General features: G+C 32.5%; 7 protein-coding genes and 2 long non-coding RNA genes across 11 annotated transcripts in view; 3 read left to right on the forward strand and 6 right to left on the reverse strand.

Moving 5' to 3' along the window:
- Positions 1-337: 337 nt before the first annotated feature.
- LOC100791830 (isoleucine--tRNA ligase, cytoplasmic) lies at positions 338-17,408 on the reverse strand. The gene is made up of 27 exons (XM_003540248.5): positions 16,806-17,408; positions 16,637-16,702; positions 16,124-16,267; positions 15,340-15,566; positions 15,076-15,241; positions 14,588-14,698; positions 12,417-12,514; positions 11,684-11,762; positions 10,883-11,041; positions 9,228-9,308; positions 8,775-8,908; positions 8,253-8,412; positions 8,021-8,104; positions 7,698-7,910; positions 7,280-7,405; positions 7,032-7,169; positions 6,084-6,187; positions 5,915-5,978; positions 5,042-5,130; positions 4,818-4,959; positions 4,106-4,169; positions 3,889-3,956; positions 3,161-3,283; positions 1,598-1,663; positions 963-1,074; positions 757-848; positions 338-677 (listed from the first exon to the last, which is right to left on the reverse strand). Exons 1-27 carry the CDS (start codon positions 17,337-17,339, stop codon positions 573-575), a joined length of 3,549 nt encoding a protein of 1,182 aa, XP_003540296.1. The 5' UTR covers positions 17,340-17,408; the 3' UTR covers positions 338-572.
- A 5,555-nt stretch (positions 17,409-22,963) lies between these two features.
- On the reverse strand, positions 22,964-25,962 carry LOC100796918 (28S ribosomal protein S9, mitochondrial-like). The gene is made up of 4 exons (NM_001361207.1): positions 25,133-25,962; positions 24,206-24,646; positions 23,567-23,647; positions 22,964-23,352 (listed from the first exon to the last, which is right to left on the reverse strand). Exons 1-4 carry the CDS (start codon positions 25,752-25,754, stop codon positions 23,261-23,263), a joined length of 1,236 nt encoding a protein of 411 aa, NP_001348136.1. The 5' UTR covers positions 25,755-25,962; the 3' UTR covers positions 22,964-23,260.
- Positions 25,963-30,705: 4,743 nt separating this feature from the next.
- LOC100789708 (uncharacterized) lies at positions 30,706-37,497 on the reverse strand. 2 transcript variants are annotated; one of them, XM_006591961.4, is made up of 10 exons: positions 36,393-37,497; positions 36,007-36,143; positions 35,821-35,883; positions 35,634-35,720; positions 35,277-35,442; positions 34,731-34,920; positions 32,818-33,650; positions 31,676-32,284; positions 31,504-31,569; positions 30,706-30,996 (listed from the first exon to the last, which is right to left on the reverse strand). In XM_006591961.4, the coding sequence occupies exons 1-10, from the start codon at positions 36,948-36,950 to the stop codon at positions 30,886-30,888; spliced, it is 2,820 nt and encodes a 939-aa protein (XP_006592024.1). In that variant the 5' UTR covers positions 36,951-37,497; the 3' UTR covers positions 30,706-30,885. The 2 variants fall into 2 exon arrangements, with proteins under 2 accessions (XP_006592024.1, XP_014619908.1); XM_014764422.2 differs by having other exon boundaries at positions 36,007-36,146; positions 36,393-36,533.
- Positions 33,425-35,003, forward strand: LOC121173181 (uncharacterized). The gene is made up of 2 exons (XR_005887534.1): positions 33,425-33,560; positions 34,764-35,003. It is a non-coding gene; the product is annotated as an uncharacterized lncRNA (long non-coding RNA).
- Positions 37,498-43,739: 6,242 nt separating the features above from the next.
- On the reverse strand, positions 43,740-46,590 carry LOC100790252 (uncharacterized). Its single transcript, XM_006592944.1, has 4 exons — positions 46,555-46,590; positions 44,794-45,237; positions 44,395-44,681; positions 43,740-44,310 (listed from the first exon to the last, which is right to left on the reverse strand). Exons 1-4 carry the CDS (start codon positions 46,588-46,590, stop codon positions 43,740-43,742), a joined length of 1,338 nt encoding a protein of 445 aa, XP_006593007.1.
- On the reverse strand, positions 46,344-49,725 carry LOC100812733 (porphobilinogen deaminase, chloroplastic-like). 2 transcript variants are annotated; one of them, XM_014764346.3, is made up of 5 exons: positions 49,506-49,645; positions 48,476-48,886; positions 47,274-47,480; positions 46,826-47,003; positions 46,344-46,719 (listed from the first exon to the last, which is right to left on the reverse strand). In XM_014764346.3, exons 2-5 carry the CDS (start codon positions 48,836-48,838, stop codon positions 46,607-46,609), a joined length of 861 nt encoding a protein of 286 aa, XP_014619832.1. In that variant the 5' UTR covers positions 48,839-48,886; positions 49,506-49,645; the 3' UTR covers positions 46,344-46,606. The 2 variants fall into 2 exon arrangements, with proteins under 2 accessions (XP_014619832.1, NP_001242644.2); NM_001255715.3 differs by having other exon boundaries at positions 46,358-46,719; positions 48,476-48,881; positions 49,506-49,725.
- A 4,792-nt stretch (positions 49,726-54,517) lies between these two features.
- Positions 54,518-57,284, forward strand: LOC100815941 (uncharacterized). The gene is made up of 4 exons (XR_417019.4): positions 54,518-55,033; positions 55,106-55,196; positions 56,390-56,442; positions 56,970-57,284. It is a non-coding gene; the product is annotated as an uncharacterized lncRNA (long non-coding RNA).
- An 860-nt stretch (positions 57,285-58,144) lies between these two features.
- On the reverse strand, positions 58,145-61,071 carry LOC100775292 (glucan endo-1,3-beta-glucosidase). Its single transcript, NM_001369058.1, has 2 exons — positions 60,985-61,071; positions 58,145-59,229 (listed from the first exon to the last, which is right to left on the reverse strand). The coding sequence occupies exons 1-2, from the start codon at positions 61,028-61,030 to the stop codon at positions 58,295-58,297; spliced, it is 981 nt and encodes a 326-aa protein (NP_001355987.1). The 5' UTR covers positions 61,031-61,071; the 3' UTR covers positions 58,145-58,294.
- A 4,612-nt stretch (positions 61,072-65,683) lies between these two features.
- The window catches only part of LOC100790770 (uncharacterized), a 10,959-nt gene continuing 5,130 nt past the window's right edge, over positions 65,684-71,512 (forward strand). The window contains exons 1-6 of the mRNA XM_003540570.5: positions 65,684-67,692; positions 67,953-68,189; positions 68,807-68,936; positions 70,627-70,779; positions 70,928-71,172; positions 71,320-71,389. Coding sequence (XP_003540618.1) covers positions 65,927-67,692; positions 67,953-68,189; positions 68,807-68,936; positions 70,627-70,779; positions 70,928-71,172; positions 71,320-71,389 — 2,601 coding nt within the window. The 5' untranslated portion in view covers positions 65,684-65,926. The remainder of the gene's footprint in view (positions 67,693-67,952; positions 68,190-68,806; positions 68,937-70,626; positions 70,780-70,927; positions 71,173-71,319; positions 71,390-71,512) is intronic.

Consider the following 71,512-nt stretch of genomic DNA (forward strand, 5'->3'; position numbering starts at 1 on the left):
ACTATGTAAACTAGCAAAATAAAAGTCATTAAACACCTTATGCTGAAAGACCAAGTCGACGTCCAACTAAGGATTAGTTTCATGCCAAAATAGTAATACACTGGTCCTACGCCAAAATACAGTTTTATAGAACCGCCCCTTCGAACCTTCTAATCATGAAAACTAGCAATCCCGTATTAGTACAGCAATTTTGTACCGATGAGATTAAGATAGGTTCAATAGTAACACTATTACACTAACAGTACAGCATGAGCTAAATTAATGCTACCAAGGAGCACCTCTTTTACTATCGAACTGAGAAATCTTACAAATGTTAAAAATAAACCAATAGAAGGAATTAAGGGTAACAAAAATAATTGACTTTGAATTCTCAAGGATTACATCAAGACACTTGTTTTTATCTTCTAAATAAGACGTGAGATCCTCTATACAGAAAAAAAAAAAGAAAGAATAATGATTGTCAATTGCTCAAACCTTACAATTAGGCATGCCTGGGTATATTCTGTGTTCCTAATCTTGCAAATAGATAGCATACAAACTAGATAAAAGATCAAAAAGGAACTCTTGGAAAATCAGTCAGATTTTGCAGCAAGGTAATGGTCCCCCACAGTAAAAAAGATATGCTCACCAAGAACCACTTCCACAGCAGGTAGCTGTTCAATTGAATCGACAATTTTCTGCAACAGGAGATAAAATGAATGTGCATATTTCCACCAAAAACTAAAACAAAGACAAGACACTATAGCTCAATCAAACCTTTCCATTTCCATCTTGAAATTCAGACTTCAACTTCAAATGATCTCTTGATAGCAGGTAAGTTTGCAAATCATGTGCACCTTTTGCATCACCTGTAACAACTGAACAGTAAGTTGGAGCAACCAATAATCACAGATAATGAAAGAGTATCAAAATACAGCTTGTTTCGGTGAAGGGAGTATGAGCTTAACTAAGAGAAACCAAACCTGTAAACAGTGAAAGAATGGCTTTTTTGTTAAACATCAATGCAGGTTTTGTCAAAGTAATACCAAATGACAAGCTGGCTATCCCATGGAACCTCTCTTCGCCAAGGACAACCTGCAGTTGTTCAAAGAATAATATGATTGAGTGGCTTGAAACCAAGACATATGGCTGATTTGTAAACAAAAAAATTCAATAGGAAAGGAGAGGCAGAAACCAGGAGGACAACTGTAGGACAACAAAATAAAGTATAAAATATATTTGTTCTCAGTTTAATCATTTTGAAATTACTGCTTGAATATTTAATTTAGGCAAATATCAGAGTTTCGGAAATATTTCAATAAACAATTTTGTCCAAATTGCATTAATAACCAGAGCGAACACATGCTAATGTATAAATCATAGAACTAATTGGTAGGTTTCCCAAAGATCAGGTGGGGTTAATTGCCAAGATTAGAATTGACCTCTGCACCAAGGGAAAAGCTTTGTAGCATAATACAACAGAAAGTTGAGACACAGTATTTTCAACAAAACCTATTGGGAAAAGACTTTGGTTGTTATTGAAAAAGACATGTTCAACCTCATTCGTGTTAATAGAACAGAATAAATCAGCCACCCCCATAAGGTCCAAATTACTTACTGCATGTGCAGGCATCAGAGAATTTGGAAGCAACTGACTACCAATAGCATCTCTGATGTAGGATTCCTGCAAAATATACATGATAAAAGAAAACAACATTACAAATTTGAGATCAGCATAGGAATTAGGTGATGCCAAGACTGTAAATTGAATTCATGTATACCCAGAACAAAATGCATGATGCAACTCATCATATAAGAACCACATGCATGTTTTTTACGTACAAAATATTGAGAAAAATAGCTTCTTAAACATAGACATTGTAAAAGACAGCACACGTGTATCGATATATGTGTATAATATTAGTCTTCGATAGAATAAAAGCTATTCACATAAATAATGTATTTATTGCAGTAAACCTCCCACCCAAGAAGGAAAACACACTCTTGGGTGGCCAATAATGAAGAAGAGAGCAAAGCTATACAATGGACATGCAAAAAAGCCTTTTCTTAGTAATATGTGTATGTGTATAATTTGTATATCAGGTCCCCTCAGATTAAAAATATCATGCCATCATGTAGGACATGTTTGTACAATATTTTAAAGGTTGTTTAAGGCAGTTTTCGGAAGCTACGGTAAAACTAAGTTCCAACATTCTAGAACAATGAAGTATTTTAGAAGGGTAAAATGAAAGTTTTTTCCGCTTCTTTGGGGTGAACTCCAGAATTATATAGTGGATTCTAGTTTATCTACATGAATAACTACACGATACTAGCCTCAAATTCACACTTACATACAAACAAGTCCCAAGAGTTGATAAATAAACTCATTATAACAAAATTGTATAATGCACTGTACATATTATTGGAATTAGTACCATAAAACTTTTAGCCCTCGGAGAGTTCCAATAGTAATCTAAGGCAAAGAAGAAGATTAAATATTTGATCGAGTTTTTACATGAAAACAAAGTCCTGCCTCTTCACCGAAATTCAATTTTTTCATACTAGCTTTCATGTGTCTAACCCATCCCCACACCAGCAACACACTATCTATCCACCATCTTCAAATCAAGACTTGTTTTACAGAATTTACATCTTACTGTTTAGCAATTCATTTGGAAAAAAATTGTTTGGTTATTACAATTTTGAAATTTAGTTGTTTAACTTCCTAATTGAATACTCAATGATTTAGTTTTGTACCTGGATGCTTCAAAATTGAGAATTTTTATGTTAGATCACTTTTCTTTGGGATAAAAAAATAAAAAGATTCCAAATTGTTGTAAATTTGGCATTTAGTTGTTGCATATCAAATAGTATTTTGACAATTCTAGTTTTTCGGTGTATAAATAGGCCACAAGGCATTAATAATTTTTTATTTTATTCTGTAAGTACTTAAATATTTTGATCTTTATTTCTAACTTAAATTCTGACTATTTTTAAAAATATTTTTTTTATGGTAGCTCTGTAGTTTTGTTTTAGTTTTTTTCACTTTCTCAATTTGCATGCTGATAGAATAAGAATAGGAATTTGCAAAAACAAAGTTGCTGTCCGGCAATGCTATACACAAAAAACATAAGCATAATATTTCAAACTTCAAAGCCAAATTGATCTCTTAATTCTCTACCTGTGAATGCAAGACTCTATGAGAGACCGATTTGTCATCATCTAATGATTCAAAGTAAACCTCCACCATGTCAGTTGGTTCAAGAGCAACTTTCTTCCGTAACTTCTGAATCCTATTAACAATCTGTGCAGCAAAATTTTAAAATAAATTAATAGATTTAACTCAATTTCAGGTCTTAAGAGTTGTAAGTGAAAAAATTTAAAATAAATCAAAGTATGATAAATGTAACATTATTGTAAGAAATAGCAAAATAATATGTACTGTTGAAATTATGACGTTTTAGGTATTATAAAGGGAGGAGATTGAGAGAAAAGAGACTTTGAATAATAATCTCTTAACCATTATGCTTTTTAACAAAGAACACTAACTCTTGTTTATATGCTAATCATAATCTTAAGTCTTAACTAATTAGGGAAACAAAACATGAGATAAAGAAATATGGTAACCAATCCTAAAAGATAATGGGAAACTGAGAAGCTAATCCTAAACAGGTCAAAACATACTGAACAACATAATATCTAAAATTCACCAAAAATACAGATGCATGAAGACTCTACATCACAAGACTTGCAAATGAAAGAACCAGTTCATTGAGGAATGGTAGGAAGTAGCATCTATTCACTTTATTAAGATAAAGTAAATAAATTGGATGTCTCTTACATGGCATCCATACACTTCATAAACATTAAAGAATTAGCTAGGATGTTCTTCCATGGCAATTATTTTACCTCTCGAGCAGCACCAGCCTCAAACAATGACTCATCAGGACGTAAGTCCAATATCACCAGAACATCACCTAAAACAAAAAGACAGATGCTCATCAGGAAAAAAAATGTCATAAATTCAAAACTGAAAATTACATCATAGCAATCAGCTCATTTCAAACATTAGTTATTTTTATAACTGCAGAAAAGGGAGTTATCATTATCTATTAAAGATTCTCACCATCTCCAGCAGCATCAACCTCCTTCTCAGTCATACCATCAGGTCGTTTAAAATCACGGAGAACCTGAATAAAAACAAAGAGAATAAGGTCCTAGTTTACTAGTCCGCAGCCTACACTTTAAGGGAAAACCCCACAGCAGTTGGATGCTTCTAGAATTTAGGTGCCTATAAATTCAAAACTATATCTGCGTGTGACTTTATATAGGTAAATTATTTGCAGTCACCATCGTGAACAGCCAAAATTAAAAGGAATAATTTTGACAATAAGGATATCTGTTAAACAGAATGCTGTGTTTTAAAGAAGACAATAGATGGTACTGATGGTACTCAAGAAAGCATTCGTTATAACTATGATAACTACGGTCCTGTTTGGATTATATTATCTATAAGCACTTACAGGAGAAGAAAATAAGAAGGTAAAATGAACTAAACTTATCTCATAAGTTAAAATCAACTTATACACTTCAACTTTTATACAAGCTCTCTCATCTAACTTCTCCAAACAAGACCCATACCAACATCACAGACTCCTAGCCCTTTGAATACTAAAACATCAATAAGTTCAATAAGACTTCCCTCATCTCCACACTAACCATAAAGAAGACATGCCATTTAATTATTTATTTTGGTAAACATCAATGCAAATTAATAAAAAGGGAAAGGCTCTACTAAATGAAAACAGTCTTAGTTATCATCCCCACAAGATTAGCACCTTAATATCAGTCAGCTTCAAACACTGATTTGCAATGACGACTTCTCCAGCATTCTCAAAAGCCAAAATATTTTCCTGTGACATTGCTTTGATTTCTTTGGCAACAATGCCCATTGATTTTCCTAGTCTCTTACCTAAAACACTGCAAATAAAAAAAAAGAACAATATTAAACATTGTGACAGGTATAAAGGACAAACTTCCCAGAAAGTCATGAAATGCATACCTAAATTCAGGCTCAGCGCGTAAAGATGCATATTTTAAAGTATCATTACATGGTACAAGGGATCGTACATTGAGTTCCTCCAGCACATACTGCAATGCAAATAGAATACAATTACAATTTGATTGAGTAGAAGCCAAAATAAATAACGAAGCCTAACAACACAAGCAATTTTTCAAAGTAAAGCATTAAGATAGGACACAAGGGATATGGACAAACAGGAGGAAAAGGCATCTTCAAAGCAGAGACAAAAACAACAACAACAACAACAACAACGCCTTATCCCACTAGGTGGGGTCGGCTACATGGATCAACTTCCGCCATAATGTTCTATCAAGTACCATACTTCTATCCAAATCATTAAGTTAAAGCAGAGACAAAAACAAAAGAAGGTAAAAAGCAATAACTGCTCTAATTCTAATTGTTAGAATAAAAAGGGTACAAAAGAATATGTAAAACAACAATAATCACATACAAGCATCAAAGCAACTTCAATAAAAAAGGATATAAACGAAGCTGATAATGTGCCATGTAGGTTTGTTTTTTCATCCCATTTGGGTGTGCAACAAACAAAATTTTGATCTGAAATATCAAATGGAGAGGAACTTAATTGAAGGGCTAAAGGGGCAGAAAGATTTCTCTCTTTATTTTTTTTGGAGAGAAAATATGGACAAATAATCATATCATTAATAGTTAATTTAATCAGACCTCCGAGAGACTTATATAGTGAGAAAGGTAACTGATTATCAGAAGCATCAGGTAAAAGCTATTATCATATGAATTGATTGGCATAAAAAAAATGCTGAATAAAAACTAAAAAGCACAAACGGAAAACTATAATAACAGCTGTTACAGGTTGTCACATCAAGCAAGTACCTCCTTCAATTTTCCATTTATGTCATCAAGGAAGTCTGCATCGGGATGAACTATAACCATCTCCCTGTAGTAGCAAGAAATGATAAAAAAATTATATGAAACCAAAAATTGATGTCCTTACAGACATGATACATACATGTTTGTATGCATTTTTTTAATGCTAATATACCTTAGTGGAGTCTTAAGAGGCTTGTTGTGCCGCTCACGAATGTTTCTCGCCAGATCAATTATTGTCATCATCCTTGAAACACTCTGCTCAATTCGTTCTCCCCTCTGATGTAATCATGTAGTTAAATAGAAAGAGATAGCATATTAGGTTAATGCTATATATATTGACCACAACTAAAGCAAGACCCTGTATTTAAATTAAAACTGCAAAATGCAATACTTTCCACCACAAAATCTAATTATGCTTTCTGGGGAAGGAGAGGTAGTGGATGAAGGATGCATAATAGAGAATATGTCAGGAAAGTTTACATGCAATCCTATTTCCTATAACATATATTGAAAAAAAGAGAAAGATAGATTAAAAAAATATGAAATATAAATTCAACCAACTATACCAATCCAAAGGGTTATTTGCAAACTCTTAACAAGAAATCCTATTACAAAAGATAAAACACAAAGAAAATGGAGGCAATGAAATCATTCTAGAGCAAGGCCACGAATAGAAAAGGCTTAAAAAAAAGGATAATGCTCAAGCAATACAAGCACAAACACAGCACATGAATTGTACATGGATCAGGATACTGATGTGACCCACACAGACCCAAAGGCGAATCTTATAAAAAAGGATATGTTACTGTGTTAGTTTTGAACTTTCACTTCTCCATCTTTTGCATGTGTATTGTAGCATAGAATTATAAAAAAAATCTAATACAAAATCCCAGTTCATCTGTCAGTTTCCAGAAGAAACAAAACAATAAAAATAAACAAACTGAATTATGTATATCTAATTATCTATTAGTATATTAAAAGCAAAAATAACTTTGCAAACTTCATACAGTATATTGAATGAGTTTAGGCCTAACAAGAGACTACATTGTTTTTTTTTTCAATCATTTAATAGTACCAATTGCAGGATTGAGAGAATATATTGAATAATTAAGATGTATACCCTTCCTTCTTCTGTAGGAAAACTGCAATAGTGTATGCTTTCCTCTGATCCATTAGAAACTTTTCGCATATTTTGATAGAGCACCTCAGTGAAGAAAGGTGTAAAGGGAGCCATAACTTTACAGGATAACAAAAGCACCTGAAAGAATTTGTATAATTAAGTCTACAACTGTTCTAACATAAGGTACCATCATTTTCTGGTAATACTGTAACCAACCAAGGTATAGATAAAAGATATCACAAGCATACATTGTAAAGAGTTGATAGTGCTATCCTGCAGTCTTCTTCCCCAGAACGACCTTTAAGTCTCTTACGATTGAACCTTACATAAATATTTGTAAGGTTATCAAGAAACTTCAGAAGATAAGGAACCACCTACAATATAATTTTTAATAATGGTAACATTTTAGTAAATGCTTTAAATATTACACTAATTATACCACAAATATAGCAAATGATGTAGCTGAATAACAGTGGCAGTAAATCTTACATACATAAGCAACAATTGTGATCATGCAAAGTGAAAATTTGTGAACTTTTAGAAGTAAATGAATCTAAATGTAAAAACAATGACTTAAAAAAATGACACTGGAGATTATATTCATATTCCTTGTTCTATCTAGACATTTTCTATCCAACAAAAAAGACCAGCAGAAGCACTTCTGACCGTGTAAAGGCGATAACCATCCATTTCTTGTCGGACAAAATGAATAAGGCTTTGGGTGGCTGAGTTAATCCATTGATCAAGAACATTCGTTGAGTTCAGAAGTGTGGCATGATCAAAGGGGACAAAAGGTGCTAGACCTTCAACTTCAAGCCTCTTTGCATTTTGAACAAGGAACCGATATGCATTATACCAAGGGAGGAAAACATCCCTAACCTGGATCAGAACACCACAACAAAATGGAAGTACCAGTCGATCAGTAAAAATGAAATCAATTAATTTTTAAGAAAAATAATGAAAATAAAACCAAAATAGATAATACTGACAACACCATAAACTCCTTCTTTCTTGAAACGAAGTGGCTCAGCACGCACAACAGGAGAGTTGATAAGGTACAATCGCAAGGCATCCTGTCCAACAGACAAGAACATCATAACTGATTTTATAGTACAAATCACATGTTGAAATCATGGTCATAATTAGAAAAGGCAAGCAAGATGTTGCACATCCCAAGGAAATAAATTATGAAACCGAAAGATAAACTTCAAAAGTTCTTACTGCTCCATAATCATTAATAACTTCCATCGGTGAAGGATAATTTTTCAAACTTTTACTCATCTTTTTCCCATCTTCAGCCAGGACAAGTCCATTGCAGATTAGATTCCTAAACGCAGGCTTGCCAAATAAAGCAGTAGCCAGCACCATAAGGGTATAAAACCTGGAAAATGGAAAAGCGGAAAACTAAAATACACAACCATATTTGAAGAGAAGGTTGAGGTCAAGGACACAATTATTGCCAGAAATTTCAAAACAGAGAATACAATTTCACAAGATAATTTGATTGGAAAGATAAAAGATATAACTAATAAAAGGTGTAGCATCATGAGGAAATAAGAATACCATAACAAACATGTAATTAAAAGCATAGTGACCACCAACTTTGTAATAGGTGGGGGTTCCCCCTTCCCTGGTTCTAGTTTGAACAAAAAATAGAATAACCCCAAAAAAAATTGTTCACTAAAATGAAAAAGATGTTCAGAAACGCAAAAGGTGAATCTACAACCAAAGATGTGAACTGACCAACCACGTGTTTGATCCAGCCCTTCAGCAACAAAATGGCCAGGAAAATTCTTCTCAAAAAGCTCAACATTTTCAAAAGGATAATGGATATATGCATATGGCATGGACCCACTCTCAAACCAGCAGTCAAACACCTGAAAGATAAAACAATGGATCCATAATGTCTCTGTCTACTGTCATATTTTTCATTCTTAGAATACCGATAATAGACATCTCTAGTTATTCATTAATGATGGCATTGACATGATTTTGATAATCAATTATATTTCCTATATTTATTAATACTATTTTCTGTTAAGAGGTGATAATTATCCTTTGTTCAACTTAAATGCTATATAGCATTTAAATTTTCACAATCTGAAAGAATAAATGAATACACTACAACCAAGATTGAGAGACTATGATACAATTGACTAACAAAATTGCTGAAAAACTATAAATAAGCATTTTTACATCATCAACACGTCGAAGTACACGGCCACTGTCAGACTTAATTGTAATATGATCAATGTTGTGGCGATGAAGGTCAAACACCTGTAGAAAACATAAGGATGGGATTAGTGATACTTATCATTTAGCAAAAGTATCCATAAGAACTAAGAAAACAAATAGAACATTCATTTTGGAAACAGAACCTATAATAGTTTAAACATACTTTAATATGAAGAGCCACTATGGTAAATTAGTACATTATGTCCGGAAGATAGACAATAGTAAGTATAATATAATATGTCCACTTTCACAATGCATGGCGGAGGAATTAACGTAACAAATAAAGCTTTTAAGTGAAACTTCCAAGCTACGAAAACCTTATACATAAGCCGCCCCATAGTCCAATACATGATGTAAGATTATCTTTCACATTACAGTTATTCTATTAATTTCCTGGGGAAAAATATGACAATATAACTGCCCAAAATTGACAAAATTTCATCCCAGTCACAACATGCAAAATTATATTTATTTTATACAAGTAATATATGGCTCAAACAGCAGAATTCTGAAGCATACAGGCACTGGCAGTCAATAACAAATCAAGAAAAGTAATAGAAGTCTGGAACACTCTACAGTAACCTTACTTTAGCAGATCAAAGCCTGTCTAACGTGATGTGTCATGGTCCAACAGGTCATGAAAACTAGGGGTGTCAAAATGGGTTCAACCCATTTAACCAGCCAAAGCAAGTTGTGTTGGGCTATGCAAATCAACCCCTCAACGTGCATAAACCCAAAATCCACATAACCTGCTCACCCAACGGCAATCAATGGGTGGGTTGGGTTGCAGTTGAGATTCTATTTTTGTTAAATGTTTTTATTTGTTGTTTGGTTAAATATTTATTACACATAATATTTAGTGAACTAATAAGGATTTCATATAGTTTTGCACTACATTTATTTAACTCAAGATAATAGGCTTCTAGAAAGCATGTGACAAAGCAATGTGATTGTAACATTATGTCTGTATTTGAATTGTTTATATTTTTTATTAATTTGGTAAGTCAGTTTAGTCATTTATTTTTATAACCATTTTTATTTTATTTTTAAAATTTTGGCAGGCTAACCCAACCCAACCCACAACCCACTACAGGTTGGGTTGGTTTAAGATTTTCAATCCAATCTCAAAATGGGTTCAACCCAACCCAAAATGTTTTTTTTTTGTCAGGTTGGGTTGGGTCAACTTATCTTCTCTAAATTGAAAACCAAATACAATATCCGCCGAGAGAAGAGGTTTAGACCAGAAAAGAAGATATCATATAAATAGGAAACAAATTAGTTTATATTCTCCAAATGGTTGTGCAGTCGTTATGAAATATTTTCATGAAGCAACTAACGTACAATTAATTAAGCAAAATGGGGAAGGTACATGTCCATTTATCATTATTCTTCTAAGAACTTCTACAATCCCAGTCCCACCTTATGAGTAATTGGGTAGCATTGCAATGAAAATATTTGGATAAAGTAAGATACAAAAATACATCCTTGCATGCTACCAAACTATAACAAAACAGGCAATACGAGTTATATATGTGAATTCATGAAAAACAAAATCAATTTACAGTGACAAATATGCATATATTTTATTTTCAGAAATGTGAACAAAAGATTCTAACCTTTACACCTGAAAGTTCTTCAAGTTTTGCAACAGAATCTATGACAACTACTTCCTCCTCATCCTCACTAATCCATAAAGGGAGAGGAGTCCCCCAAAACCTACTACGACTAATTGCCCAATCTCTTGCATTTTCCAGCCAATTGTGAAATCGCTTATCCTGAAAAACATATGAACAATAGATAGATTTACTAAAAAACATAGATTGCATACAACTTAAGTTCTTTTCCAATGCCATTTTTGCCCTAGGATACGTTATGGAATATGGACATATGGTTGTGTTTGTGACATACAGATAATAGAAAGATTTACAAAAACATAGATTGCATTCAATTTAAAATTCATTTCCAATGACATTTTTTGCCCCCAGGATATTGTATGGAATAGGATTGTGTTCATGGTCATCTTTAGGCATTGTGTGACTACATATTTCATGGGAGTTTCCAGAATTGAGATATCTTTTCTACATTTTTGCACATCATTGGCTCACTACTTTCTCACAGTTTCTCGCATTAGGATGATGTTGTCCTGGTATTGTATTCTTCCCTTACATAACAAATATTTAATAAGTTAATCACAGCACATATTCATCCATTCTCAATTATTAACAGAGACTCCCAATTAATAATACATTGACATGTTCAATAAAGAAAATAAATCATCAAAGTGCTTATAGAAACAATTTATTCCTTTATACCCACATTGACCAACTCTGAAAGCAAAAGGGAAGAGAAAAAAACAGATCAAATAAAAAAAATATTTAAAGATAAATCCGTGATGTGTTAAGGATGACGCTACGTACCTTGACAAAATCAGGGACCCAGTAGGTCTTCTTGTTGTTTTCCAACAATTTCTCTTTCAACGACTCCACTCTAACAAACCTACATATTAGGCATGCATCAAAAGAAAAACCAGGATCTTGATTGTAGAAATGCATATTATCATTATTGACAAAAAGACTATTATTTATTCAAAGAAGAGTTTTACTTCTTAAAACAATGGAAACATGTATATGCAAGTAATATTTTTGTTCTGAAAACAAAAATTAAAAGATGGTATATTTGGGGAAAACTATTATGAAATTTCTGCAACTTGATTGTCCTCTTCACTCAAAGAAATTCAGAGACAATATTACTGAACTGCTAATGGATGTTATGAAGACATTCAGTGCAATCTCATGCAGCAACTACTACAAGAATTTTTAACACCACTGAAAGTCACAGTTAGACCTGCATTCTCTGTCTATTGATGCACTAAAAAGCTAGTTGTAGTTGGAGATCCCAAGGCCCGATAAACCCCACACACTAGAATGCCATACTTTCAAGTCTCATACCTCGCAATTGGATGCTAAGAATTATCTATATTTTCAATATCAGATTCTATTCAAAAGGAAACCAAAGAAAGTCAACACATGAGCACTTACAATCCATGTTTACATGAAAAGATTAATGCTGATGGGATCATAAAATTAAAAACAAACCATAGTTAATATGCCATTTTTTAGAAAAGTTAAAATCTTGGTCAAACATGCTTACCAGCTTGGAACAGCTCTGTAGATAAGAGGGGTCTGAGATCTCCAGCAGAATGGATAAGAATGTGTAAAAGCTCCAGATTTAACCAGTCTACCCTTTGCCTAAGGAAAGACGAAAAGGAAAAGAAAATAATTAAGCAAATCCAATTAAAACAGCTTTAAGATGAACATGATTCGCCCAAGACATAATAAAATTAACTTTTATCAAATGTTCTCAACTTAAGCTCTACTCTTAGATTTTTAGAATGTGTGTTTAGGTCTAACTCAACCCCAAAAGCTAGCTCAAGGGGTGAAGTGTGAATCATGCGGGTTTTGATGATGTCAAAAAAAAATTGCTTGATAATGATTGTCATCATCAAAAAGGGAAATAATGTGAATCATATAGGTTTTGATGATGTCGAAAAAAATTCACTTGATAACGATTGTCATCATTAAAAAGGAAGAAAATGTGAATGTATGAATACATGATTTTGATGATGCCAAAAAATAATCAAACAAAGTTGCTTTCAAGATTATTTCAACAAAACATTTAAAGGTTAAGCATTGCCTCAAAACAAGTGTTTCCAAGAGATCAAGGCTCTAGTAATTGATTACCAGGCAGTGTAATTGATTACCAGAAGACAGTTTTGAAAAACAGCTTTTAAAAAGGGTTTGAATTTGAATTTTGAATCATGTAATCGATTATCAGATGTTTGTAATCGATTACCAGCAACGGCACTTCAGAAAACACTTTGAAAAGTCATGACCCTTCAAAATATAATTGTGTAATCGATTATCAGAGACCTGTAATCAATTACCCCTGTAATCAATTACCAGTGAAGAATTTCAGAAAAAACTTTTTGAAAAGACACATCTCTTCAAACCATTTTGAAAAGACACGAAGGGCCTATATATGTGTGTGTCTGACTTCGAAAAGCAAGAGAGAGAGATTCTAAGAGAACTTAATTGTCAAATGCTCTCTCAACAACTCTTGGGTAAATACTTGCAAATCTATTAAGAATTCATCTAGGAACGTCAAATTGTATTATCATCTTTGAAAGAGAAAAATTCCTCTAGGACCTTCAATTTGTATCATCCACTCTAAAGGAGAGAAATTTTTCTGTTCATCTCAAAAAGTCAATTGTAATCAAAAGACAGGTTGTCTCTTGGAGAATCCTTGAACACAAGGGTGAGGGATCCCAAGGTGTGTTCAAAGTCTGTAAAGGATTTACAAAGATAGTGAAAAATCTCAAGTGGATTGCTTGAGGACTGGACGTAGGCATGGGAAGTGGCCGAATCAATATAAATCGAGTTTGCATTTCTCTCTTCCCTTATCTAATTTATGTTATTGCAATCAATTTTATCTTGCATGTTTAAAGAACATTATTAAATTGATTGCTGCTTCTTTTTCTGCATTTTGAGTCTATCATTTAGAAGGGGGTTAAAAGTTTATTAGTGAAAAATTTTGAAACTTAATTCACCCCCCCCCTTCTTAAGTTATTGAGACCACTTGTCCAACATGAGGGTTGCCCCTCACTTATATACTCTAACGGCTTTTTATTTTTAGCTAATGTAGGACTTGGATTTTTCCCAATACACCCCCTCATGCCCAGCACTTCTTGGGCTTTGTTCGTGGATAACAATGGTGGGTGACCCTTTGAATTAATCTTGGATATGCTTTGATACCATCTTAGATTCTTAGAATGTGAATTTAGGTCTAACTCAACCTCAAAAGCTAGCTCAAGGAGTGAGAGTTGTTCCTCACTTATATATTCTAATTTGACTTTATCTTTAACCGATGTGAGACTTGGATTTTTTCCAATACTAAATAACTTGTACAATCAGGTAAAGGGTTCCTTTAGAAGACAAGCAAAAGGAGGAGTGGAAGAGAATTGATGTATTCAGTATCAAGTTTATCTTTTATGCCCACATGCACTCTCAGCCAAAAACACCAAGCCTTTTCTCTTGTTTAATCTTTGTGCGCTCCTCCAAATAAGTTTCTAGTCGAAGTTTAAAAAAAGGGGGCTTTTCTGTCCCAACTAGAATTTAGGGATAGAACTATTTGGAAAAAAAAGGGAGACTTCCACTCAATCACATTAGAAACTTAGTTTATCATTCAAATAAACATCACCATAGATGATTCCATATTAATAATGGGCTAATGGCTTCTCATAATTATAGATGTAAGGCGCATACCTTCACAGCTTCAATGATATCTTTGTCGGCATGTTTGATGTAGCACCCACTAAAGTCGGTAATTTTTTCAGTAAAGCAGCCATCATCATCAACAGCTACAGTTAATTTATCCTACAGGCCAACATAGCATTTCAGTAGCCATATTAGGAAGGTAAGGAATCCAACAATAAATAAACAGACAAAAAAGGAAAATCTCAGGAGTTGTGTGCTGTCACCAAGGTTGCCAACACAATTAAGTAGCAAAGAGGAAAGTCATCATAAAAGATGCAGCATTGCATTGGGAAAAATGGACATAGGAGATCAATAGAAAATGCATCAACATGAATTAATCTTCCCTAGGGACAGAGAAAAAATGAACATATGAAGGCATGCAAGTCCATGATTTGGAATATTTATTCCAACTACACATAGCAAGGAATTATGCCTCCAGCATTTCAGGAGGGAAAATAAAAATCAATATATAATTTTAAGTTCTTAAAAGTACACACCTTGCTAAGAATTTGATTATCAATACAAACACGGAAATCATCTTCACCAAAAGCAGGGGCACAATGGACAACACCAGTACCACTATCATCAGTAACATAATTGTCGGCAACAACTCTAAAAGCTGTATCAGATAACTCCTTGAAGTAATCAAATAATGGTTCATACCTGCAGAACATGTTATCTTATCAGTTCCAATACTCAATGAAACCCCATATGCAAAATGCCATTAGAAAGTCTTGAAACGAAAAATATAAAGTGCTCACTTTGTCCCCACTAATGTTGCCCCTGAGAATTTCTCCAGCACTTCAAAAGAATCCAACACATTTTCTGTTTTTCCACCTGAAGCTCCCTTGGTCTTTGCATTTGCATTTTTAGGAACGTTATTTGAACCATTAACAACAGTTTCTTTGAGCTTCTCCTTCGGGTTATGGATTGCAGAAAGACGAGATTCAGCAACAATATAAACTTTACCAGAGTACTTATTGCGAACCTGATTTCATCAGCTCCAAAAATTAGAGTTCAAGTAACAAGAAAATAAGGAAAAAATAGTCAAAGCAATATGTGCATGTGTGCACCAAACGATATGTGTGCTCAATCCCAATGTGTTTTCATTTTCACTCACCAATAATATAAGTAAACATATGGCACTACCTAGTGTAAAATCAAATGCACACTTCTTCCTAACACCTTTTTCCTTACCATTATTTTATGCATAAGTTTATTCACTATTCAAGATACTTTTGTTACAGGAACAGAAGTTTTATTATAGGAATAGAACAACTAATCATTCAGGAAAAGGCATATTAAACATTGCAGTCAAAGTCTTCCTACTTGTCAAAAAGAGTTGTGAATAATTGTAGGTAAAACCACAACTCTATTATCCAGGCTCCAGTTCCAGCAGAACTTGCCATGCTAGCAACTTAATTCCACTTTGTTTCTATATATATACATATATAAAAGCATGCTCCAACTACAACTCAATTAAAAAAAGCTTGAAAGGTAAAATGAGTAGACTCTTTAGTTCCAGATATGCTATTACCAACCGACCTTCACATAGGTAAAATTGGCATTGATGCACAGTGCAAGATTGCTAGGAAGAGTCCATGGAGTCGTTGTCCATGCTACAAAAGATGCACCGTCCTGATCGCCCAAGACTGGAAACGTCATAAACACTTCGGGATCAGATACATCCTGTGCCAGCAACATAGAATTTCAGATGCAGATACAAAATTGCAGCAATGTAGAATAGGATAATGTTTGAATAAATCTCTCCATAAGCACTTATAGAAGAAGAAAATAAAAAGGTAAAATGAATTAAGCTTCTCTCATAAGCTAAAATCAACTTATGCACTTCAACTTTTATAGTGAACTTTTATAAGCACTTCAATTTACCTAATGTGCATAAGTTGATTTTAGCTAATGCTAGAAACTCGATTCACTTTACCTTCTTATTTTCTTCTATAAGTGTTTACGAAGAAGTTTATCCAAACAAAAGCTATCAACAGTAACAAACAAGTAAGGTAAATTGATTGCATTGCATTGCATGTAGTCACCACTAACCTTATAATTCTGACCAGCCTCAAAATTAGAGAGCGGAGTTTTGCAGCCAGTGCTATACGGCATGACCTAGAACAACAACAACAAAATGCAGCCATTGTGTCATAACAGAATGGATAGAATGCAAACGAAATGAGAAATTGAAACAGAAACGAAGCGTAACGAATAGTACCTTGAAACCTTTATAGACAAGTTTTTTCTCGAATAGCTGCGCGAAAACCCACCAGACGGACTCCATGAAGTTGAGGTCCATGGTTTTGTAATCGTTCTTGAAGTCGATCCACCTTCCGGTACGAGTGATGACGGTCTCCCACTCGGAGACGTAGCGCGTGACGATGGCGCGGCACTCCTCGTTGTACTTGTCGATTCCGAGCTTGAGGACGTCCTCGCGCTTCTTGATGCCGAGCTTCTTGTCGATCTCGTTCTCGACGGGGAGGCCGTGGCAGTCCCAGCCGAAGCGGCGGGTGACGTGGTGGCCGGTCATGGAGTGGTAGCGCGTGACGATGTCCTTGATGGTGCCGGCGAGAATGTGGCCGTAGTGAGGGAGGCCGGTGGCGAAGGGAGGGCCATCGTAGAAGATGTACTCGGGCTTGTCTTTGGTCAGAGATAGCTGAGTCTGGAATGCGTCGATTTGGGACCACAAGTCCAGAATCTTCTCCTCCTGCTTTGGGAATGTGAAGTCCTTGCCTTCGCAAACATCCTCCATCAGACTCAAGCAAACAATCAACACGCAGCGGCGCCAATTAAACTCACTACGTTGCCTATCAGGGCTTATGTAACACTTGTAACTAAGGTAATGCTATTTCTTTCTTTTCTAGTCTGTCAAAATAAAATTATCTTGTTTTAGACTTTTATAGTGAGAGAAAAAAATAATTCATATTATTTTCATAGAAAAAAATGTATTATAAGTTTTTATAAAAATATATAATCTCATATGACAAAACATTTTAAAATATTTAAGTTTCTATAAATTAGATCTATTTTCTATACATATTAATATATTCTCTTTTATCTGTCAACTGTTTATCTTTATTTTTAAAGTAAAAAAAATAAAAATTGACTAGGGGGCAATTCCCCAAAGTCATGCACATTATAAAACAATGGAAAGGGGTAATTTCTTTTTCAAAACAATGGAATGTGTAATTAAAATGTACTTTGTCAACATTTTTGCTTCTAACGTTAGCATTCAACGTGTTGTTCCTACGTTAACATTTTTATTTTGAATGTTGGCATTCAACGTGTCCTGTGAAAATAGAAAAATTTATATTACAACTCTATTATTCTCAAACCAAAATACATACAAGTAAACTCATATTATCGTTGTTGTTGTTGTTGGAACCTGATTCCGGAAACAAACATGGGTAGGTGTATTTCTGCACATGAGAGAAAATTGTATTGAAGTGAAAACTAACTGTAGAAACTATGTTCACCAAATTCAGTCTGAACATTTAATTTTTGAAATGCGAGAATGGTGAAATCGGTTGCAACACTGTGGATCGAGTTAATCACGTGGTGAGAGTGAGGTTCATTTTTTAATAGAATTAAGGTAACTTCTGTGTGGTAGTTTTCTTTCACAATCAATGATAATAATATTTTTTTACATGAGCAGTTGCAAGGTAAGAATAATATATAATATTTTTTTAATTAATTTAGGAGAAAAATGTCAAACAAAATATTCACACCGAGTTATAGATTTAGATAAAATATAATAATATAATTTAATGCATTTTTTATCATGTGTTTTTGGTTCATAAGTTAAAGGAAATTAATAGATGCATACTCTTAAATAGTCTTAATTACCTAAAAATAAATATTACATTCTTCTCAAATATAATAAATGTTTCTCTTTTCAAGAAATTAAGATTATATTTTTATTTACCTAACATATACACTTGATTTACAATATAAAAAAATGTTTTTTTAGAAGAAGATAAAAAAAATGTTAATAACGACAAAAGTGAAAATAGCTTGAATTTTATTTAAAAATAAATTTAACGAATATGTTATAATATTTCACGTTAAATCTTGATATGAAATTATCATTTCAAAGTAATTATAATTTTTAATTAAATGTATTATAACTATTAATTCATTTACAATTACCTTGACATTTGATATTTATTTATAGATAAATGAACTTTTCATTACAAGCATAACGTTTTTATGTATAATAATATTTTCTTTGTTAAATATATATAATTCAACATAAATTATATTTTTATATATTGTTATCTAGTATGGTGTCGGGTGTGATGTACAAACATGATTGATGTAATATATTAAAATTATAAAATTGCTCTCAAATTATATTTATTATTATTTTATTTGTGAATTATAAAACATACATAATTAATCTAATTTAAGTTTTAGAAAAATTATTGGAAGATAAAAACTAACATATTTAAAAGATTCTTCTTGATTTTTGTTGATTGTTGATTATCATTACAAATGATATTATTATTGAAAATTTTCTTTGAAATTTAGAAGCATGGTTACAATTCAAATTTCAAATGTTAAGTATGTAATTGTCCGATCATTAATTTATGCATATCTCTTGATTGATTACATTAGCTGTATCCAACCCTTATTATATCGTAACAGTTATGGATAGATGGATGATCTTTTAAGTTCTTAGGTTAAAGTATAATACATTAGAATCCACACTTGCACGTTGCTCGTTGGTTTTTGCTTAAGAATTTTGAATAAGCATTCAAAAAAATGTATGGTCCCGTACTCTGTGAGGAACTATTGATGGAAATCCTGTCATGGGTTCCCGTGATGGTTATGATGCGATTAAGGTGTGTTTCCAAGTCTTGGAATTCTCTTATTTTCAATCCTACGTTCATTAAATTGCACCTTGAAAGGTCCTCTAGAAACACCGATATCCTATTAACATTCCGTGCATTCCACGACAAAGAGACAGGTGATATCTGTTTGGTTTACTGGAGAGCCCTTCATCCACCATTCACAATGCTTTTTGGCACCGATTCAATCAATTCAAGGATCTATGAATCGTGGATGTCTGCAATGGCTTGGTTTGCTTGTGTAATTCTTGCTCTAGATATTCATATCAGTTTCTTGTTTGGAACCCGGCCACAAGGATCATCTCCTAAGCTTCTCCTTGGTTACCTTGCTCTTCCAAAAAGTTTCATCACATGTTTGGGTTTGGTTACGATGATTTGAGAGGTGAAAAGTCATTGCTTGGGTGACACTTGTTGGAGAAAACCTGTGTACATATCTGAAAGTGGGGATGTCACGATGCTGGACAACTGTGGCGGCGTTGAAGTTGTTCTCTATAACACAAGGGATAATAAAATCCTAAACCGTTTGGTTATTGAAGAACTCCTCGGGAGCCGTTACTACTCCTATGATTATTGTCAAAGCTTGGTTTTGCCCTTTGGAAACTAAGTGTAACCACTTTCAGAACCTTGACATTTCATCTATTGCCAGGACATGGAATGTAAAGAATTTTAGTGTTTCCAATGAAAATTGAGCTATGCTTCATTTGCCTGTTAGGAAAAAACAAAGTATAAAGCATTGGAAAAGAAAGAAAATTGTGTGTATATATTGATTTTGCAATCAAATTGCAAAATTGTAATCTTCTCACTTTGATGCCAACGAGAATGCCACTTGCCTATATCTTGTTCATTAATTGAAGTCTTTCCGTTGTTGTAAAGTGATTTAACAGATTAGAATCACTTGATTTCAGGCTTTAGGTAACAAAGTTAACTATTTTTATTTGGAGGAACATTGCTTCCAAAAAGTTAACTATTTTTATTTGGAGGAACATTGCTTCCAAAAAGTTAACTATTTCAAGCTTCAGACTTATCAAGCATTATAGGCTTCTACTTGTATTTTACTGTCAAATCAATAATCAGTTAGTCTTAGGGGTATGATAGAAACTCTAGTAATTTTAAATGATCTTCTTCAACTTTCTGTTTCAGGTCTCTACAATCTCGATGGAGGAATGACATATCCAACATCAAGATAATGTGTCTCACGTGCATCCTAGCTAGATGATGTATTTTTAGTCTTTCTGCTCCGATGCCCTGAATTTTAAAACCAATCTAGGTCGTTAGTATTTTGATGTGATGCCAATTATTTTTAAAGTCACGTGCAGATGTTAGACAACTATATCATTTTTTTGGGTATATTGAAGCATATGTGTGCTGCAGAATTGATAATACATGTGCATCCAATTTCGACTTTCGAGATAATTTCATAAACAATTATTATTCAAGATTATCTTATTTTTGTCCTTTTTACTTAATCACAGTAGTTATATGTGTTTGTTTATAGGCCTCCTAAAGATCATGATGTAACATTGGAAACACACCAGTGAGTTGTTTTAAAGTTGATCATACCATATTTTTAGAAAGAGATGAGAAATCGACGTGGTATAGATGTGATTTTAGCAATTGATTTGTCCAAATATGTAAAAAAAGATTGGAGTATAATTTCCAACTAATAAAGCAAATGCTGAATTTGAAAATATATACATGAAATTGGTTAAAGATATGGATTTGATTGGTTGAATATTTAAAAACGACATTGAACTTGTGTAATCATGTAGGTCAATGATTGTTAAAAATGTTTTATAACATGTCATCGTATCGTCTTATCACCTATTTATCAAGTCTTATCACCTATTTTATCAAGTTCTTCATATGTTATATTAATGAGAGTTTTATATGATTAGCTAAGGTGATTGTCAATCATGGAAAACAGAAGTCCTATCATCTCACATTCATGAATAATTACCGTTAGGTAAAGATTGAACTATTCAAATTTCATATATTTTAAATTTGATTTGCTGGGATAAAATATAAACCCTACAATTTTCATCCAATGATTGTGATTAGTGCAAATGTAGACAATCCTGATCGAGTAAGATGGATTTTAACATTTGAGAAAGCTAGTCCCTATGTAAATTTGTTTTGAATGATGCTAAGTACATCCAGTATTATTGTTGGTGCACCCAACATTTTAAGTGAATGGACAAAAATGTCCTTCACTCAAGTTGATTCATATGAGTCATACGGATCATGTTGATCCGTATGAGTCATACGGCTGAACTTAATCCGTAAGAGTCATACGGATCAACTTGATCTGTATGTTTAAATTATATTTACAGATCAAGTTCATTTGTACAAATCATACAGATCAATCACAAACTCGTATACCTTCGTTGCAGGATCATTTTGGAATTAACAAAAAATTCTAAGTGCATAAGCAATAAAGCTGTTGCAGCTAGCATCACCCACTTATTTTTTAAAACCTCATCCCATTTTTGAGCACGTTTTGCCCAAAACGAAACCAGAACAGACAAAAAAACAAACTTCCTTACAACTTTAAAGTTTTGTTAAAAAAAATAAAAATCATATTTTTTTTATAATTTCAATAAAAAAATATAAATTAAAATCATAACAGTTTATAACTTTTAATTTAGAAGTCGGGTAACTTACAACTTATTCATTTTTTAATATTAATTTAAATTTTATTTTTGTTTGTTAATTTTTTTTTTTAAAATACACCCTTTCTATCATTTTACATATGTGTGTGACTGCCACTAGTCAGCTAGTAATAGTATAATGAAAACATAATATGAATGTGTCGATATTCACATGAATAACATTGTTGAAAATTCATGAAGATTTTGTGAAACAAATCACATGAATAACATAAAATAAATGGATGTTGTATAGATGTGATTTTTGCAATTGATTTGTCCAAATATGTAAAAGCTTGGAGTATAATTTCCAATTAATGAAATAAATGCTGAATTTGGAAATATAAACATGAAATTTGTCAAAGATATGAATTGGGTTGATTGAATGTTTAAAAATGACTTAGAACTTGTATAATCATGTAGGTCACCCCAGGATTTCTAAGGCCGTCTTATATGTCACGGTATGATCTTATGACCCATTTATCATCATGTTCTCCATATGTTACATGTATGAGAATCTTATATGATTAGCTGAGGTGACTGTCAATCATGGAAAAGAGAATTCCTACAATCACACATTAATCATCACCATTAGATAAAGATTGAACTATTCAAATTTCATAAATTTTAAATTTGATTTATTGGGATAAAATATAGACCCTACAATTTTCATCCAATTTTCATCCATTGTGATTATTGCAATTGTGATGGAAAATCCTGATCGTAGTAAGATGGATTTTAACATTTGAAACCTTATGAACCTCTGAAAGCTAGTAGTCCCCATGTAAAGAATTTTTTGAAAACCAACTTATATCGGCTGCCTCGTCCCATTTTGAACAGCAATACAAGAAGAGCAGGAGTGAATAATAAAAACACAGTTATGCTGAACGGATATAACATTCCACACAGATCTCCCTACAATAACCAACTAAAGTTTTAATACAACATTCATTATGCAATGGGAAGGATAAGGGGAAAATAGCAATCGGGAGCTCTCTCCAAAGAGTGAATGATTCCTAACATCCGTGAACAAAATTTTCTACAGTTGAGTCATTGAAATTCAAATGTTGATTACATCACAGGTGATGCAGTACAAGACAGACAAATTTCAAGATGTTATTGAGAAATCCTAATATTCCATACAAAAATGGCTGTCCAGAAAAAGGATGCTCGTAGTATCAACGCTTGACCCATTGGAAACTTTTTCTTGCTTTGGCCTTTCCTGGCTTTTTCCTTTCTACCACTCGTGAGTCCCTTGTCAGGAAACCAGCTGATCAAGATTCAAGAAAAACTAGCTTAGTAAATCATCATAGCACGGCACATATAAAATCCAGCCACAAGTAAAGGACTAATTAACATGAATCCCCACTAGGGAGGTTTGATATGAGAAATGATTAATCAAGAGTTTCATAAGAGAAATTGATATGGAAAAAAAACATTGTATCAAAGGAAATCAATGGAGAAAAAAGGCAAAAAGGCTATACCATTTCTAAGTGCAGGCCGCAAATCTGGTTCCCAGTTTTGCAAAGCCTTGCTGATCCCCAATCGTATAGCTCCAACTTGCCCTGTTGTCACAAAACACATTTCATTGATACGGATATGAATTATAGCTAAAGAATTGAACTTTGACAAGTTATCCAGTAGGTGATTCTGTTGAACTTCCACTGTGCACAATTTCTTCAGTGTATGATTGGAAGGAGAAGTTGAATAGAAATGTCTATTGGGAGATATATTAAAGTTCAAGCATTTAATAGTCAAACTTAAAAGTGTGGGTGGTGATTAGCTAAAAGGCCAAATTAAAGCAGAATGCAATTTTCCCTAAACGAAACCAGAAAAGATAAAGGCAAAAGGAAATGAAAATGTAACGGTAAAGTATGTATTTGAAAATGTCAAAACAATATTTTTATAAGCATCAAGCATGCATGAAATATGCTTCAAGAGTGGCATGACCTATATGTTAGAAGTGGACAGGACACCAGATATTCCACAAACTCTAACAGGCATTTGCAAACTGAAACTAGAAATTCTTCAAATAAAAAAAAATACGATTATCATATAATGAAGAATCTGATACTAATCGTGGGAATTCAAATATAAAAGCTAACTAAAAGCAATTAACTCACCTGACACACCACCTCCTTTCACAGTACAATCGACATCCCAGAGCCCCAAAGTCTTTGTCTCGGAGAAAGGTCGAAGGAGAGTAGCACGATGCTCAAGCATTGGAAAATAGACATCAAACTCTTTATCATTAACAGTAAATTGACCATTACCAGGCTGAACCCAGACACGGGCAACACTGCATTTTCTTCTTCCTGTTCCATAAGCACGTCCTTTATCATCAACCTGCTTCACTCTAGCTTTAGCAGCTTCCTCTTGCTTCAGACGCTCCATTTCACCTCTAGTGGATTTTCTAGTATTCTTCTCATACCTCATGTCTTCAATTACACTAAGAGGGGGCAACCCATGAACCCCATCAAAGTCTTTCAACGCAATCAAACTGTCAAGCATCTCATCCGTGATTCCAGAAGCAGCAATCAAATCACCAAATGCACGTTTTGGGCCTGCAATGGCAATAGAAAAATAACATCACTTACCTTGATAGAGGTCTAAACTGTAAGTGAACAAACATACACATCATTACACAGTACATTATCCACACACAGAAACATCCTGAGTATACTCTTGGCTAGTAAGACCAACATATCAGAACCTGGCACCGTAAAAACTAAAACAACATGGTTGTTCAAAATATAACATACTCAAAATGCCATGAATAAATAATATATGCATCGATAGTGTAGGACACTATCATCCAATCACAAAACCACACCATGTATGATAAGTGTATTAACTTCAACCAAAACTACCTCAACAATTTCTGATCGGCTGACAATGTAAAGTTTCTTAAACCAACGCAAGCCTATTAAACTCTAAACATTAAATCCATAGAAACCAGTGATATATGATGATCTCAGTTCAAACCTTACAAGAACTATATTGCTATTGTTATTGACAAATAAAAAAAAAGGTTAAACTTAAAGGCTAACCTTTGACAACAGCAGTGAGAGCTTGTTCTTCCTTCTCAAGCTGTTCAACATCGACTTTAGGATTAATATCCAAAGCAGTGAAGTTCCCTTCATGCCCCACATCCTCTTTGAAATCAAACACATCCTTTTTGTCGTCCTCCTCCCCCTTCATGCTCCAAGGTTTGAAGTCCTCTCCTGCTCTCACTCCAAAATTGCTCTCATCAAAACCACCACCACCGGCGTCTCCGCTTTCCTCGTCGATCCCTTTAAATATAGCATCTTCATCTGCATCATCCAAACCCTTCTCTTGCAACCACCCCTGTTCTTCCTCTTGCAGCCACCCCCGCTCCTCCCTTCTCCTCCCACCACTGCTTCCGTCGTCGTTCATTCCGGCGAGGCTCCCGCACTCCTCCTCCTCCTCGAAGAACGCGTCAAGCTTCTCCTCGGTCTCCCGGAAATCCTTCCACACGCGGGAGGAAAAGGGGTCCTTGCCATCGCCGTCGTTGCCGCCGCCACGGTTGGTGGAGAAGTGTTTGGGAACGACGACGGTGAAGAAGGGATTCACAGCCGTGTGGGACGGTTTCAACGGAATAGAGAGAAAGCGACGGAGATGAGAGGGTTTGGGAATTAAACGAGAGAGCATGGTGATCGAACCAGTGACTGTGAAGTTGATTTACAGAACGAAGATAGTGTAATTCATTGGTGCATTGCGAGAGAAGAGAGTCGCCGGAGAGTTGACGGTGGCGATCGGTGGTTATGGAGAGTAAGTGACTACGTAACAGGGAGGGACTGCAGAAGCTACTAAGCTCGGGATTAGGTTTACACAACCACGGACCAAAGCGTCGTCGTTTAACGAAATAGTAAAAGTGATTTAATTTCTTTCTTGTTCAAAGAAGGGTTGAAAATGTTTATTAAAAAGCATTTTTGTTAAAAAAAGGTTTATTAAAAATATAAAAAATACATGCAAATAAATAAATGCCAAATAATATATAGTAAATTAAACAAAAAGTTTAAGAATTAAATAAACGTGAATAAGCGCCTGTAGTAAACGTAAATAAGTTTTTTTAGACTTAAATAATCTTTTTATTCTTATAAAATAGGGATTTTTTTTTAATTATTTTAAAAAAATATTTTAGTGTTTTAATTTTATTTTAATTCCTACTGTCTAGTAATAGCATTAAATGTTAAATGATGTGTAAGTTAACGATGTCATATTAGTTTTGATGAAAAATTTAAAGATATAGTTCAATATAAAAAATTTACACATGCTTACGTTATCAAACTTGATGATGACATGTTAATAAGTTATGGATGTGATTGTTATTTTATTATTTAAAAGACAAGGAGAATTAAAACTAAAAACTTTAAATATTTAAAAGACTAAATGATTATTTAAACTGAAATAAAAAAAAAGCATATTTCATAAGAATCAAAAAGTTATTTAAACATTTTTTTATGATGTACGGAGATAAGAAAACAAAGAAAAAAAAACAAAAAAATACAAGTGAAAAAATTTTACGCTTATTGTACATGCCAATAACTATCATGATATGATATTGTATAAACACATGTGTATACTCACTGTTTATTTGGTTATTATAAAAAAATGATCATTTTTAATTTTAAGATATGATTTTAATTTTTTTAATTAATTCGAGATGTCAAATTTGTTAGATTAAAAGTTTAAAATACATCCACCAGCAAGTATCATTATGCTATGCATAAAGGAGAACATATATAAGAGCGGATGCACATCTAGGCCTGTGGGGGCATTTGTCCTACAAGATAAATTTTTATACTTAATATATTTGATAATTTTTACTTTTGTTCCATAAAAAACAGTGTTTTCCCCATAAAATGATTTTCTTAATTAATTGATGTAAAATGTTATAATAGATAAAAGAGAAAATAATTTGACACTATTTTATCAATTATGTTCTTAATTTTTTTTATAGTGATGACAATAAAAAATCATACAACATTTTTAAAATAAAAAAAATACATAGAGGTGAATGGTAATAGATAAGAGCTTAAATATTTATATTTTTTTTTTCATAACATTGTGTGTCTTGTAAAATTTTGTAATTTTTTATAATAAATATATTATAATCTTTTTGTTCTCATTAAGAAAATTTTTCACCGGTGGATTTGATCCACTTGAAAAAAGTATTGTTTTCAATTTTAAGATACGATTTTGAATTTTTTAACAAATTAAAGACATAAAATTTATCTTATTATATTCATTTACATGAAACAATGGATTCCAATTAATATTAAAATAAAAAAAATCACCAACATGATAAAAATTACATTAATAAATAATCTAACGAGTAACTAAAAATATTTAAACATCTAATATTAGATTTAATTATTTGTAAGACTCATTTTTTATGTGATTATTTATCATATTTATGATATTTTTGTTCGAATATGATCATCACAATTATCATCCAAGCGAATCTAATTAAACAAGTTTCATGTTTTAAACAGTAAAAAAAATTAAAATTATATCCTAAAATTGTAAAATTGAAAATGATCATTTTTTAGAAGGATTAAATTAAACTAAATTTAATAGATAAAACATCAAGATGAATCTAAACAAAAAGATTAACTACTATTTTTTTTATGCAAGAGTTAGTCCAATGAATAGTCTTATATGATTTGTTTTCAATTTCTTAACATTTCAAAGTCCAAACAATTTACAAACCAAACTTTATGTGGGAAGGAAATGCATAACTTATCCAAATGACTTGATTGTTGTAGGCTATACAACAATTCTGACACTTCACCTATGTAGCCAAATGAGAGCAACTCTATCTTCTTAGACTTGGAAACGTTCCTTTCTATGTCATATACGTTATTTGCTTATTAAGTACAATGAAGGAGATGATTTGAAGATTCGACATAATATTATACGATCCTAAACAGTGGCCTTCAAGCATGACAAGGCTATACACTAATGTGGAGATTACTGTGTCAAAATTCATTGACCCCTGCACAAATAGATTATTGATTGCCAAACCAGGTAAACAGAGAAAAACACAAAAAAACCTGATTAAAAAATAATCCTCAAAAGGATAAAATGAAAATGAACAAAATCATCAAAGTTACAGGAAGATTAAAAAAATTAAGCAGCAATAGCTCGACCCAGAAAGTTTTTCTCAGTCTCAAACCAGCTTCTAAGAGCGATTCGTGTAAAGGAAGAAAAATGTTCAAAACTTTATCACAGCTATACTGTTATGAAAAGGATGGCTAAATGTATTGAAAAATTACTAATAAAAACCTGATCAACTTATGTTATTTGTACCAATCAAAAAGCCAACGTGCAGTGCATAAACCTTGGAATCAAAAACAAAAATTCTCTTAGAAAATGAAGGGATGAAAATTGCATTATTCTAAATTCTAATATTCTTTAACTATGAGTTCAATCCCATCATGTATTTCCAATTGTTTGGGAGGGATGCTAACTTGCACTTTTCTCAAGGTAGTCAAAAACCATAGAGTATCTCCAATGCGAATACTTAAATGAGTGCTTAAAATTAAGTAACATTGTTTTACAAATTTTTCTATGAGAACTAATAACTTGATATTGTGTTACTTAAGTGAATTATTTATATAAATAACTGTTGTTTAATTGATTATTTCAAAACAAAATGAACAATTTTCTCACTTGACAAAACTTAAAGATGGTGTCACTGAGATTGGTAACAATTTGACTCCCTTTTTTTCTTTGTTAAAGCTTGTCATTTTTTAGCACTACCACATTACTAATCATTTTTTTTAGTATGAAGTAGATGCGTGTATAAGATGGTATAATTGTTTCAATTTTTTGGATGTAAGGCTGATACATGGAATATGATAGAATATGCCTATGGTAGTAATTTTATTATGTAGAGACTGATTTTTGTACAAAATCTTAACATTGAAAGACGATGAACGAAACCTAAATTTGACGGAAATCGCTCCTAAGATGGGCGAATGAGTTTTTTCACCGTGGGACCCTTGCCCTTCAAATCAGAATCGAAAATGTTTACAATCGAGATCAAGGACAATGATGAACCGTTTTTGTCTTCTGCTTTTGTTTGGTGTGTGTTTTTTTGTGGTAAGATCGTTTATCCTGCCACTAAGCGTGTCATTAATATTTTTGGTATTGTTATTAGTGATAACAATTAATGATAATTATAATTGTAATCATCATTAGTATTATTTATTATAATATTTCCGAATTGGTAGGGTGAAACAAAGGAAGATAGTTTTATAGGGACAGGCTTGTATAATTGATGTATGTGGGATTTGTTATGAATCAATTTTGTACCTTGTTGAATTGAGTGTGAAGCAACCAAAATGGCAGTTTCTGAATGCTATTGATTTTATACGATGAACACTTCACTGGTGTGATTATTTGTTGATTGAAATGGTGGTGGTGTTGGTGATGCTTTGGTGACTTTTTGTGTATCTTTGTTGAATAATGAAGTGGTGATGTGATTGGGATGGTGATTTGATACTGTAAATGATTTAAGATACTAGTTTTTCTTTTTTAAACTATATTATTGTTAATGTCTCGGCTTTTGACAGGGCCACACAATGTCTCTCTTTTTAATAAAATATATATTTTTATCACACTCCCAGAAAAAAGAGAGATAAGATTTTTTGTTTTTTTTTCGTATTCTTTCTCTTACTTTTTAATTTTATTTATCTTCAACATTTTATTTTGTGTTTTTCCTTTTCCTTTTAATTTTCCTTGTTTTCATCATTTATCATTTATCCGGACAAGATTAGGATGTTTATGAATAAAACTAAAAGAGGAGCGTGTATATTAGCAAATCATAACATGGAGGACTAACAAAAGAGGAGCGTGTATATATATATATATATATATATATATATATATATATATATATATATATATATATATATATATATATATATATATATATATATATATATATCACGAGGGTTAAAAAAAAAACCAATATTTTTTTTTGTGTATAATACTTTACAAGAATGCTAAAATTCATACCAAAATCTGAATGTTTATAACTTCGGCTATAAAGTACGTAATTTTGTTGTAGTATGCCTATAATATATAGGAAATGTTGATAACAGGTAATAGGTGATGATAGGGTTGCGCTCACTTCCTTGTTATAATATGTGCAATTGTATTTTAGATTATAAATTTAACAAAGTGGGTAAAGTGTGCATGTTGAGTCATAAAAAGAATAAGATCTTTAATAATTTTATTTTGATACAAATAAATACTAAGTTTTAAAAGTTCTATTTAATATATTAGTTATGTAAAGCATTAAAAATTAAATTAATGCTGTGATTTCTTGATCTCTGCAGAGAGTATTGGAACATCTTTTGCTTAAGACATGTGAAAGTGAAAAAAAGTAAAAGAATATTTAAGTATAAAATCTCTCACACATCATTTGTTGTGCAGACCTAATGTTTGACTTAATGTACACCTATTTGTCTTTTAGAAACAGGAACCCTTTGGAATTATTTATCTATAAATTACTAAGTTTAAAATATTTATAAATTTTAAGTTTAAAAACATAATTATTTCTCTAAAACAAATTAATCTAAACATGCAATTTATATATTATCTATTTGATTTTTGTATTTTTTTACATGTTTGTTACAGACGGCTCATCTCCCCGGGCATTTTAGCTGAACACTAATACCTATTTCAGCCTCTGGAAGAGGTAAGTTATTAACTAGAATGTGTGTCTGTACATCAAGTGCTTCTGGCATGTGAGAGATTGCAGACAATGTTATGACGATGCTAGTGCAATCCAATAATTTTCCAAGCATAAACTGTTTGGTGTGCCAATGATCCGTGACCAAGCCCATTCTGTCTCCTCTACAAGTTGTAATTCTGCCAACTGCCATAAGTGATGATGTTAGCAATGCAACTGTTTAGTAAATCAAATTCATCACCATACCACAACACCTTTTCAGTATCTTTTCTTCTGGCAGAGTTTAAATTAGCAAATTTGAAAAGGGCATTGCCAAAAGAGGTAAAATTCAAGCAGTCCATTTATATTGTATGGTACATGTTATCAAACTGGTTATAGTATTAGGCTATTAGCTATTATTTCTGTTTTGTAGTGGAAAGCTCCCAACAGACAATGATCAAAGAAGTTTGACAAATGAGAACTTAAAATGCATAGACCTGAATCTTTATAGCACTAACAGCAAAAAGATTTAATTAAATTTAAGCTCACTTGAGATTAAGTAGAAGATTTAATGTTTGATATCTGGATCGGATCCACATGACCACATCCATCCTAAAAAAATATTACTTTTCAAAGAATGGATTATTTGGTTATAAACTTATAGTAAGAGTTTAAAATCAGATAAATGGAATCTCAGTGAGCTAAGGTTCTTACCCTGCCATCTCTGAGCTCAAATATGACAGAACCTTCAGAAAATGGAATTGGTCTTGTGGATGCCACCTGTGTTGCATAAGATTCAAAGTCAATTCTCTGTCATTATTTTTTTTAATTTCAAAATAGAATTATGTAATTTTTAACCAACAAGTAACTAGAGACTAATATTTACCTTTGGTTCACAATTTAAGTTAAGGTCAGCAAGGTTATCTTGGTCCTTACTTAAGCCAGATGCACAATTTTCATCGATCCGAACTGGTTTCTCCTCATTGATTCCTCCACTATGTGTTTCAACAATTTTATTTCCCATAGAGGGGAAACTACAATCCTTCCACTTCCATGCATCTTTGTCTAGGTATCTTAGGTATACTTTTCCATCTGAACCAATTAAAAGTAGTTGATTGCCTTCAAAGCTAGGACCAGGTGAACCAACCAGTTTTACACCTTTATAGGGTGTTCCATGTTCTACCCAGTTCCATCCATACCATGTAGTCCACTGGTACTCAACAAGACCACCTTCTCTTGAAAGCATGAAGAGAGAGCCTGAGAGTGATTTTGTTGATGGTCTAATAACTGTTCCAGGAAACTGTGATAGAATCAAATGTTGAGATTGGTAATGCTCATGCCACAGATCAGTCACTTTGTTATACTGATATAGCCGACCATTTCTTCCAATGACAAAGACTATATTTTCCCTGAACAATTCTTGGTCAACTATACTTGCAACTTTAACATTTTGAGGATTTTTGCAGTCTTTCCATTTAAACTTCCTCATGTAAACCTGGGTAGAACATGCAAATATTTATTTCATGTCTAGCTTGTGTAGCAGTATTTGATGTCTAAAGAGTTTATTCACTGAAAATTTTAATACTTTATCCATGTGTATGTGATAAATAAAACGTTTTATTCAATTAAATGTATGTATGTATGAATACATGAAGTTGATGAGATAAATATGACTACGTTTAATTAATTCATTTATGCCAGTTGCTTTGTAATGTAAAGTGACAAACTTCAGGAAATACAAGTTCTTAAAGGTTCAAAGGGCAGAATTACCAATGTTTAAGATACAAACTGCAGAAATTAAGGAAGTTCTATAATCTTTTGGTTAAGAGGCATAAAATCATTGATGTGTCTTTACCTAACACCTTAAGCTTTTTGAAGTGTTATTCCTTCACACTTCAGCCTCTTTTATCAAGCCTTGTCTCTTAAGTATTCTAACTTCTAAGCAACAAAAAAGTGGATAGGTCACACATATATTATCATCTCATACCTTATATTTTAGTTTGAGAAATTGTGTTACTGTTTACCTACCATGAACTGCAGTAATCTTCCATTTTTGCTCACAAAGAAGATTGAATCTTCAGTTGTAGCCCTCCTTGCTTTACCTGGTAATCTATCCCATGGTTGACCTGCAACAATACTTCTTCCTTTCCTCATAGCAGTGCAATTCCTCCATGCTATCTCATTATCACTCCATTCTCTAAGGAACAAACTCCCAAATGTATCAGCCATGAATAAACTTCCATTATAGCTCCCCACTATACCATTCATAGTTGAGGAGCTATCATGCCTCAACCATACCCATACATTCTCAATACAAACATATTCGAAAACCCAACCATCATTCGTTATTAAGAAGAATGACTTGCCTTCATACAACAATCTTAAGCGGAAGTTATTACTAATCCAGTCATCCGGAAGATTGTATTCTTCTGAAGATCTATTCGGTTCACCACCTGTGCCTAGAGGCAAGTAATAATTCTGTGCTTGGCTTTGCTTTCTCCTGCCTGTTACTGAACTTATTCCTGAATCATTTGACTCATCTTTTGTTCCTGTCATGCAATTCCGGGGGCCACGTTCTTCTGTGCAATATTCTGCATTCCATCCTTCACTCTCTGGCACATCTAATATAGTCCAAACATATTTAGTTGATGCTTTCCTTCGAAAGTTTTGTGGAACAGATGGTCCTGAATTTTCACCACCTAGTCCTGCTAGATGCAATTCTGCAAGTCTACCATCATCTAGTGCAAACAGTATCCTCCCAACTTGTAATGGTAAGCCAGCTATACCTCTTGCTGCTTTTGCATGTAAGGGATGTTCATGACTTCCCCATGCTTCTGGAAACTGATTATTCAGCGCAGTGCCTGTTTTCATGAGAGAATTCAGAGTCTAGAATTTGGAATTCATATTGTAAACTCTATTGTTGGTACATGAGTAGTTTGAATCATACAGAGATAGTATTCTATATCTTATTCCAATATTCCTCTTCCATAACTTTATTCTGCATATACGGCTTTCAATGAGAGAATATATTTCAAATATTAATTTTTCTTGTGAGTAGGAAATATCAAGAACAGTGTTTACTGATGTTGAAGTAAAGAATCTGATCCTCAAATAATCTTGTTAGTCTTTTGTGCTGCTTGTGTATATGCTGCAATAAGCTTTCAAGTTATTGACAGACTAAGAATTATGATAAGGATTTGACTATATAAGAGTTAACTATTAATTTATTACTCTTGGTTTTTAACTATCAAACAACTGGAGTGTGGATACACTATGCAAGAGACACAAGTAAATATGGCAGAGCCAGGGAATGATAGTTGTATTTAGTAAAAGAGATGCAATATTTCAGTAACCTTTACATTTGCTTATACTAACTCTTGAGATTTCAGTTTTTCACTTTGATCATACATAAATAAAATTTTAGTTAAATAATAACCCATTTGCCAATTTTAGTTTTTAGTTATTTAACTATTTAAAGAGTAATCTACTGTTGTTAGTAACCTGTATTCCCCTATGGCGCTAGTATCTTTTTCCTTACTCTTTTAATCTGTATTCAGGAACTTGTTCCCTATCCCCGTGAAACATTTCCACTACATACTGTCTCTTATTTACTTCCTTAGGTTTGGAATCAAGTTTCTGATGGAAGATCGGTTTTGGTGATAGCTATTATGTTTTCTTAGTTATTGAGATCAATATATAGATGTAGGGACTAGGGACTAGTGTGGAGTCCAAATCAAGAAAGAATTTAATTATAACAGGAGAAAATCGGAACATTATGTCTCAAACTCCTTTTATGTATTGAACTATTGATAGATAAAGAACGAAACTGAAAATCCCTAATAGTAAAGTTCATATGCAGTGAAAGCCAAGGTATATCATCATAAAAGCAAATATTAACAATGGATAAATTTAAATAGATTTAGCACAATTGGATGACTGACCTAATTGTTTTGGCATTTGATATTCAAAAACAGATCCGGCTGAAGAAGTAAAAAATAAAGAAATGAATGTTTCCCATGATTCATCTTGCAAAGGTGGTGTGATGGACGTCAAAGTTTGATGTTCAGGACTTCCATGGACTACCCATTTCCACTTTCTTTGATGTAATCTTCTCTCCACCAAAGTACCTTCCTGTACAATTATCAAATATCTCTGAAAAATAAATAGTGTCCAAGACAGGATCACAGAAATAAATTCTTAAATGGCTTCATTAAGATCAAATTCTACGTTTTGCCACATTATACATGCTTAAATGATATACAAAGTTTATTGGAACAACGGTTTTACTCTATATAGGTAATTTTGATAAAAATATAGTTTCTCCCTCGATCACTTTTTTCTTTGAAAACATTTCATTGAACTATCAACTTGAGAGTGATCATTCACGACTAGCTTCCTGATTACTTCCCTTTACTGAGCTCAAAAAGATTTGCATTCATATTCTGATATTTGCAGATATGTTCATAAAATACTTTCATTAACAGTACCTTGGTTAAAAGAAACAGAGATTCGGAATGATCACCACTCAATCCATGTAAAATGCACCCTTTAGATGGCATCAAAGGTGAAACTTTTGCTTTTTTTTCTTGCCATATGTGTTTCTTCCACGATGGTTTTGATTTTCTATCATATTCATAAAGATCTCCGGCAGAACTACATCACCACATCATTAGTTAAACCTGTTAGACTCCAAAAAGGTGAAGAATGACGTTTGATACTTATTAAAGACAACAATGTGGTCCATGAAATAAATAAATAAAATACATTTTAACTTTATTTTCTGTAGTTTCTTTAGTGTTTTATTTGTGAGTCAACGTGTTTCAAGTAACACACATATCACCCACCTTATGGTGTATACTACTTTTCGTTTAGAAGCAACAGCAGCTATAGCTGCAACATTTGCTCCAGCTGGTTGGCCATGATTTGTCCATCTGTTCTATATATATGGGCAAAATGGGACCGAAATTAGTAATATTTGCTTAGGATTGAACTTGTTAAATACAAGTATGTGCTCCAAAACTTGAGTTTTACCTTGGAGACTCAGCCACATCAATTTCTACCAGTGTTCCATTCTTTGTACAGAAATAACCTCTTCTGTGAACAATCCAACAACACAAACGAGACATTAAGAGCTTGATAGGTTTCAGACTTTCAGTAATCACCCGATTCAAATAAATCTGTTTAATCTCAGAGACTAAAATTTCAATGTGTACTCACTGCCCATCATCTGACACCACACCAGACTTCATCAATATCAAAGAATTTTTCTCCTGATCATTATCTTTGATTTGATTGAGTGTAGCCGAGAATTCAACCCAAACTGGCTGTGAAGTTTCACCAAGTTGCAGATGCATCTACTAAAAAAAAACATAATCACTAGACACGAACAACAAAGGTATTGTTGCAGTTCCAACAACTTTCAGACTACCAATTTCTTTTTTTTTTTTTTTTTTGGGGGGGGGGGGGGGGAGGAGGTCATATAGTGACTGATTTAAATTGCATGCCAAGTTGCCAAGCTATATGCATGTATTGTTTAACATGTATCTGAATAGAAGAGTGGATATTCTGAATGAAATGGAATTTAGAGAACGGATATTTGTAACCTGATACAGATTCCCTGATTCAGATAGAGCAAGAATCATCTGATTGATGATAAAAACTGCAACTGCACGTCCTGCTGATATTGGCAAGTCATGAGGGGCAAACACCCATTCTAATCCATTCCAAAACCTCTCATAGATAGAGCCACTTTCACCAGTGACCCACACAGATGTCTCAGACATTTTGGTCAATGAAATTCTCTTTCTCAGAGGCATCAGAACCACATCGAAGGGCCCCAATACTCCTATTTTACCATCCTTTCTGTCCAGCCTCTTCTTTTTGTCATCAAATCCATGTTCTTGATCCAAACTTTCTTCCCTTCTGTTCTTCACTTTACCACACTCACTATCACCACCAGATATCAGATCACAAGGCAGTTGCACTTCAACCCATCTATCAGCTTCTTCACTGAACTTCCAAAACCTATCAGTTTTCTGCTCAAACCTTCTATTGCTTTGCTGAAAAAACTGATATGGACAGCATGAAGCACAGCCCACAACAGTACAAAAGCTCAAAGACAAGAGCCCCCAGATGCCACATATCAAATGGAACATTGACATGGTGGCATGGAGAACCAGATAAAACAGAAACTCCAAAAATTCAGGATTTGCAGGTTATTCTAAGGACACTCTTGGTACTTGGTAGGTGTGTGCCATACGAGGGTACCCCATATGGGCCATGGATATAAAGGCTTCGATCATCTGATCAAAAAGCTCAAATTTATTGGATAAATGGTTTTTTCTAGTAAAAGGGAATTCACTATTTTAGATATGAATATACGTAGGGGCAGTGATGAAAAGAAGGGAAGGTATTTTGTGGGGTACCATGTAGTAGCAGGCAGCAGGTATTGATTCTCAGATTACAACTACCTTAGATGGCTTATGTTTTCGTCAACTTTGAAGTTAAATATCTGATAAAATAACATGAAACAAACAACCTGTTTTTCAAACAGAGATTTAACTACCGTGTTACTTTTCTTTCTACATCATAGAGGTAATTAAGTAGAGTCCTCATGGGTTCTAAGAAGCTGCTTTATCTGACCAAATTAAGATTACTTCCCGCCCTTGATTTTATCATCATAGTAATGTTTAGGAGACAGATTTTGATAAATTGTTGGTTTGTGTTTGTAAAGAAATGTTAATAAGATTCTAGCGTCGACTTTTACTAATAGGAATACATATTCCAATACCGTGACAAAGATGCTGCAACCAACTACTTGTGAATAATATAGTGATATGTGGTAACTGTCATTGGATGATCAGAAGCCACCAACCAATGGCTCTAATATTATGTTGCACTTTGACTATATGATTAGAAAATGCTACAAGCAAGTTTCGTATCTCACGGGTTTGTGAGAGCGAGAGATACAAGTATGACCTCAGATAGCATTGATTTTCTCTTGAAAGACATGTAACACATCAGCATTTGGAAGTGGTTGGCCTAACTAAGGCATTTATAAACAACGTACATAATGTACTTTTGATTTTACAGGTAGTAAGAAAAATTAAGTTAATTTTGCTCTACACTTTTACATCATAAAGAACCAGTAAATCGTGTTCATAGTGTTACTAAACTCGATATGTCAAGTAAAATATTAAATTCAAATCTTATAAATAAATAAAAAACATAATTACGAGCAAAGATCTTACTAAAATTGATTACTCAGATTTTCTGACAAGAAATTATCATAAGCAAGGATGGTAAATGATCTACACTAATATCATCATTAAAAAATAATTCATGGTAATAAGTAATAACATCATATAGCTGCCTATAAATTTGATTTAAAAATAGTGAAACCGTGGAGAACGGTGCTGAAGTAGTTGTTGCCTTTTGCGTTCGTAATTCCATCACTGTCACATGAGGAATAATGTCTACAAACGTCCAGTTATAAATTATTTCTTTTTTCTTTTTAAAACAGAAAAACTCAAAAGACCGTATTTGAAGAGGATCATGAAAGAGCCCCCTTTTTCCTTTTACAACATAACGTGCTAATTGTTTATCATGATCTTCTAAATATGAGGGCGCTGACTTGGTCACATTTACATAAGAAACATCTTCCCTTTTACATTCTCTTGTGTAAGAAATTGTCATTACAAGGTGCGTCTTTTCACTCTGTGGTCGGAAATATTTTGAGAGATTAATAATCGATTATTATTATTATAACTAGTATTTTATCATGAGTAAGTTAGATGACAAATGTTTATTTTATATGATAATATATGACTTATAATATAATTCAAATTCATAATAAATATATATTTTTAACATATAAATGATATTTTAAACTTTTAATAAATAATTTAAACTATGATAGGAGATTATATTTAATTACAAAAAATTATTTAAATTATATATATATATATATATATATATATATGACAAAAAAATGATTTCACATTTATTAAAAAAATTAATTAATATCATTAAATTGTGTTATTTTAAATTATTTTTAAAAAATTTTGATATCAAGCACAAATCTCGTATTAAATTAAGGATATTTTGAAAATAGTTTCATTAAATAAAATAAAAGTTGTTAAATTTTGTTTATATTTGAAAAAAAATAAATTCCTTTTTACTTATAAAAGAAAATTGGAGGGAATATAATTTAAAAAATACAGAAAGTTAGGTTTAATTAAAATGACTGGAAGTATAACCGATACTCAATTTTCAAAATGTATTAGTTCTAATTTTTAAAATTTCATGTCAAAATTAATTAATTTTGAGACAAATCAGATAAATAAAATTTAGATCATTGTAAGTATTTTTTTATCTGAATCAAATAAATATACTAATATTTAACACATATCTTTATCATGCATGCTACGTGCATGAAACTTTAATTATATTTAAAGAAAAAATACATAATGGACCCGTGCGATACACTTGAAAGAAAAATATGATAATATGGGAATGAAAAATCAATGGAAATTTAAAAAACAATTGAAATATTTTTAATAACAATGATATAATATCAACTACAAAATATATGATAGATTAAGTATATATAGCTTAACAATCTCAAATTCTCAAAACCTTCCTTATAAACATTTGAATTCTTTTAGTATCTTCAAACCAACACGTAAAGTAACCCATAAAATAATAATATACAACTGTAACATATTGTAAATGATAGATGACAACATGTCTGAGAGATTTTCTTAACTCTTATTGACATTTCAAAAGAAACAACATGAAATTATTTACGTTGAAATTTAAAGGAAATCTTGTGAGCAAATGAAGTCAATGACAATCTTAGAATATAAACCTTATGTCCAATACTGCTTCATCACATAACTACTAATTTGAGTAATTATAAGTCAAGTACCGAGTAATAAGTCGAGTACCGTCCCATAACCAAAAGATTGATCAATATCCCTTAACATTAACAACATTCCAATATTGACATTTAACACATGGATTGGAAGTCCAATACTGATCAGGAGTGTATATAAAGATCATATAGCTTATCAATATTTCATTCACTGAGCAAAGACTATCACAACTTAAAAGTTTTAGCATCACAAAGAATCAATGCAACAAATAATTATTCAATTTATCAACAATAGCTAGGTATTTATGTCTATTTGTCTTGTATCTTCCATTATCGTGCAAGAGACTCAATTTTTCTATGATGTAACACGATTCATCTTCAACCAAACTTTCAAATCGATTGTTAAATTATCTTCTAATGGTAGCTTAAATCGTGGAACTCTGAAATAAATAAATATGTTTTTTTTGACAAGGAAATAAAGATGTTAGGAAGAAAATTTTGTGCTCAATAACAACTTTAAAAAGCATTATGCATATACATTTTCATCCACCAAAAGCAACTCAACACTATTTGTTACTCCCTTTGTTCATTTATAACAGTCGTTTAAGATTCTTTCACTCCAACCAACAAAGTCAATTACTATTGGCTGCCATTTCTTTCTCTCTCAGTAAGTAATTATAATTTGTTTTCCTATTGGTTGCCTTTTCATTAATTTCTCTCTATCCGTTAGTTTAATTTCTCTCTGTCTATGTAACCAACTTTTCCTTCTAAATTTAGATTCACAGCATATATTATCATTAATTCTTTTTTGTTGGCAATAAACAATTATTGGGAAAACAAGCTAGAAATGTGTACATACACCACTACATATTTGATCAATAACTAATTTATTTTTCGTTGAAGTTTACTTTTATAAAAAAAATGTAAAATAATTAATCGGAATAAGGGCATAATTGACAACAAAAAACTAATGTTATCTTGAACTTTGAAAATGAAAGATAAATAAGAATAATTTTTTATTAAAAATTCAACTCTTGAAAAGTAACGAAGGAAGGATAAGAGGATTGTTGAATTTAGGAGCTTTCCAAAGTATAATAACACGATCATGTATCTTCTAGTCAATCTTTCCAGGTGCAAACTCATAATAATAAATGTAATTTTCGGAGCCATTTTGAATCTGTACAAAAACAAATAGTGCATGATTATTGACTTTAATTTTTATAGAAAAATGTAATAAATCAATATATATAAATATATACACGTCACCTTTCATGAATTAATGTAATTTAAATATAACAACATAAATTATAGTAATGAACGACATACCTCTACACTCCAGCAGAAATGGGTCACACTTGAAGAAGATAAAATCCTGCAACAATTTAGTTCAGGATATTCATTTTAAAAAATGGACTAAAAAATTGCAAGAAATAAGAATTAAATTAAAAATCCAAAGGTCACTGGATTTGAAAACACTGCTGAAAAGACTTTTAAATTTAGAGCACAAAACGCATTTAAAAACAAGAAACTGAAGAGGGTTTTCATAATAATATTATCTTTTTTTACAGTATTTTTGTTTCAAATTTGAAAGAACAAAAAATGTAACTCTTGAAAAAACAAGAAAAGGCAGATGATAGTAACTGCATTTGAAAGCATGTAATTGGAAAAGACAAAAAAGGAAGAAGCAAAACTTTATTGAAATTGCAGCAGAATTAGTGTATCTTGCTCTCAGATATGTAAAAAAGCACTATGCCTTCATATACGTAAGAAATTGCTGGTTGGCTTGCTCTCAGATAATTAACAAAACACCATGAATTGAATGTCAATTTATAAGAATAATAATAGGGGGAAATTAAATGTCGATTTACGGTTGTCATGCTGAAAACTATGGCTTTTCATTGTCCCGGTAATAGTAATTAAAGGCTAATTCAATGTTGATTATATTAGTAATATTTACCTTGCCTTTAATTGCTTGTTATTTCAATGCGACCCTCATTTTTCTGGAGAATATAATTTATACTGTTATCATGTTATTTTCATATTTAATACTATTATGTATTTTCATTGACCGGTGATAATTTCCATATTTCAAATTATGGCTTTTGATTGACCGGTGATAATAAATGCTAATTAAACATGGTGTGCATTTAAATAAATATAAGTGATCTCTCATTTTTCTATACAAATAAAGCTTTGGAATTTGGACTTGGTTGAGGATACAAATTGATAATTTATAACTAATTTATTTCATTGAATATTTGTTAACTTTCTTTTAGTGCTATTGTTATTAAAATATATTTACAAATTTAACCTCAGTTTGGGCGGACAAGGATTCCAGACTTCCTTCCTTTTATAAATAAAGATAACAATTACATTTAAAAAAAAACTACATCTATAAAATTAGTAAAATAAGATAATTCATCAACACTCCAATCCTAATAGAGTAGGAGGGCCTAGTCGATTAGTTGACAATTAGTCCATTTTAAGTTTCGATAGACCATTAGTTAATTTGTTAATTATACTCACTGCATGAATAAATGTTTAGTTGCGCAGGACGCTACAAGAAACGCGAGTAATTAAATTGCCAACAATAACATTTGTACACGTTAGATACCTCACTTTTCTAAAGTAAATTTATCTTTACGGTGAACAGATAAGGATATACTTTTGATCTAATTAAAGGAAATCATGATTTTAACCCATGTTTTTTTCTAAAGTTTTCGGACTCGCATGTTTATATAAACAGTCCTATAGTAGCACTGTTCACAGTACACACCCACTCCTTGCCCGCTGATATATCAGGGACATCAATCAAGGAAATTTCCTTAAGAATCTATTAATTTAATTTATTCATGTTATATAGATACGTAGATACAAATATGATAAATATAGTCATGAATACAAATATTAAAGATAACTATAGTCTATAAAAAATTATAAAATTTAATCTCAATTTCAGTTAATTTTAATTGTTAACTACTGACAAAGCCAGGTCCAGCTCGAGAAAGAAACCCCACCCAGCATCTTTACCCATCTTCATCATATCTTCAACAGCATAATATGGATCAATTCTGGAAGTTTCAGGCACTGCACAACGGAGTTAAAGAATAGAAACTTTTGAAGCTTTAGAAACTAAACTAGAAGTCTCAAATAATCATATAAAGAAGTTCATACCACGGGTTCCATCAGGGGAAGCAACTAAGCATCTAAACATGCAATTACCATCCTCGTTTCTGCTAGCATAGCCTGCAATTGGAGTGCGGCAATGTATTCTGCCTGCAAGAATCAGCCAACCACATACAGAAAACTAAAGTATGCAATTGCATCAAATACGAAATCCTTTTCTCCTTGAAATACTTAAAATAGAATAGTTCCTCGGTCCTCACTATAAATTCTCGTCATGGAAAAGGGAGACACGACTGGAAAAGGGGGGAGGGGTCATTGTATGTTTGAGCAGGATCTATTAGAATTTTGTCTGACATCATTATACATGTTATTTAAGACTACATTTCATGTCTTCAGAAATCCATTGATAGCATTTAGTCATTCATGTCTACTCTAATTGGAATACATGATTATAAGCTTCACCATGTAAGCAGAGCATAAAATATGAATGTTTCTGTAAGAGAAAAATATATACAGAAGAATTTCTTGAACTCTTACCAATCAGTTTTTCATCACTTTATGAAGAAAATCATAACTGTACAGCAAAAAAAATTCTATTATCCCTCTATCAATCCCTTGCCTTCTATATTCTTTTTATTAGAGATTCTATTGATGCTTGGATTCTACTTCCTTCTGTTTGCCTCACTGCCTGAGATGCCTCATGCAGATGCTGAATCCCACGACCTAAACTAGCAATGGAGGGGGCTGCAGGGAGAGACTCAACAGCACACTCAATCCCATCACCATACAAAAGCAAGCTTGTACAAGTTCCAATACTGCCTGCAAATGTAGCCCAAGGCAAGAACCCAACAGGTTGCACCTTTCGCTTCCTCATTATTTCATAGAAAGCTGTTCTCATGACTGAAATACTGGTTTTTTCAGCTGAGGCTATAACACCGTGAGCAACAGCTCAAATCTTTTCAGCAGATACTGCTGCCTTCATGATGCCAGATGTTTTGGCTCCTGAAGTCGCAATCCCTGGAGCCACAACTTTATAATGGCCAAAGGCAAAAGCCAGCACTTTCTGCATCTGGCTGAGACTGATTTTGAGTGAAGTTGGAATTTTGAAAGTGATAACCTTCACCAGTGTTGATGCAGGGACTACTTTGGTCAGTGATGAAGCTCCAAAAACTGCTGTCGCTCCAGCCCCTACTGCCACCATAGGTTTATCTGTTAATAACCACTTCTTCTCACTATGATTCATCATAACCCCTTTGACCTCAGAATTTGTGATCAGCTCTCCAACCAACTCTTTGACTTCAACAGGAAGAGGAGTATCCCAGTGCTTCCTAAGACCAGCCAAGGCAATAGCATCTACCACCGCCACAATGGTCTTAAACTTATCAGTCTGACTCCGAATGGCCTGCGCAAATAGAGTGTGCAACTTGTCATCAGCCAGAATCTCCGAGAACTCAATGTTATCTGACTTTGCAGCACCTTTCCTATTACTCGGCCTCAACCCCTTATTATTAGGAGCAATTCTAAGCCCCCCAACAGCAATTCAGAAAGTATAGACCTCAGAAACAGTTCTTTTATCAAAAACCTCCCCTCTATTCACATCCAACAGCATCTTCTGCACATGTGCCAGTGCCTTCCCAAGCGACGGAAGATCACCAAATATACTATACAAATCCTCAAGCAAAGCATAAATAGACCTGGCAAAACCAGGGGTCTCATAACTACTCGATGGCTGAATTTCCTCATTACCCTTCTCCAAAACAGAACCAGCATTAGCACCACTACTAAGCAAAAGTGGATCCAAAGAACCAGATAAAGCCTTGGCCAACATCATCCTAAGTTCCTTATCAAGAGAAAACCTCTTCAAAGCCGAAGGAGCCCAAGAAGCAGCATGCTGCTTAGGAACCAAACTATTAATAAGACTCCGAAAATGACTCCCCCTATAGGAGTTGCTATCATTATCACTATTATTACTATTACCCCCAAGAAGAAGGAGACTCTATAACAAGAAACGAAGATCCAACATCCTCAGCAGCCCTCTTAGCAGCCAACAAGGGACCATGAAAACTGGTCCCGAAAATCTCCCTCAACACAAAGTTACATGCAACACTCTCGTACATGTCCCTACCAATTTTATCAAGAAAACAACGTTTGATTACCCCGAAAGAAGAGGTCGGTACCGGAACGGAGTCCTCTTCGGACTGAAGCTCGGAGAAGGGGGAAACGGCGGCTTGCACCAAAACGGCGTCGGGTTTGATCTCCTTGATGAGACACATGGCATCGGAGGCTGATCGCTCCGATAAATTGAGAGAGGAGAGAATGTAAATGATGGATTGGGTATGGGGATCACGCAGCGCGAATACGAATTGCTTCGTGTCTTGGGGGATGCTCAGTTTCTTCACCAATTGCTTCGAATCTCTTAGCTCGTCCACTCTGAATGGCCATAGGTTCTGCAGATTCCACAACCACGCAATCGCAATTTTGAGAGAAAAAAAAAAAAAAAAAAGCAAAAACGAAGAAGAAACTGAATGCTGTGTAGTAGTCGCGCGTGATTGCTACAGATTGAGGGATTACGTCAAGATAGAATACAGTATTGATTAAAATGCTGCTAGTATTTAGTAATACTCAAAAAAAATAAAATGAAAGGGCAAATCTTCATATTCTTGCTTGAATTTGATAAGATTCATCGAAGATGTAAAATTAAAATTTAAATGTAGAAAGGTGCCATATGGAATTAGAGTCAATGGTTGAAACTTAACGGTTAAATAAAATTGTCATCCTGTTTACACGTTTAAAGATAAAAAAATTTAATTTTTATCTTTGAGATATCAAATTGTTACCCCTTAACAAATTCAAGGATGAGATATTTATCCAAAATAAAAATAAGACTAAAACCAATTCAAACTACTTCATATTAGATTGGACTAAATAATATTTAAATTTTAAATCAAATTAATTGAATGATAAAAAATTGAAGTGATTAAATCATAATATATTTTTTCTCTTGAAAATCAATCCAATTTGATTAAAAAAAAACTTACATGGTAAAATGTAAACTACTATTAATGCAAAGTAATGTTAAATAGAAAATACAAAAATTGTAATACTTTTTTAAAAAAAAACACTACAGGTAGTCTCTGTTAACAAAAATTACTTATTTTTACATAATTCATTATGTTTACATTAAACTTTCTAAATCTATTATATATTTTTTTTTTATCAATTTACAAACAACATAGCAGTTTTGCATATTAAAGTTAAGAGTCTCATTAAGTTAATAGTTTTATTAATTGAATTCATATTGACGTATTAAGTCTCATTAAGAATAATTGTGTTATCCTCAACAATAACTGCAAATGTCAACAATGACAGTGGTGAACATATTAATTATTACTGATTAGCGACAGTGATCAAATTCTTTAGTCCTTGTTGACGCCACCTGAGGTAGAAGGTAGCTAGCTAGATTTTAACAGCGATGGCCAAAGTCACCTAAAAAAGCTGGAAATTATTTTTAGATATAAATACTTTTTTGAAAACTTGTAGCAGACATGAAAGCTACTATAAAAAATATCATTCAACCAAACGCCCACGTTACACTATGAATAATACACACAACACTACAAAAATTTGGCTTTCTAATCACCTTAAGATACAACAATTGGACCATGATGAGTGGCTTATTTTTCCAACTCAGCTGAATATTTTAGTCTTTACAACATGGTTGAAGAATAGACATACTTGGGATGCAGTCAACTGAAAGAGCTGACCGTGCAACCTCCCTGATCAAGTATTGTGTTGGCCATTTAATGTGGTGGATTGTTAACGACTGAAAAAGCCAGGTCCGGCTCGAGAAAGAAGCTCCTCTCCAGCATCCTTACCCATCTTTATCATATCTTCGAAAGCATATGGGCCAATTCTGGAAGTTTCAAGCACTGCACAAACCATGTTACAGACATGCTTAAAGAATAATAATAACTTTCGAAGCTTTAGAAACTAAACTACAAGTCTCAATAGTCATAATTGAAAAGAAGTTCATACCACGGATTCCATCAGGGGATGCAACTAATCCTCTAAACAAGCAATTGCCATCCTCATTTCTGCTAGCATAGCCTGCAATAGGAGTGCGGCAAGACCCTTCCAACTTTTCAAGGAAGGCTCTTTCACAGGAAACTGCTAGTCTTGTTTCTTCATGATTCAGTGAAGCAAGGTATTCCGCCTGCATAAATCAGCCAACCACATAAAGAGAAACTAAACTAATAATTATGCAATTGTATCAAGCTCGGAATTGTTTTCTCCTTGAAATATTTAAGATAGAATAGTTCCTCAGTCCTCACTATAAAGTCTCTTATATTGATAAAGTCTCTTATACTATGGATTACAAAATGTAATCCATCATTAACTAATTATCATCTAAGGAAACATCTCTGTAACAGGCCCAAGTGGCAAGATGATGCAAATAATGCATTATAGTTAATTAAATACTCACCATTTTATCATCATTACTTCTACAGGCTATTCCAATTGCACCTTGGGCAACAGCTGGAAGCATGTCATCAATTGATAGGATCGAAGTCACATTTTCCGTCATATTTAAACGTTTGAGTCCAGCTAATGCCAATAGGGTAGCTTGGACAATGCCCTCACTGAGTTTTCTCAGCCTTGTTTGGACATTGCCACGGAAATTTTCCTCCACCTGAGATTAAAATTATAGGTTAGATAAGAATCATTCAGTGGTCCAGAAAACTAAATTGCCACTAATGAAGAACTAGAGAACAGTTAAATGAAACAAGACACAAAAAAGGAAATGTTAAAGAAACACAATCATACAGATAGAAATCATATAAGAAGGCTAGACTTTTATAAGAAGACACAGGTAATGCCCATTATCCTAGTAAAAGACTCTCAATCATGACACTGTCTATCACTTTACAGTTTACACTCATTGCCCTGATTGTATTAAGCCCTATTACCATATTTGATACCACCTATAATAAAATAACAATGGTATGAAGCAATACCAGTCCCCATTTCATGTCCTCAGAAATCTATTGATAGCATTTGGTAGACATGTTAGAATAGGATGGAGCATAACATGAGTTTTATTCTATGTTTGATGTATCTTAAAATAGAACAAAATGGGATATTAAGATAAAAAGGCAAGACATCTTAAGGAGTGGAACCAAAAAAAGGCAGAACAGGACAGAACCATGCCGTTCCGTTCTGTCCACAAACTACCATTGTATCCTTGGTTTGACAGAGAAACCATCCAATCTAGGGGCTGATTTTTAAGCATGAATAACATACAGAATCCCAGATCCACGGCAATTTATCTAAATTACAATTGGTTATAAACAAAATTAACCACCCTCCTCCCCCAATAAAAATTTGAATGCCTCCCATAGATGACCTTAACTATATAAATTATAAAGTACTAAAGTCACCAAAACAGATGGTCCACAGCTAAAAATCATCTCACAAGAAAACAGCAGTGATAATGAATTGATGATATTAGTGCCCATTCTCTCTCTTGTAAAAGGAATTGGAAATCATAATTGTGCTTTAGGCTTTTAGTATAATAATTAGAAAGATAAAAGACGATGAAAAAAGATAATGTCAAGAACAGAGAAATGAGTTTAATATTAATGGAAACATTTATATAGTGGAAAAATCATGATAATACAAGCTTACATTTAGAGATGGGTATCTGTGCAGTATCTGTGACTTTCGTCTGAGTGAAGCAGTACCAACAATACTTCCTGAGGGTAGATCAGCCAGTGAAGCTGCACTCAAGGATATAAATGCATCTCTTACATCCTCACGTGGAAGGTTGCATGGTAGAATTGTTTTATCAGGTAAGTACGTAGGAACATCTTTCATTGAGTGGACAGCGATGTCAATGTCACCGTTTATGAGTGCCTCATCTATTTCTTTTGTGAATAGGCCCTTCCCACCAATGTCTGCAAGTGGCTGTGATAGTATTTTGTCACCAGTTGTTTTTATTATTACAATCTGAATAGCCCCTTCTTCTGCTAGCTCTGCATGTGATGCCATGAGCTTGTCTCTGGTCTCATATGCCTGAGCCAGAGCTAGTGGACTGCTCTAAATATAACAAAATTATAAATAAACCCAAATAAACATGGGGAATCCAAGACCATTTGTCAAACCAAACATGGAAGCAAGCAGAATCACGCAGCTAATAACAATCAATCGGGTAAAAAATTAATAAAAAATTTTCATTACAGAAGGAAACAAAGATAAGATTGCTTTTCTTTCAAATGATTTAAATTTACTCCAATCCCTAGAGTTTAAAAGGGTATGAACTATGAAGTCAACTTAAATCTACCAAGATGGGTACAATTTACAAGCATTTCACTTTCACAGTTTCACCCATTATTTCATTTATCCTCTTTCTGAAATTTTTGTTTTTCGTACATCAAACAAAAACAAGCAAGCAGCATCGTTTAATCAAGGATCATGTGACAATCTTCATGAAGCATAACTGTTGCATAAAGTAAAGCCCATTCTGTTTCGACAATCACAAATCCACATACAAGCACAGGAATTGTCTTCATTTCTGTCATAAAACTAGCATTGAAAACTAAATTTGAAAATGAGGGCAAAGTTTTGAAGAGATTCAGGACTCAATATTTTCACAGACTTGTTCTTTAAAAGAAATGCTCATAAGAAGCTAAAGGTGTTATTTTTAAGGGGAGGGTACCTTCCTCTGGTACCAATTCTGAGGAGAGCAACCTTAGTCTGGGAAGTTTGTTGCTCAACGGCAATGGAAGCCCTGATGCCACATTTGGAGAAAGCTGAAGTTCTGATTCTGAAAGATGGGAACACCAATGCAGAGCAGAGGGTCTCCATTTCACAACTTGAATTGCCTTGCCGCTGATAGATAGATATGATTTGATCTCCCAAAGATAAAACGATAGGATATGGTCCTACCCTACCCAAACTAGTTTAATTATATTCGTCTAAAGGGATAAAATGGATTGCCCCATTATTTTTCTAAGTATTGTATTTTATTCTATCACCCCAACGATTACATTTAGTTCTTGTCGTCACCCATCATCCACTTGGGTTTTTGACTTCCTCCGTGGCTGTGGACTACTAAGTTGTCACTGGCTCCAAATTTTAGGGTTTTAACTTTTTAAGCTTATTATTATTACGTCATTATTTTTAAGAATTTTAGCTTAAAATAACTATTTTAAATATAATAAAAAAAATTGAATAGGTGTAAAATATTGGACATTGTCAATGTAAGATCCTGAAGTAAGAAAATAAAAAAAAATAAGATTAAATATGTTGTTCATACTTGTAATATATACATTTTTTTAATTTATTATCTAAAAAATAGTTTTTTATTTTACTATTTAACATTTTAAATTTTTTTATATTTATCATTAATCTTATCTATTAAGTAATGACATGTTAAATTAACATACTATCAAGTCATTAATTAAATGATGATGTGATAAGCTAACTGGGTCTAATGTGATTATTTAACAGATTTAGACTAATTACATGTTTTTAAAATAAAATTTTAAAAATATTAGATAGTAAAATAAAAAAAATTAAGTAATAAACTTAAAAACAAATATATTAAAAATATGATAAACATATTTGAGAAAAAAAAAGTATTTTTCAATATAAAATACATGTTCTTCCCAAAACATATATTTCATTTTGGCATCTCTTTGACAGGAAAAATCATTAAAGAATGGGGAAAAAACTGTTGACAAAAGGAAATGATATGGAAGATGAGAAAAATGTAAAAAATATAGGCGAATATAGTATGGTCTATTTAACTTTTTAGTTTGTATTTAAATAGACTAGATAGAATAGCCCGCCTACTAAACGGACCACGTCTTTATTTGATTTGCGTCTAGCAATTTTTCACCTCAATAATAAAAAAAATTACAAAATTATTTAAATAATATAACCTAAACATTATTTATATAAATAATACAAATCACTATTTAAGATAAGAAATCAGTTTTTCCTAAATCAATTTCTCACCTTTGTTTTATTTATATCATTTTACAATTTTTTTAATTTAGCATTAGCTAATGTAAAATACAAGAAAATTACAAATATTATTGTAACTATTTCAATTATTATTTAACCTTTTATTATATAATTGTATTTTATTGTAAATTTTATAATTATAAAATACTCTTCATTTTTGTACTTATATTTTATAATCTTAAAAAATTAAAATAAAGATTAACAAAGTACATGTGAATGAAAAAAGTATTTATTTTTTTAATAAAAAAAGCATTTTTTAATTTTTCTTTTATAATCTAATATAAACATTTTGTGTCAACTTAACTAACACTAAACTCTATTGTGTTTGATATCAAACATCATCTATGTGAAAGTTAAAAATAATTGAATCAATTCTAACAAAGTTTGTAATTTTCCTGTATTTTGCGTCAGCTTGATCGATGCTAAATAAATAAAAAATAACAAAATAATTATTGGGGAATCAAAGGTGAGAAATCTGTGGGGAATCAAATCTCACCTTAAATAATGATTTGTATCGTTCATATAAATAATTTTTGGGTTGTATTATTTGGATATTTTTTAAAAAAATTTGGTATTATTGGGGTGAAAAATTCTTGCCTCTAGTTCATTTAACTAAGGGCTAATCACTAATGAATCGGCTTGTGAGCCCAATAATAAAAAAAATGTAAGAAAATACTGTGAAAGTTAAAAATAATTGAATCAATTCTAATAAAGTTTGTAATTTTCCTATATTTTGCGTCAGCTTGATCGACGCTAAATAAATAAAAAATAACAAATTAATTTTTGGAGAATCAAAGGTGAGAAATATGTGAGGAATCAAATCTCACCTTAAATAATGATTTGTATAGTTCATATAAATAATTTTTGGGTTGTATTATTTGGATATTTTTTAAAAAAATTTGGTATTATTGGGGTGAAAAATTCTTGCGTCTAGTTCATTTAACTAAGGGCTAATCACTAATGAATCGGCTTGTGAGCCCAATAATAAAAAAAAATGTAAGAAAATACTGTATTGAAGACTTGCAAACTCAATGAATGCAGCTAATAACCTCACAATACATTTTAGAGAGGGATAATAAAGTTTACCTAAGTCTCAAACCAAATATTAGTTTCATTCCCGGTTTAAAGAATCCAAATTTGTAGGATACCACGGGTCTCATCGTGATTTAAAGATTCTAATTATAGTTCTTACTAAAAAATATTAAAAACTAAAAATATAAAAAATTGAACAAATATAACATAAGATTATGATTTCCATCTGGTAATAATCAATTTTCTGTGTTCATATTTCTTTCCTCGTGTTGATATTTTTAATTCTACTAGGGCTGGAGATGGATCATACTAAAAAGTTGCCATGCATTTGCATTTCCTTATAAATCCCCAAAAGTTGCCATGCTGATACTTGCAGGGTATTATTTCTATTTGTTTTTAGCTTTATTAAGTCCTTTCTCTTCAGGAACAAGAATGTTCCATAATCCACATGAGAATCTTGTTGAGAAGAAAATTGGAGGAGCAGAACGAGTTACAGCAAGTTATTCAACTTCAAGAAAGAAGGCTGATGAATTTGCACCTTCTAGGCTTAAGTATAATCACATTCGCCATCACCAATGTAGTCTCTCCTATAGAGCTTCTCTGCCCTCACCACAAATTCATAGTCATATTAACAACAGCCTTAAAGGAAATTAATATTACAGGTGAATTGATTGTAACCCCATGATAAGTTCCAGAAAAGCAGGATAAACACTTTGTTGATATACATTTTCTTGCACAATGACAATTGACAACCTCGTTTCAACTATTTTGATATTAATTTTGTTGCACAGTGACAACCTTGATCCAGCTAGCATGCATGATACTAGCAGTGGGAATAAGGAGAGTACAGAGGCAGAAATAACATATCAGGTATCTTTCTGGTCTTATTCTTGTCTGTTGCATCTGTAATGCAGGTTTTTGTGGTTATTACTCTTTTTTCTTTTCTCCCTTGTGGGTATGGTTGTGTTCCAAGTTTTTTATATTGTTATTTTGTTCTTTTCTTGTCTGCGGAGCAGACCCTTCATGATAGCCTTTTTGCTTCCCAAACAAAAGCTGCTGGAGATAACTGGCATTGGCAGAGGACAGTGAGAGTGCTTTATTCTCAACAACTTGATATGTCTGAACAATTTAGATCACTTCTAGTGACATAACCTCTCATTAGTTTTCTTTCATATCAAGGGTATTACTGGTTGCAGTTTGTAGGCTGCACTTCTCTGCCATAGTAATGTATGTTGTGGTGACAATTGAATTGAAGTGTGGGTTTCAGGTTCTGCATTTCTAGATTTTGAATTGTAGGCAATAAAAATAGAAGTGGGAATTGGGGATATTTTTAAGGTAACATGTACCTTTTTCTTTTCTTTTTCTTGAAAATTTCACTAGTTAAAATCAACTCAAGTTTAATTGGTTTTGAATAATTTAATATAAGTGAGATGTTTTTCAAGTTACCATGGAAAGAATTGATTTCAGGTGTAAAATAAACAGGCTCATAGTCATCAGCTTGCTTGACTGTCACTGTGCAACATCAACATGCATAAGTAATTTGAAACTATTTTCTTTGTAAAAATGGTATTGCTACGTGGAATGTTGGACACTGAGTACTCTTCCATGCATAGAGCTATGCCCGTGAGGATTGAGGAATACTTGTGGGACAGGACCCATTTTGTCCTAGTTTAATGTTAGTCAGTTATTAAATTAAACTTAAGTGTAGCAAATTAAATGAAGTACTATATATATTGTCTTGTGTTGCTTAGTGCGAGGTCCACATGTGGGGAAATGGTAATCTGCGGTCACATGGTGATGGTTTGGTGCTGATATTACAAGAGAAGAGAACAATTTTACAGGGAGGCATCACACTCTTTCACTGTCACTTATTTACAACTCAGTGAAATGTTTTGTTTGGTGGACAATAGAACCCTAATATTATGAACTTAAATTACTATTTTAGCTCTTTGCATCGTTCAATTTGTTTTGGCCAGGATTTGTAGGCTTGTAGCCTTACCACAAAGGTTCTGCAACCGTAAATGGGAAGGTAATTCGGCCTTCTCTTTCATTTTTTGTGTAAACTTTAACATATTATGTGTCAATTGAAAAATAATCAACTTATGAAGGGGCAACTGTTTAAAAAAGTAAAATAAAATATTGCAAACTATGAGTTTAACTTTATCAATACATTTTTTAACCCAGTAAAAAAAATACATTTTTAATATTTTTGTATTTCTTGATTTTTTAACCATTTAGGAGTATCTTATACCAGTACTCGTATGTGTATATATAGACAATAAAATAAAGAATAAAAAAGGCTATAAAATAAAAATCAATTAGATGACCGTTTTTACTTTTTAGTTAAAGGAGACAAACGAAACGCCGATAGCATGGGTAAAAACTGAGGCGTGTTGGAAACGGGATAGTCTAATTAATTTTGTTTGATATTGAAAATTGAATCCCAACTACCCTCATCGAAGTTAAGCTGAAGTAACAAGCATTACACTGGTTTTTGCTTCTCCAAGCATCACTTCTTTACATGCAATGAATATTCTTTTACCAAAGAAAAGAATTGCCCTCGAGCCTTATTAGAACGGTGAGGTTATAATTTCCCAAAGTTATGTTGTGTTAGGCTATATTATTTGACAAACCAACCAGTCAAACCAACCAATTTGATTATACCAACAAAACCCGAAATAATATGCCCCATTGAACTTACTTTACTCATTACACTAAGATCGGTGCAAACGAAACAAAAGGATTGATTCTTTTTCCCTTTGTACCTCCCAATGTGGGCGCGTCAGGCCTCTATTTTTTGCAAAGTCAAAGTAGACAAAGATGGGTGACTAGAAAATTTGGCTTTTTGTAAGTAAGCACACTCCACAGAGCCAGATAATCCGATTCCCATGGTTAGGAAGCAAACAGAAAAGTTTCGCATCAATGGTTCAGCAAACCCCTGTACTTTACTTAATGTTGCAGATTTAGTTTCCTTGAAAGGAAGGTGGTCCAAATGATGGCCATCCAGAAAATGGTGACGTTGCTGGCTAGATACCTGCAAGTCATGTGCCTCCACCACCACACCTATCATTCAAAGCCCCTTTATAAATAAAAAAATGCTATGCAATGCAACCTTGTTTCATAGAAATAAATGAAAGAGTGTGAAAAGTTGGTGGGTCAGCACTTGAAGATAAGGAGTTAAAGGTTTGTGCTTTATAGTAGTTTTATATATAGTTGCAAAAACCATGGGTTACTTACAAGCAGATTTTGGTGCAGGTGCAACAGAGAAACAAATACTACTCATTTAGTGTTTGTGTGTGTGTGTGTGAACTACTGAAGAGTACTCCTTGGAAACCAAAGTATAAAGGTACAACTAGTTTATCTGCTTCTTGGCGTGATTCATTTTACTGCTTCATTCATTTTCATAGTTAGATAATTTCCCAAAGTTAATGTTGTTGTATTCGATTTGATGGTTAATACTGCGTTCACTAAAATCTCTTTCTTCCGGGATTAATTTCTGGTATCTATCTTCATCTTAGAGAGGATCTATCTTCATCTTAGAGAGGAAAATGGTTGTCCAAAATCTCAAAAAACTCTTTTTTTTGGAAAGAAAAGAAATAAAAAGAAATGAATTAGACCATTTATGCATGTAAGTGATGGATCAATAAAAAGTAATACAGAACTCACGCTGGTGCAGCTCATGTTTTATCCTTGTTCCTTTTTCTGTGATTTTTGTTCCCATTGTTCTTCGTTCTGTCCTTGTGATCTCTTGAAAAAACATTCTGGGTGGGTTCGTCTCCACGTGAAAGAGAAAGTTGAAAAAAGTACAAGCGAGGGTACACGCGTCTCAGTGTACATGCGACACATCATTTCTTTTTATATTTGCTTGTTCAACAAACATTAGTCTTTGACTATGTATGACTTGCAGGCAGAGTTAAAGGGTTTCAAGTTACAACATTTAGGTTAAATTATTCGGTTCCTCTCTTTAGTTTCACGGACTTTTTAATTCTTATAATTTATAGTTTAGAAGTAATTTTTTTTTTAGATTTTAACTCTCTTTTAATTTTTTTTAAAAAAAATTAAAATATAAATTATAAAAAATTTAAAAAATCACTTTAAAATTATAAAAGACTAAAAGATAGAAACTATAAACACAAATGAGTAATTAAACCCAACATTATATTTAGTGATACACTTATAGTCTCTTCTACCTTATATAAACAAAAAAATAATTAATTTTAAGTTAATTAAGAAAGTTAATTGATATTATTTAATTTTTAAATTTTAAGTAAAAAATAAGATTAATTTTAAAATACTTTTCATTAAAACTTATATCATGAATAGAAAAATCATTAAAAATAAAAATAAAATTAAATAAAAAAATGTTTTAAGAATAATAATATTAAATACAAGCTCAACGATAAAATCACTTTTTTTTACATATGAGTTGGGTGCATTCCTATATTGTTGGTCGGTGGTAGCCACCCCCACCCTAATTCAATATAGAATAATGACAACACATATACATTGAAGTCAATGTTCTAATATGTGGAACAACAGCAGCAGCAGCATGGAAGCAATGGAAGGTGGTATATCGAATAGTACAGCTACAGGTATTAATTTCTTTTGAAATTTTATATTTATAAGATTATTTTTTATATATATGTTGACTCACACACACGCACTCAAACTAACAAATAATCTAGTACAGTACAATATTTTTACTCTATGGTTTCTTGTGGTGGCATTTTGTATGGCTTTGTCATTGACCTATAGGCTATAGCATTTGTTTAAGATATATTTTCTTCCATGAAATAAAAAATATAAAGCAAGATTTGTGATTGGCCAAATACCATTTATTCATATGATATTTTTTAATAATTTTTTTTCTATAACCACATTAATAATCTTATTTTGTAGTATTTTCTTTTCTCTTCTTATTTTATCGCACAAAAATTAGACAAATTTTATTGTGCATTTTCAATGTAATATTAAATGGAGATCGTCTTGTAATAAGGGTATCATTTTAGCATGACATGTTGTGTGTATGTATGTCCACGTGTGCCGTGAAATAAATAAAAAAAATGTTCTGTGTCTCTGTTGACAAATGTGTTGTGTTAATTGGAAATTTAATTATTAGGAACGACAGAGTCAGAGTTGGAAGCCTTGCAGAGAGAGCATGAAGAGAAAAATTTAAAAATTCAAGAGCTCAAGAGACAGATTGAATTGACAAAGAACCGCTTGGAAAAGAAAAAGAAAGAAGTCACGGAGGAGCAAATGGGAGGTTTCAATACCCTAAGCAATAAATATAACAGCCTGAGAGAGGAATACAATGCAATGCTAGCTGAGAAATTAAGGGAATCAAAGTAGTAAATCTCAAATTATTAAGCCTAGCTATAAACATTATTAGTTTCGGATATATTTAATCAAATATATGAATATAAATTAAAGTTAACTATTGTTTCTCCATCTTGCTTGTATTTTCTGTTTCAAGAAATGAGACTAAGAGGGATGATTCCCCTTGACATGAAAACATAATCTGACGAGCAATGTGTATAAATGATTAACTAGTAGTGCATATTCTTATGTTCTGCACGTACGGGATAAATTATTCATAAGAGAATAATATTTTAAATAATAAAATAAATAAATATTTTTATAAAAATTAATATGACATTCCAACATAGATTTATTATTTCTCTGCATCTTGCTTGTATTTTCTGGTTCAAGAAATGAGACTAAGAGGGGCTGTTCCCCCTTCAAACGAAAACATAATCAGACGAACATTGTTTACCAATATAGATTTATGGAGATTGATTGTCACGCACACATTAGAAAAATTTATTAAAAATCACAACTGCTCCAATATTTTTATTATAAATACTATTAAGAATGTGTTTGTTTAATGAATAATTTTTTAGTTCTAAAAATATTATTCTTGAAAATAAAACATGAAAATATTATGTCTGGATATATTATAAAAATGTGTTTGACTAACTTTAAGAATGGTTAGAAATATTTTTTATATGTTGAGGAATAATTATTCATATTTTACTATGATATTATAATATATAGGATTATTTTTATAGGGAAACATTATTTATTATTGGTTGTTTGTCATCTTAAAAAAATAATTAAGTTTAAGATGATACAAACTTCTATTTTAACGATAATAAGTAAAGAATCACTAAAAAGATAAGCTTTGTTGTACTAATGATATTAAACAGTGATTCTTATTCTTTTCTCCTTATGATAACAATCATCCAACAGAAATTTGGTTTGTATTTATTTAAACAAAGTAAGTAAAAAAAAATATCACAAACTAAATTATGACACTTCTTATATATTTGTCATTTAGGGCATAAATAAGCGTTTTACAGATGTGCATATATACTTGACACACTTATTCAAAGTAAATAGATATAGGAGCATATATATATATATATATATTTCTGTTAGTTTCAATTAGTTGAAACTAAGTTGGTATTTAGGTGATTTATCAGGATTGAAGAGACCAAAATGACGCTCAGTATCAGCACCTTGCTTCTGGTTTTCGTCAAACATGGCGAACAAGTAAGTCTCTATAGACTCACCAGGCCTCTTTGGAGTTCCATTCCCACTCGAGGCATGACGAATCAAATTAGCATAGTAAGTGCCTGCATTATCAATTGAGGCTCCAGCTCCACCTTCAGATGGCCACCCACTCTCAGAAACCACTATCTGCAAATTGGACGCTCCCACTTTCTCCAAAGCAGCATATATTGAATCCAACATAGCATCAAAGAGGTTTTGGTACCCAACGTCGTTGTTTCCTTGTTGGGTAAAAAGAGCATAGGCAAGAGGAATGCTTTGATCATTTGCATAAGCAAAGTAAGGGTACACGTTGGCAAGAAGTGGGGCCCCATTGCTCACTAGGAAGTTGATTATGGGTTTTATGTATGGCTCCGCATCGCTAGTGAAAACGCCATCATTGGGAGGGTAAGAGTTAGTAATCAAAGTAGAGTCTATAGCTGTTGACACCTTAATTTGTAAATTTGCTGATGAAATTGCATTCTGAATGTTGGTCATGGCAGATAGAATATATTGTGCCTCATTGGTATTGGGATGAATTTCATTTCCAACAGCGATGTACTTGAAATTGACGTCTTGCGAGTAAGGTGTAACATATTTATTGACCCAATCTGTAGCAGCATTGGAGTCTGTCAATGATTGAAGGGTTTCCTTAGCCACGTCCATAATCAACTCAATGCCTGAACCTCTAAGGGCTTGGAGTGCTTCTTCATCTGGGTAGTATATACGCATTCTACCAATGCCATTTGTTTTATATAAGTCCACAACTTCTTGCCTTGATGGTAGATTATCACCAATCACTCCATAGCAAACTCCTATGGATTGTGCAACTGCATAATATATTTAAGTAATAGTTAAGTCATTCTGAGATGATAAAGTCATTAATATTTCAAGGAATAAAATATATGATAAGGTTATGTGTATCGCATATATTAACAGATCGAGGGAGCTTCTCTCGTGAAAGTAAAATAGATAATTAATATTGATCGTATTGTGAGGTCAAAGATTACAATACAACCTTTTTTAAGACATGCAATTTTTTAAATGGTTAAATGATAACATTTAATTTTGACTATTATAATCAAATATTTTCTCATTACACACCCAATTTTGTAGACATGATTAAAAAGTTAATTGATGACACAAGAGTTTTGGCAACTTATAGCTGTGCGTGACTGTGGAGAAAATCGAATAAGAATTATTGTAAAAAATGAAAATTATAAAGGTAGATCATTGTATTTGAGTGATTAAAAAATTGTGCATGCTGTAAAAAAAAATGTGCATGTTTTTTTTAAATGGTCATATAGCTTCTAACTAACTTTTAATTTTCACCATCAATCTATGATTTATATGGTCACACACACTATTACAAGATTTTAAATTACACTAAAAAAAATAAGTTTGCATGTTTATAAGAAAATATTTTTTTGGATACATACATGTTAAAGAATACTTAAAACCACATCATCAAAGTCCTTAAGGTTTTTTTTTTAAAAAAATGTATGTTTGTGTGGTGACACACACATAACAAGTCTATATATTATGAAATACTTAAAACGACATCATGAAATCCTTAATAAAAAACTACAAATGACATCATATAAATCATCATTTATAAAAAGAAATTGTTGTAAGCTACAGATGTAAAAGTATGGGCCGGTGTTTAATTACGAGTATAGATTTAGATTTTGAATGTTTAGGTCAAATTTAATGCAATTCGTCCAAACTCGTTCATATACCAAATTGAGTAATAATTTTTATTTTTGAACTCGTGAACTCAATATGTTGTGCTGACATTTTTTTTTAATTTATTATTTATATATACATATATTTTAAATTACAAATATTAATTTATTGTTTAGTACAAGTATGCAACGTTGATAAAATTCAATATCTTTAGAATGTGCATTTATTTTTAATTAAATATACAATAATTAACTATAGAATATGTAAAAATTGGTAAGAAAAAAAATTATTCTTTAGGACACTTAAAATAACTATAAAAGCTTAGACCTGACTTACTCAACCCAAGTCAATTTATTTGTGACTAGATTGATTCAGTTTAAATTTAACAACAAAATCACATAAATTCAACTCAACCAATATAATTTTGAACGAATTGAATAAAAGATTTAGTTAAATCCAACTTAAACCAACCTTGAATACCCCTTATGTTAAAGCTGAAATATTCCTTGTATTTTACCTAATTGATAAAAGTTTTTTATTGATGAGAAATTTATCTTTATAATATATAAGTTTTTTTATAATATTTTATGCTATTATTTTCTCTCTATCTGTTTCTATCATGACCCTCTTAATTCTGACTTCCCTCTCTTATCTTACTATCTCTCGTATATGGTTGTAAAAAAAATTGAAATAATTAATGTGTTATATAAAGTAATAATTTGTCAGAATATTTGATATAATCTCGATAGAATGTAAATATATCCAATAAAAATAACTAAACAAATTAATATGATTATTGCAATCTATAGGCCTGCTCAAGTAGCTAGTTGTATAACATACTAAGGAGCAAAAGGGAGGAAAAAAAGTTGCGTTACTTAGGAAGGGAGAGAAATATAGACCTGTAATGGACGATAGCATTCCAACAAGCAGAAATATGGCAGACATTGCAGTGTTGTTTTTAAGAAACAAATCAATGTATTATGCCAAATCTTAACACAACTCCTATATCTTTTACCCTTAAGCCAACCTCTATTTATAAGCATACAGAACCGGAAAATATGCATGGTATGGCACGGTAGTGCTTCTACAACAAAGACTTTTAGCCCAGTCAATCAGTTATTGAGTGTTCAAAATTTGCTGTTGAATTCCAACAAAATCCAACCGCTAATTTTGGCGAATATTCATAATTATATTGATGGCCTTAATTGATAATTAAGGTCATTTCTGCATACTAGTCAGCTTGCCTTACAGGAAGGGCAATTCAACTAATTAAAATGACTCGTATATGTCTAGATTCGTATTAATTGGAAGGGTCAGAACTCAGAAGTTTGTTGCCCACTTGTTTGGGACTTCTAAATATTTTACGAAATTCCTCCCAGCTGGCTCCTTCACACTCAAATGCACGTACACACGTCACTAGTCCATTATCACCAATTTTTAATTTCTGTTATAAAAACAGTATGAACTAATTCATGGCGGCTAGAAAAAAAGAACCATTTTGTAGAAACTATAGTACCTATAGACTCAGAGTCTTTACCAGACGAACTACTTTTTATTAAACAATTAAAAAAAAATTCTTTTGTAGATCGAACACATATTACCAGAAAGAATATGAATTTAATTAGAATGAATTGAAAGTTTAGAAGTGGTTTTTTTTACATAGCTTTTTTTTCCTTGTTATAAGTGTGGAAGTGTTTTACCTTATTATGCAATGATTATGAATTGTCATGTATTGATAATAATTATGAATTGTCATGTATTGAAATATTATTCAATTTTATAACAGTTATTTCAAAAGTTATATTTAAATTAATTTTTAAAGGTAACTTTGTGCGAAGTGAAATATAATTTAGAAATGACAGAATTTGATACTTGATGATATGATGAATGTCATTTTGAGAATGGTTTTGGTAAGCTATTTATCTTAAATATGATGAGAAAGAATACACTTTTACCATAATGAGTTAACGACACTTGATGGATCAGGTGATAAAAATCTCTTAATGTTATCCACCATGCTACAATGGCTGATTTGTCTAAATCTTGGTTACAGATAACCTTATGAAAATTTTCATCTTTCCATCTCACAGCAAATGACATACTAACTTCATAGTAAATCTACATTTGATATAACAAAATAAGATTGATTAATTACACAAAATAACAAAATAATGATATGTTAATTAAATCAAAATAAAGATGACCTGATCCTTAACGTTAACGGTGTTTAAAATAATATTTGGTGAAATCGTGACCTTCAGCACAATCTTGGTCATTTGTTAATTTATTTTTAAAAAACATTTAAATTTAAGTTAAAAGTAAATGTTAAAAATGATAAATTAAAATAGATAAAAAAAAATAATTTAAACTTTTGAGTTGAAATCAAAAGTATAAGATGATAAAGACATGTTAGGAGCATATTTAAATTTATAATATTATATATATATATATATATAATTGGTTTCTAATATTCCATTATTGATTGGTAAATCATTTGATTAATAATTTGGTATTAAAATTTAAAATTACAAAAAGATATACCTAATACATATTAGGAGAATGAAATTTACCACTCAGACGATATTCAAAACAAATTATGAAAGTGAATGCGAGAGAGTAAAGGCCTTAGGAAGCAAATAAATGAGTGGGATTTGTTAACATTTATACAGAGAGATATTATTTATGTAAATTGAATATTACAAAATATAATCAGACTTTACATATTATTTATAACGTTCTTTTGATATTTTAATTATTTTAAATTACTAGATAAATTGCCATAAATGATGCTAAATCTTTTATATATACAGAAACGTTCGTTATGTAAATCTTTTAGATAAATTGCCATAAATTTCCATATTATTTTAAATTACTAGATATTTTAATTATTTTAATTATTTATGTAAAGTCCGTTATGTTATCCATTCAGCCTAACGTGACCGAAACGTTCCTATATATAGCCACAAATCAGTTTTTTTTTTTGAAAGCAAAATATTCTCCTATCTCAAAGTTGTGAGAACATTTTTACCGATAGAATCAATTTTTAATTCTTGGACAATTTTTTATGGGTCTTATGTTGTTACTCAAAATTGTGAGAACATTTTTACCAATAATTTTTTTTCTCTAAATCTTACTTTGAATTCTTGAGTTACTTTTATAGGTTGCACAATACATCCTTAAGTATATTTTATTAATTGGTTAAGAAGAGAGATGTTAAAAAACATATTTTTTGAAAGGAAGACAATTCTTGAGAATGAACTCATTCTTCATGTTGGAAATCTCTAGAGCTTGTGATAGATTTGGTGAAAAGAGGTTTTTGAATTCAAAAATCCCATTAAAGATATTTTAGGAATCTTGTATATTAGATGTTTGATAAAAAGTTGAATTAATTATGTTTTAGTGTTATTTGATTGTGCATTAAATTTTAAAATTTTCATTTTAATCTTTTTTTTTTCAATTTTTATTAAAAATATTAGTATTTTGTTAAGTTTTGAATTTTAAAATAATTAATTTAAAATAAGCATCATTATCTTTATTTTTTTTCATAAGTTATTGTTAGAGTGTATAATGTGAGAGGTCTAACTCAACCTTAAAAGTTAACTCAATTATTTCTAACACATCCCTTCACGTCAAACATTTCTTTGACTTGATGCGTGAACAATAAATGATGGGTGTGTGTCACAACGGAATACCATGTTAGAGTGTATTATGTGAGAGACGTAACTCAACTCTAAAAGCTAACTCAATGGGTGAGGGTTGTCTCTCACTTATATATTCTAATATTAGATTACTTTTAGCGTAAAACTTGAATTATTTCCTAGTTATAGTATTAAACCACTAAAAAAACCCCACCCTTTCCCTATTCATCTTCTTCTTCAAACCACATCCATTACACCATCATAACATCATTTGCGCATCGCCATCAACCCCAAACCCACCACTGGACCATCCCACCACCACCTGGACCTAAATTTGCAACCACTAATAATCAAAGGAGGAGACACCCCATATTTACCCATGTTGTAAGAACGAATATTTTCAAGATCCATCGAGGTAAACAAAAACCCCATCCATATACATCAAAACCGACCTTCCATTTTTTGGATTGAATCAGACCGAAATGCCACACATCCTTGCTCGATTAAACGCAAAGACCAACTTTACTTATACTTCTCGAGGATATCTTCCACCCTTCTAGTGTCAATTTGAACACCGCCATAGTGCCCTTCCTTGTTGGTACAGGTAGATCTCCACCACTGGGACCATCATTCAATCGTGATTCTGCCACTTACTTGTGTTAGGGCTCACGTCCTCCTCGAGAGTTGTGTCCTCATGCTCAATTTCTCCCATCAGGGATGTTTTCTTATCCTCCATAATTGGTGACAACTTAGATTGTGGTTCAAAGGATTATTATTTGCAACCAAGAAAAGGAGACACTCCAACTCCACTTAGGATGTAAGATGTAAGCGAGAACTACATAAGAGACACCCCGAAAAAGATGAATAAGGGGAATGTGGGTTTTCTTTAGAATTTATAGTTTTTGAAATAAAATAAAAAATTGACGATTTTTAGTTGTGATTATTTTAATTAATTATTTCAAAATTTAAAAGTTAATGAAATACTAATATTTTTAAGGAAAATCATAAAAAGGATCAATAATATCTTTCAAAAACTTAAAAAATCAAAATAAACTTTCAAAGTTAAATATATTAAAACATAATAAACTAAAAGTAAACTTTAACCTAATAAAAATATTGGTGAAACATGTCTGAGTGTATTTCAAAGAACTTAAGCGGATCAAGAATCCAGGTTGCAAGAAATTGGCGCATAATTTTTGTTGTGGCTTGCTCTTGACATGCGTGAGCATATCTCCCTTCTTTAGGCCATTTCGGCTTTCCTGCCCTTGTTTTTGATGCTTATCATTTTCGCTTTCTCAGCCATAATTGATAACTGCTTTATCAATCATGTAGAGCTTTGGGCTATTGGAATTGGTATCATTCTTGTGGCTGTCGGGGGATTTGTTGATTTCATCATCGAACCTAATTCGAAGTTTGTCATTAACCTTATTCAAAATAGTTGTTCCTCGACGCAGGAATGCGCTCATCTTCTTGTTTTTATCCCTGAGAAGGTAGTCTCCTTAGAGAAGCCAACCAAGCGATAGATGGTTTCATGAAGTATGGCTTAGGCTTGGATGATATTTTTGTGTTTGATTGGATGCCTTCCTTTGCTTCTTTAAAGATGTTCGTTGATGTAGCTATTGTTAGTTTTTTCCATGGGTTTCATTTTATTCTTTTTGGTAGGGGCTTAACCCCTTCCTATATATTAATATAAAGACGACAAAGATTTTATATATAGTAGGGTAAAATGTCTCTCTAATTTTTTAAAATAATGAAATAATAGAAGTTAAATGTAATTAATAAAAATAATAGAATAAAAAAATTAATAATATAAAAGTAATAGGAAGTTAATGTAAGTTAGAAGAAAAATTTAAAATTTAAAAAGTAATTTAAGAGTAAAATCGTCATAATTAGTCATATTATATATATTATGACTAAGGCTTTATACTTTTATTGAATAGAATTAGAGAAGACGCTTTTCTTAGATGTTAAAAAGTAAAACTAAAAGGAAAATCCCTTATTATTAGTTGCATTTAATTTTGCTTTTAGACCAGACATGTTTTGTTGCGTTGGTTTGCAATGATTGCCGAAACCTGAAGAATAGTCGATTCAATCACAACTCCGATGATTCCCACGCGTCCCCGGCGTCTTGCTCCGTCACAATAGTAGGGCAGCAACACCCTCTCTCCTTCGATTCGGATTCTTGAAACAAAAATCCAAAACCATGGAAAACGCCAGTGACGATATTAACAGGTTTTCGAATCCAAACGCGAACGCGAACGCAAACGCAAACGCAACCGCGACGACCTCGACCTCAAGTTTCACGTTCAGTACCCCTTCCGTTTCGGGCCTGTCCCGGCCCAGATTCGTGAAGGTCCGCAAGCCCAACAACGCCCCCGCCTTCAATCCATTCCGCCACGGTGCTGCCGCCACCAATGCCGCATTCGCCACCACCGATTTCGCTTCACTAATCGGCGATCCGTTCAGGGATCTCAAAATCGGTGAGGGTTTCGACGCCAAAGGTGAGTTCGCCTTTGCCACTAATGCTTCTTCACGTGTTGATGAAAACTCGGTCTCTGAACAGATCAACAACTTGAAGATTGTAACCGATAACGAATCGAACGAATCGGACCTACGGAATGAGCTGATGAAGAAATTAAGCATTAAAGAAGGAGGAGGTAGTAATGCTGCAGTTGCTGAGAACTCAGCACACGAAGTTATATATCAATTGAAGAATCTGAATGTGAATGACGCTATTGGTAGTAATGTCCACAAGAGTGCAGTTGATGTTAAACCTAGTTTGGAAAATGTGACAACGTTTCGAAATCGTGAAACGGAAGCAGCAGATTTGTTGAGGAAATTGGAGATGTTAAACCTAGTTAAAGAGAAGGAGGATTGTGTTGAACCGAACTTGTGTAATCCTTTTGTGGAGGGAATCCACCCAAGAGTTGCAAGTGGTGGCGCTCAAGTTGCTGCTTCGGCTTCGGCTTCTGCTTCTGTGTTCTTTCAGCCTGCTGGAGTTGGCAAGAGGGAGGAATTTGTGTTTACTGGTAAACAAGATATTTCAAGTTCATCTTTTGTTGAGTTTAACACTCCTCAACCAAAAATTGGCAAAGAAGGAAAACTTAAGGAAAAAGGGAGTAAAGTGAGAATAAATAAAAGTAGAGAAAAGCAGAAGCATTATAGCTCGGCCCAGCCGTGGTATGGACAGGGTTTTGTTTTGAAAGAAAGTGTTCCCCAGGACGAACCACAGGGTTCACCAATGGATGTGTCACCGTATCAGGAAAAGCTGTCTGAAAATGAAAGATCGAGGGAAGATTCTTTGGCATCCAATGAGTCATTTAGTGTTGATAACAACAATATTGTTAATGATTCAGAACCAACATCTTTTATTGATCCCATTGATGAAGATCTAATTGCCGCGGCAAAGAGCTTGGATATAAATGGGGGTGATGTTGCACACAGAGACACAAAGGAGGAAAGTTCAGAGGATCAAATGCGTGAAAATAGTTGTGTTGAAGACCCAAAGGACGAGTCAATTTCCGGGGTTGAAACTGAAAGCTTTAAGTCTGCCAATGATGAAGTGGACATAACTAGTGATGTGACTGGTGTATCAGCAGAAACTGGAGCCCATGATAGTGATAGAATGTTGCATCTTGAAAGTGCTTTGAGTTCAAGAAATGTAAATGGGTCTGGCTTCACATTTGCTGCTGCTTCTTCGACTGAAGCTCAATCATGTAGCCCAAAACGTCTTCACAAAAAGAAAAATGTTGGTCACGATTCTTACAACTACACACCAAACATAAAGGTTCCTTATTCATCAACTTCAGTGGCATTTTCTCCATTTTCTGGGACTTCATCTCTTTTCACACCAGGGCAAAGTTTAAAACCCAAAGTATCCTCTCCTCCGCCCAAAACAAGTGATTCTGATGAGAATCAGGAGAAGGAGATAAAGGAGGCTGAGGAAGCCTGTGAACGGTGGAGGCTCCGGTGAGTATATATTTTTTATAGTTTCATTTCTATATTTGCAGTCACTTGCACGTAATGCACGCATTTTTGTTATTCTGGATACAAGGCCTGACTTTTTACCATTCCTTCTGATTTGTACATCGAAATACGATATACCGATGTTTATTGCAAACACACAAATGTATTTTGCAAAGTACTTTGAAATGGTTCCTTTGATTTTGACATAGTACCTTACCAACATTGCAACCATTATTCAAAATACTGAATATGCTCTATATCAGAGGAAACCAAGCCTATAAAAAGGGGGATCTGTCTACGGCTGAGAATTGTTACAAACAAGGACTTAGTTGTATATCTAAAGAAGCATCTCGTAGCTGTCTCAGGGCTTTGCTGCTATGTTATAGCAACCTTGCTGCCACACACATGTCTCTTGGTAGGATGAGAGATGCACTAGAAGATTGTAAGATGGCTGCTGAAATAGATCAAAATTTCCTCAAGGTGCAACTTAGAGCTGCAAAGTAAGTTTCCATTGTTTCTTCTTACTCCCTTTGTGCGCAATGATTTAAGTTGTATGAATTTTAAGTTTCATGTAGGATGAATGAAACCTTAGGATATATAATACTAGTGGGAGACTGGGAGTAATGATTCTTGATGTAAAAAAGAATGGATCTAACGAGAGAACACCCCTGTGAAAATGTGAAATTGCAGGTCATTTGGTTTCAGAAAATGTTTTTTATTTTCATTTTGTATTTTCACTTTTAATTACAAAATGTCATATTGTTTTCACTTTCAACTACAAAATGTCATTGTTTTCACTTTGTTTCCTATTTATAAAACAATATAAAGTTATTTTTATTGATTCCTATACAAATTATTGAAAACCGGAAACAAGTTAAATCAAGGTAGCTTTTTTGTAATCAAAAGTGAAAATAGAAGATGTTTCTCAAAACCCAACGGCAGTGTTTATGGTTTAGCATCTAATGCCTGATTGTTATTTAAAATTTGGATATACGTTTTATTAATAACACGAAATATGTAAGTGGTTAGCAACATGCATACTTGTGCCTCAAGTCTAAAATTATCAAGATAGATGATTGTATCCCTTAAGTCCTTTTGTTTTCATTCTTGTTTTAAGTTGTTACCTTGCTCTGGGGGAAGTTGAAGGTGCATCACAATATTTTAAAAGGTGCTTGCAATCAGGAACTAATGTTTGTGTGGATCGAAAAATTGCTGTGGAAGCCTCTGATGGCTTACAAAAGGCACAGGTTTGATTATTTATATTATGGTTTTGGCAGACAACTAAATATACTGTGATGGCTTTGATTATTAGCTTTTCCTTTTGGTTAATGATTTTTAATTAGCTACAGGCTACACATGCAATGAGTTGTAATTAGAAGCCTGTTACACTGAAGTACTGAACTGGTTTGTCATTGTATTATATCATTGCCCTTCTACAGGAAAACTTTCAAGGGTTTAAAGTACATTTAATCAATTTTCAGTATAAGTTTTTGTTTTTAATATTTGTTTCAACATTGGATTTTGGGGCTTACTGATGATATAATTTGTTGGGCAATTTGTCTACTCTTATTTCTTGAAACATGTATCTGATATATGCTTTTATAATTAGAATTATTTTGTGGAGGGTTAATAGCTTTTTGATCCCTATACGAAACCCTTTTTTTATTTGGGTAATTGGGTGCTACATAAATGTAGTTTGTACATGAGTCCCTTGAAAAAAATATTTTTTGAATGGTCCCTGTCATTATCTAATGTTATAACATTTTGAGCAAGTCCGACGCGGTTAACAAATTTCTGACATGGTTTCTAACGGGTGAGAAAACTTAACACATTTACTTTTATTTCGTTCCATATATATAACACATCTTTTCATTTTGGTCCCTATATGAAAAAAACTTTTTAAATTATTCCCTATACATATCACAATGTGAAGGCAAATAAAAAGCACAATGCAACAATACAAAAAACAAGATACAATCATTGGGTATCAAAAGTCTGAGCAAATTTCAAGAGTTTTGGCTAATAAAATGAAGGAGTAGAACAAAAGAGAGCTTTCACTACTCTCTCCAACACACACAGAAAAATTAATGGCTTTCACACCCACACCCAAAAGCTAGTATACTGACTTTGAACAAGGTCGTTGTAGCTTGAGGTGCTCTATGGAGATTGTGACAAGATGGTGTTTGAGAGTTGGGTAAGGGTTTTCTCATTATGGGTGATCAGAAAGAAGGAGTGAATGTAGACTGACTTTCGATGGCCAAATCCATTGATTTTTTTTTTCTTGGAGGGAGTAGTGGAGGGTCTCTCTTTAGTTGTACTTCTTCATATAGGCCAAAACCCATGGTAAAACTTGCTCAGAATTTTTATGTATAATTGTAATGGATTGTTTTTGTTTTATTGCATTGTCCTTATTTTTGCCTTCACATTATGTTTTGTTATGTGTAGTGACTAATTTAAAAGATTTTTTCATATGGGGACCAAAATGAGAAAATGTGTTATGTATAGGGATTAAAATGCAAAAATGTGTAAAGCTTTATCTCATATCATAAGTCATGTCAGAAATTCGTTAGCCATGTCAGATTCTTTTCTCTAACAATGTTATCATGTGAGAAAATGGCAGGGACGTTTTCGAAAATATTTGTTTGTCAAGGAACATGTTTACAAACTTTTTCATGCAGAGACCCAAAAGGAATTTAAATGTTAAAATATTTTTTTATAAGTGATGTGTAGAAATAAATAGGTAAAGAGAAATTGTATGTTGCCATTGTTTTGTTAAATAAAATTTTGCTGCTTTATGGATTGCTACTTTTTGTATTTCCTCTCCATTTTCCTTAACAAGATCCTAATGTTTTTGAATTTATAATTTTTTGAGTGGGTTGATGTGAAGGTCTACCCCCAACTTTCTGAACTGATTAGTGTTTTTAATGGATATGACAGAAAGTATCAGATGTCATCAATCATTCTGCTCAGCTTTTGCAAAGAAGAACAGCCTCTTATGCAGAGAGAGCATTAGAACATATTAATGAGGCGTTAATAATAAGTTCATACTCTGAAAAATTGCTTGAAATGAAAGCAGAGGCTCTCCTAATGGTTAGTGCCTCTTTCTTATAATATGTTGGAATTTAACTAAAGCTTAAATTATGATTTATGACTATCTCAAAATTCAGCATTTGTCTATTTTTGGTGCAATAATTTATACCAATTATGTCTGTGTTGGATAACTTTTGCTCCACATCAGCTTTGTAGATATGAGGAGGTGATTCAACTGTGTGACAAGACCCTTGATTCTGCTGAAAAGAATGCCTGTCCTTTGGATGCTGGTTGCAAAGTCACGGATCTTGATAATTCACAACTCTCAAAAGGTTTCTACTTCAGAATATGGCGATGCTCAATGATGCTTAAAGCATACATTCACCTAGGAAAATTTGAAGAGGGTCTTTCTTTGCTGGAGCAACAAGAGGAAAAGGTGTCTGCCATAAACAAGTACGTATTACTAACCACTGACTTGTTCACCCTAGTCTGCCCCTCCTCAAGTGTAAACAGAAATGAAAAGGGCAATGTGAAATGTGAATATTTGACAGCTATGATCCTTTTTAATTTTTATCATCAGCTTAAATTCTGTTCCTGCAGGAGTGGAAGCAAGGTTTTGGATTCACTCACACCTCTTGCTGCCATCATACGTGAGCCCTTGCATCATAAGGTTAGCTTATGCTGTGTTTCATTATATCTTTATGTTGATTATTTATATTATTATCGTCTGTTAAATAACTTGATTCCTAGAACATTTCAACTGTTTCAAAGTAACTCTACTTTTTTTACCTTG

This window comes from Glycine max, chromosome 12, assembly GCF_000004515.6.
Source record: "Glycine max cultivar Williams 82 chromosome 12, Glycine_max_v4.0, whole genome shotgun sequence".
NCBI lineage: Eukaryota > Viridiplantae > Streptophyta > Magnoliopsida > Fabales > Fabaceae > Glycine > Glycine max.

Coding starts and splice junctions, on each gene's coding strand:
- LOC100796918 (NM_001361207.1), bottom strand. CDS start 25,754: ATGCTCTCTCGTTTAATTCCCAAACCCTCTCATCTCCGTCGCTTTCTC. Junction 23,648..24,205: donor GAAAGGAGGTGGTGTGTCAG/GTGAGTTAATTG, acceptor TTGTGACAACAG/GGCAAGTTGGAGCTATACGA. Junction 23,353..23,566: donor GCGGCCTGCACTTAGAAATG/GTATAGCCTTTT, acceptor AATCTTGATCAG/CTGGTTTCCTGACAAGGGAC.
- LOC100790252 (XM_006592944.1), bottom strand. CDS start 46,590: ATGGCCAACACAATACTTGATCAGGGAGGTTGCACG. Junction 44,682..44,793: donor ATGTTGGATCTTCGTTTCTT/GTTATAGAGTCT, acceptor GTTCCTAAGCAG/CATGCTGCTTCTTGGGCTCC. Junction 44,311..44,394: donor GCACATGTGCAGAAGATGCT/GTTGGATGTGAA, acceptor TGGGGGGCTTAG/AATTGCTCCTAATAATAAGG.
- LOC100789708 (XM_006591961.4), bottom strand. CDS start 36,950: ATGTCAATGTTCCATTTGATATGTGGCATCTGGGGGCTCTTGTCTTTG. Junction 34,921..35,276: donor CTCTGTTTCTTTTAACCAAG/GTACTGTTAATG, acceptor ATAATTGTACAG/GAAGGTACTTTGGTGGAGAG. Junction 30,997..31,503: donor TTGAGCTCAGAGATGGCAGG/GTAAGAACCTTA, acceptor CACTTATGGCAG/TTGGCAGAATTACAACTTGT.
- LOC100775292 (NM_001369058.1), bottom strand. CDS start 61,030: ATGTCTGCCATATTTCTGCTTGTTGGAATGCTATCGTCCATTACAG. Junction 59,230..60,984: donor AATGCTATCGTCCATTACAG/GTCTATATTTCT, acceptor TATATTATGCAG/TTGCACAATCCATAGGAGTT.
- LOC100812733 (NM_001255715.3), bottom strand. CDS start 49,654: ATGGAGACCCTCTGCTCTGCATTGGTGTTCCCATCTTTCAGAATCAGA. Junction 47,481..48,475: donor ACAGATACCCATCTCTAAAT/GTAAGCTTGTAT, acceptor TTTTAATCTCAG/GTGGAGGAAAATTTCCGTGG. Junction 47,004..47,273: donor GAAGTAATGATGATAAAATG/GTGAGTATTTAA, acceptor TGATTTATGCAG/GCGGAATACCTTGCTTCACT.
- LOC100791830 (XM_003540248.5), bottom strand. CDS start 17,339: ATGGAGGATGTTTGCGAAGGCAAGGACTTCACATTCCCAAAGCAGGAG. Junction 1,075..1,597: donor CTCTGATGCCTGCACATGCA/GTAAGTAATTTG, acceptor GAACAACTGCAG/GTTGTCCTTGGCGAAGAGAG. Junction 678..756: donor TTCAAGATGGAAATGGAAAG/GTTTGATTGAGC, acceptor CTCCTGTTGCAG/AAAATTGTCGATTCAATTGA.